The 70,156-nt window shown below is 35.8% G+C and overlaps 1 protein-coding gene and 3 long non-coding RNA genes across 4 annotated transcripts; all 4 read right to left on the minus strand.

Moving 5' to 3' along the window:
* Positions 1–14,586: 14,586 nt before the first annotated feature.
* On the minus strand, positions 14,587–18,316 carry LOC141658681 (uncharacterized). The gene is made up of 3 exons (XR_012549346.1): positions 17,478–18,316; positions 15,288–16,092; positions 14,587–15,180 (listed from the first exon to the last, which is right to left on the minus strand). It is a non-coding gene; the product is annotated as an uncharacterized LOC141658681 (long non-coding RNA).
* Positions 18,317–33,124: 14,808 nt separating this feature from the next.
* On the minus strand, positions 33,125–34,986 carry LOC141658682 (uncharacterized). The gene is made up of 3 exons (XR_012549347.1): positions 34,676–34,986; positions 34,488–34,580; positions 33,125–33,502 (listed from the first exon to the last, which is right to left on the minus strand). It is a non-coding gene; the product is annotated as an uncharacterized LOC141658682 (long non-coding RNA).
* Positions 34,987–39,219: 4,233 nt separating this feature from the next.
* LOC141586583 (uncharacterized) lies at positions 39,220–43,816 on the minus strand. The gene is made up of 7 exons (XR_012519603.1): positions 43,580–43,816; positions 43,361–43,477; positions 41,743–41,915; positions 41,077–41,251; positions 40,074–40,123; positions 39,789–39,873; positions 39,220–39,634 (listed from the first exon to the last, which is right to left on the minus strand). It is a non-coding gene; the product is annotated as an uncharacterized LOC141586583 (long non-coding RNA).
* Positions 43,817–47,315: 3,499 nt separating this feature from the next.
* Positions 47,316–48,539, minus strand: LOC141658683 (auxin-induced protein 6B-like). The gene has a single exon (XM_074465566.1). It carries the CDS (start codon positions 48,352–48,354, stop codon positions 47,932–47,934), a length of 423 nt encoding a protein of 140 aa, XP_074321667.1. The 5' UTR covers positions 48,355–48,539; the 3' UTR covers positions 47,316–47,931.
* Between the last annotated feature and the right edge of the window lie 21,617 nt (positions 48,540–70,156).

The raw sequence follows: 70,156 nt of genomic DNA on the forward strand, positions 1-70,156 counted from the left end.
ATATCATGTGGATTTATCTTCATAAATCCGGATATTCCAGATGTATTATAATACTCCAAAAGTCTTAAATCATTCTCAATGATCAATATGTCATCCACATATCGGACTAATTAAAATTTCCGTAACTCCCACTAAACTTCATGTATAAACACAACTTCTTGACTTATCGAGAAATGTTTTATCACATGATCAAAATGTTGATTCTAACTCATTGATGTCCTACGTAAGACCCTCTCTTAAGTTTCACATTATCTTAGGATTGCAAGAATCTACTAAACTCATGATATGTATTGAATACATTCCTTCTATTGAAGAAGCGGGTTTTAGATTCACTTGCTACGTATTTCATAACCTCATAATGAAACACAATCCTTAAGAAGATCCAAATAGACTTAAGCATTTCAACTAGTGCAAAACCCTTTGCAACCAATCTTGCTTTGAAATATCTCTTTATTAGTGCAAAATCCTTTGTCACTAATCAAGCCCTTTCGTTTCGGATTTTCACGGCTCTAGGCCTTGTATTGAGTTGTGACTTAAACACTCTTATATAAGTCATATGTTCATTACTTTCTAGAAGTAATCAACTTGAATCAACCAATTTCTTTTGTAAGTTATAAGCTTTTTACTTTCTTAAAAGTAGCATGAATTCATCATTTTTAACAAGTGATGAATTTAACCTCCTAGGTTTTAAAGAAACAATATTTTACACAAAACGTCTCATGTAGCCAAGAAAGACCAGTTTCTTGCGACATAACATTCTCTGTGGCATTCTTTGTGGCTCTTGAATAATTTCTCCCACTCTGTCTTCTAAAATAAACTTGTATTTTAGAAAGACAGTTTCACGAGCCGCAAACCCGTCGTACTCGTGAGAAAAGAAAGGGAAAAATGAGCATTTGTTTCTTGTGAAAACTTACAAATATGGTACCCTTACCATTTCATATCTCATATGATTTAGTGGAACATAATTTAGACAAAATGATAAAATCCCCAAGGGATCAAGTAACTCAAAGTAACTTGATCGAAGTCCAAACCATATCGAATAGCGTTTGATTTCTTATCCAACCACACATTGTCCCATAATGTGTGTTAAGAGATTAACTTGTGATACTATATCACATTTGCTTTGGCTTATATCAAAGTCTTCACTTTGATAATCCCATCACGACTAAATCGTGATTTCTTTAACTCTTTAAACTTCTTTAAAGATTTTCTATTTACCTTATTAAGTTAACACATTAGCGTCAACTTAAATCGTTGGTAAAAGAGAATGATCAACCTATTATGGATCAATGATTTATAACCTCGATCTCCTTTTCAACCAAAAGGTACGAGATATCTTGCTTTGAATACAAGATACGCATATACCTTTAATAATCTATTGGTTTCAAGAGTACTCGATAACTCTTTGCGTTCATCATTCCAAAATCTTAAGGTTTAATCTTGGGTTACCAATTTTTGAGTCTTGCATCATCTTCATGATATATTATTCTAGTTTGGTTTAGAATATAATCACCTTGATAATGGGCTAGCCATACATCAAATCGTGGTGTATAGGGTCACAAAAGTGAAAACCTCTTTTGTATCTTAACAAGTTTATATTCTTATTTAGAGTTTATGCACTTAATAGTCATAATTAAGTACAACTTTAAATCCAAAAACTAGATTGAGTACACAATTACTCTATCTCTCGACATTATTGTTGCTAGTCGTCATATTCTAATCATCCTATGTATCAAGTACAATGATGAAAACCTCCTTTGGTTTCTAATATTGACGAAGTGGTACTAGCAAAATTTATGTTTAATCAAATAAACATTTAAAGAAGAAGGTCCCATTAGATGTCCCACAACTAACTTGTTGATTCTTCAATAATTTGGGCGATTTCCTTTCTTGTGTCCAACATTTAAGACAATGGAAACTTTATTGGTCGGGATTGATAGGTTTAGTATCGTCATTCCTCAATGACTTTACTTGTAACATTACCTTGTATCAATTCCATTATTATCTTTACTTCTTGAACCTCGTCCTCATCTTAACGGTTTAAGAGAATGCTCCCACTCATTTCAATGAGTCTTTGCTTTGAGAAGCAAAATTGAATTCATGAAGATTACTCTTCATTTGTTCGTTTTAGTCTAAAAACTTTCATTGAAGTGGTTGCGTTATTTTGGTCAATTACGAATTCTGAAAATCTAATCACCAAAACAATTTATCGCTTCAAGGTACTTAATTCAATTAAGCATATGAAACATAGTCCATTGTAAGTAGAAGTGTTAGTCAAGAATCAAAAACCTGTTTGATAATGAATAACTTTAATCTATACTCTTTACAAGAGATCCTTATCAATGGTTCATTTGAGGTTTTAGAAGCAAATTCATATTTGTCTTTAGTTATGATGTTTTAATGGAGATTCGTATCAAAATCGAAATGATATCGTATATGAATTGTGGTAAAGAAATAGAACAATATAATAACGGAATAGTGGAAAACAAAACATTCATCGTTATATTAATACTTGTAAACAAGTATAGCATTTACATAGTGACCTCTACCCAACTATGATAAATGATTCCAAGATCCAAATTCATATTAACTTGGGCACGGGGTAGCCGATGAAACCCTTATCAATATAACTCGGTGGATTAACTCTTTAATCGATTCTACTTTTAGAACCCTCGGTCGATAAAATTACTCTAATATTTATCTATAGCCCAAAACACATCAACAAGGGCACGGGGTAGCCGATGAAACCCTTATCAATTACTTTTGTTGAGTTCAATCCAAATTTCGAATAAATGTGTCCATTATCCAAACCCACATTAACTTAGGCACGGGGTAGCCGATGAAACCCTCATCAACATGAATTCGGTGGATTAACATTTATCACCCACTTCCCCTACGTAACAAGGTTTGTACCCCGGGGTAGCCGAGTGCACTCCCTCGCGAAATAGGTTTTCATGGTTTCTACTATTTGGTAAGGCTATGTCTCAATTAATTGTTTTAGCGAGAGGTCATGTCAATTTATTATCTATCACGTTTTAAGTGAACTAAAGCGGTGAACTACGATAATTCTAATTGACACGATCGAAAAACTCGATAAAATAAGGATGCATGTTTTAGTTATGGCGATTTAGCGATGCATGTGACATAAAATAAAATGCAAGCATAAAGATAAATAAATCCTAGTATGGCCTTTCCTAAAATAGAAAAACTTATTTAACTATTACATATTCGGAAACCAACTCCATTGGTCCCTTGAACTTCGGTTGTGGCACGCATCTCGAGGTAACACCGTCTTTATGTATCGCCATTCTTGAAGAAATCCGTCTTTGGGAACTCCGGAATGAATAAAATTACATAATAAATTACATAATTTCCTATTATACATTTGTAACTAAAATAAAATAAATCTATTAAATTACAAAACGGTGATACGAAATCACAATAAAAATTACAACCGAATCGATATTCCCATACATTTCGGGAAATACCAATTAAAAACTAAGGCCATACTAAGTAAAATTACATAATTCAAAAATTACATAAATTAAAATTATGACAATCATAAAGAAAATACAGCATTATAATATGTATGAACATGCTCAATTTTATGCTAAATCGCCTTTAAATAGCCAATATCGTATATTACTCGGTTTTTTCTGGATTTGCGTGATTTCAACATTTTATAATCACAAAAAATACATAAACTCATATTTATGCATAAGTTAATTACCCTAACCTCTTAGGACTCAAAATTTAGTCTTCACTAATAATTTGACCATAATTAACCCATATTTTATAAAATTGTTCATAAATGGACCAAAAATTACAAAAATAAGCTATAAACTTCAAATAAATTACAAAATTTCAAATAAATTTAAAATTTGAAATTTAAACTCATGAACATTCTGGAAAATTTCCATGACACTCATAATATTCAAAAACTTAGGTTAAAAATTTCGAAATTTTTCCGGAAAAACAATGTTGCGGTTTATCGGTTTTTAATAAAATAATCATAAAAACATGGAAAAATTATTTTCATTAACTTTTTAATTTTAGATCTGAAAAAGATAATAAAATGCAACATTAGACGTTTTTCCTAAGTCATAGATTATGTTTTATTAATTTTCCGCTAATAATGTCACTATTTATGCTATTTTTCTTCAAAAATCCATAAATCATGCAAAAAGACTTCTTTATAGCCAATTATTTTACACACATCTTGTAAAATTGCATGTGACAACATATTAATTTTCTATGACCAGATTCGAAATTTAACTCATATTAACCTATTTTTCACCTAAATCCGAATTTAATAATGAAAAATTCATTTTTCGAGCATAACATGTCCAAAAATTATGAAAATTTACAGGTTATCTCAAAATAATATATGTGACAACATATCCAAAAATCAAAGGAAAATTCGAAGTATAGCTAATTTTAGACCAAAAATGACATTTTTACTCATAAAATCACATTTAAATGCCATTATTGTAAATTATGAACAATAAAAATCCGAAAAATTAACCAAAATATCCTAAAACATTTTAGGACCAGAAATATTAACATGCATGTATTAATTTCGTGATATATCATAATAACACAAATTTTACAAGTTTTATTTGTTATTCTTATAACTCGGAAAAACTTTTAACCGATTTGCATGCAAACAACCGTGGCTCTTGATACCGATTGAAGGAAATGTAGATTCATATACATACTAACATACTCTTATATGTCAAAATTAATTTGTCATAAAATTAAATGTGGATTTTATGCATGCAAACAATATAATAAAAGAGAAGAAATCATATCCTTACATTGAAATTTCGGTTCAAATGGGCACAAAAGAAATCTCCTTTTCTTTTGTTCTTGAGCTTTCCAAATGGAAGAACAAGGATTCAAGTGTAGAATCCCTCCCAAAAGCATATACCCAAGGAATACATCTTAATAAACCAATACTATTTAGATCTAGTAATAATAATGGTTTTACAATAAAATTGATACAATATAAATTGTATTTTCACTCTTGAAATTTCGGTCAAGAGGTGGTAATATTTGTGAGTTTATTTCTCTAGATTTCATAATATTTAGAGAGTATATTAATTTTCTCACACTAGAAAATTATAATGTTGTATGAATGAATTTGATTTGGAAAAAGAAAACTCTTTCTTTCCTTTTCATTTTGGCCGAAATTTTGGCCTTGGGTAGGTAGTCCAATAGCTTTCATCTTTGCTCTTCACAAGAGACTAGGCATGCAAGCCTACTAGTTAGCTTTTATCATTGTGTCTACCACTAAACAATTAACACAATTTTATTCCACTAACTCCTTATAATTTTGGTACATACAAAATAAAATGGATGGTCCATTTTATTTTGTCATTTGTCAATTGTAACATATGTGACATGTTACTTGACATATGAAATTGTAATGTATTTTTTAACATATTAAAAATCAACATACTCATAAAATATGTCATATACAAAATCGACTAATAATTCGTAATTACTTGTACCAAAATGGTTTCCAAATTATAAACTACAACATTCTGTATTTATAATAATTTATTCATTCCGTTTTAATTGTTTCTTTAAACAATAATTTCATCCAAGTAATAAAATAGTTCGATTACTTAGACCGTGTCTTATTTAATCATATTTACAATAAGATACGTAAATTATACTCACAAAATCATCCGTCAATTTTAAGCAATTTAATTAACTCGTATCGGTATACGATTAATTAAATAATCAATTAAGAGTATTTCCCTATAGGTATGACCTAAGGGGATCAATCGATCACCACCGTCACGACAAGTAATGTCAAACTCTAGTCAACCAATCATTACCGATATGTGTGGACCAGTTGACTTGTAAAATATTACATCCCACATGTATTCTTAAAATGAGATTTAATAATGATATTTAAATCATGTGATCGCACTATTGTTGAGGACACATTTCCCAACAAAGTATATGACCCAAAACAGGGGTCACTAGATCGAGTACAGGACACTCGATCGAGTAAGTGACTTACTCGATCGAGTAGGTGAAGATCAGAAGCACGTAAGGCAAATTACCAAGGCTACTCGATCGAGTAACTAACGTACTCGATCGAGTCCCCCCCCCCCCCTACTCGATCGAGTACCAAGGCTACTCGATCGAGTACCTACGCATTTCTCAGCACTGTCCAGTTTTCGTAAAACAGTCATAACTCGCTCATTTCTTGGTCCTTTTGGGCGTGTGACCTATCGTTAGAATCGTAAAAGGACAAGCTATCACCTCCAATTGGAATCACATTAAAATCATTTATACATCTCAAGTTATAACAGTTTAAAGACAATCTCCCTATACTCGAAAACACAACTACTTGATTTTACTTCCCAACAACTTAAACGACCACATGGTAAACAAAAAAAACTCGATGCTCATAAAACCAGTATCCCTAACCACATGTTACTAACTTCAAAAGCCAAGCAACAAATAACTCGATGCACATATATCATTCAACTTACCAATCACATATTACCCACATGTTTTTATTATATAACTTTACGTAAACAAAATCACAATTATATGACATCAAGTATCATATTCACATGTTACTAGCATAACAACCTTATAAAATCTCTTCCATCATACAACATGTGTTATAAAAAAAATATATCATATTATCATGCAACAATTATCATCTTTTTCCACCAATTATTCATGCTCTTACTCAAACTTTCAGCTATATAAACTCGTACAACACTACCAACAACATATATGTATACATAACTCTATGTATAACTCCAATCAAACAAATTCTCTTTCCGTATTTCTATAATGCCATATCGTAAAACAACTATCATACTTTCAATCAATAACTTACGAAATCACATCATCACCATCTTTTCTACACATTCCCCATTCTCAACATACATACATCCACTGATTCATGCCACACATCACTACATAGGTACACAATACACAAGGTAAACACATAGCGATCCCGACTCATATCCCATAGTGACCGGTTCAAAATTATAGGGCGAGTTCGCGACTTTAGGACGTCTCCCAAGTCCTTGCATTAGCTCCTACAACTTTTACCCCAGGTTCATTTTATTTGACTCCCTATGTTTATTGGGTTCATTGGTTACAGGTTTCAGGATCGTCGCTCTGATACCATTTGTAACACCCCCATACTCCAAGTGTCTTACCAGGACCACTCAGGTATAAGGATACTACCATCTCGGTCGCCCGAGGCAATGAATATCATAAGACAATAAAGAAACGTACTTTAAAAGTAATTATAGTTTAAGTGATTACATGTTCAAAACCAAAACTGATAAAAGGAAATACAAGTTCTCAAAACTATCTACTATCAAAATACTATCAAGCGTCAGACACAGCGGAAGACTTCTAAACTGCAACGTGGTGACTCATCCCAGCTATCCCATACGCATCGTCTCATACCTGCTCACCACCCCCGAATGGATCACCACAGTTTTTAAAACATTTAAACGGGATCAGTACTAATCACACAATTTATATGATCCAACAACACAACAAACAACATAGCTCAAACAGTCACACACACAATCACACCCACTACAATCAATCTCCGTCACCGACCGTCCCTTTGGACCAGCCACGCGTTGGGGGACCGCAGCCGTTCCCACCTAAGCCCCGCTCATCATACTGAGCGATAACCCTGTCCCATTAATGTGCACATCCCCTCCCGTGGCGGGTTCCACGGAGGGCGAAACTAGGGCGTGAGGCCACTCCCGCAAGTGACTCCACTCAGCCGAGAACGCATCTCGAGAACCAGAGACAAACAATCAGCAATCACAATACAACATCAACAACCGTCTGAATCAATCAACAATATACAATCACAACCGTCTGAATCAATCAACAATATACAATCACAACTGTTTGAATCAATCAACAATTACTAACTACAGCACAATCACCATACATTATGTAATTAATACTGAGTAGGAAAACCCTACCTGAAATGCAACACAAACATCAGACGATCTAGCAGCTGTCTCAAAACCTTTCCTCTACGAACCCTTCTCCTATACACATAATCATACAATTATCACCTAATCAACATAACCCTCCCAAAACCCCCAAATCTACCCAATTAGGGTTTTAAACAAACTCAAAGAAACAGTATAAAATTGGTATGTAGATGTTACCCTTGACGCAAGGAATACTATGATGCAAAGAACAAGATGATCCGACACTCCTAGCCTTGGGGATTTGCTAACAACGCGACGAGAGAGAACTACGTAACTCCTTTTTCTTTTGAAGGGTTTAGAAAGGTTAAAAGTGATTAAATAAACTGACGGAAACCTTTTATATCAAACTCGCGTTATTAGCAAAACCCGTCAAATCATTCCTCAGAACCGGCTACTCGATCGAGTAGCTAAGGTACTCGATCGAGTGCCCCCTTACTCGATCGAGTATCTACGTTACTCGATCGAGTACCCAACAGGTCAGAAACTATTTTAAAACGCAACACACCCTTACTCGACAGAGTAAGGCCTACTCGATAGAGTACCCAGAGACTCATAAAACCGTAGTATTACACGAATTATTCGCGGCATGAATGGGTTGCTAGCTGGGTTGGCCGGTCCTAGTCAAAGAAGACCCGAGGAGCGAGTCCTGCAGGGCCGACCCGTGCAGTTGACCTTTGTAATTGAATAATTTTAATATTCTAGAAAATGACAAAAATATCCTTGGTGACGCTCAATCTCATTTTCCTTTAAATTATTAACTTGATGTTTACAAAAAGAAAATATTGATTAATAAATTATACAAAATCGAAGTTTTTTACCTGACCGCCATAGTAGCTGGATACGGACTGAATATGGGCGTACACCCCATATTGCTCGTAGCAGGACTCGGTGAACCAGGAAAGGCTGAACGGACTCGTCTCAAACATTGTGTGGTTGTTGCAGCCTATATGAGGTACGAGCTCGTTGCAAACCTGGCAAAAATGTTACTCCGTATTAAATTCAAAGAATTGAACTATAGCAGCAAACGTAAAACGTCTTGTTTAGTTAAATTATTAATACCTGTCAATTCCATGCCTGTTGGGAAGCAGGATCCAACAACGAAAAAGGCAGACCAGGAGCCGTAAGAGTGATGTCATTGCATGATCCTGATCTAGTAACAAAGCATTTTTTTATGCCTCCGAGGATATTTTCTTCTTTGACTTTGGATATCATGTTGCAAAGGCGAGATAATTCGCCAAGTAGACCGTTATTCTGTGCGGCGTAGTTATACGTCTAAGCTAAATAAACCTTTAGCTCAGACACCGACGACAACGGCCAGTAATGAGTTAACTTATTTTTATCCGATAAAACTGTCTTATAGAGTTATAGAGTTATAACATAAGTTGGGTCTAAAATAGAAAAGCCCAAGAGTTATTGCATAACCTTTCTAATAGTACCACATAAACCTAGCAAAAGGCCAAGAGCAGTTAATCTCATGGACCGTCATGGCCCTGGGTTTTTGAATAAGTGGCTCGGGCGCGACCAACTGAGTGGCGGGCTTAAATAGGCCTAATATATTATTTAATTTTTTTAGTGCTTGAGTCGGACGAGCCAAGGAAAAGGTGGCACTGCCCGACGCATTAGAGAACCTTGTGTTGTGTTGGGCCAGCACACGGGCTAGGCGGGTTGCCATTATTTGGCTCGACAATGCAGGTTGTCCCGCATTGTTAGCCAGCTCTAGTTGAACCAACATCTTATACGCTCCTCCATTCAACCTTGGCAGGTTATATAGAAATTAAACCTTACTCGTAATAATATAGTTTACTAAATTCAGGACAAGTGAACAGTCAAAATTGAATTTTACTCGACTTCTACTCATGTAAACTTTGTAAAACTGAAATCCACAATAAAAGGATGCGACAAGATAAATAAAAATGATCATAAAACACTAAATTGAAACACAAAGTATATAGTTAATTTTGCAATGTTGTTATGATTATTTACACGCGTTTAAAGCCTCCAATGAAGCATATAGTTAATTTTGTAATTTTGTTACAATATACAAAGTAACAAATATAAAGGAAAATTACGAAAACCGCAAAGTAATTTAATAATATGAGTAATTTTTTTAAAAAAAATTGTGAATTTTAAATATAATATTTGTGATATTTAAAATACATGTATTGAAAAAATGAGATAATAACAAATAAAATATATAAGGCCCAATTATGAAAAGTTGTGATATTTGATAAGATATTGTGACACATATACTGATCATATATTACATACTCCGTATTGATTATATATTAGGCCCAATATATGTCTAGAATATCCACCAAAAATAAGGCCCAATTTATCTAAGAGTGTTTAAGCGGGAAAATATCTAGTTTTCCTATTCATTTAGTAGATATGAGATTTTTTTACCCATTAATATGGTTATCCTTATATCCGTTTTACAATATTTTTGTATAACTGCTTTAAATAAGACTAATTGTTGTGGTGATTAGTATGTAATTTTTTGGTTAATTAGCGTTAATGAGCAAAATAATTAGGTAATAAGCGTTCATTTGAAACTATTTGGGTCGATAGTGTCCACGTCATCATTTTTTATTTTTTTCCAAATTTTTATATGAAACCGTTAAGAAACCTAGCGGCTTTTTTTTTTTTATATATAAAAGGTAAAACCGCTAGGAATCTTAGCGGCTTATCATATCAGTACGTAATTTTATAGGGTAGTTGATGGAATTTGTTGAAAATTGTTGGAAACTTGTAGTAAGCCGTTAAAGTTCTTAGCGGCCTTGCTCTTAAATTTTTTTTTTTTTTAAATAAAACAGATACAAATATTCGGACAATGACATTTTGTAAAGCCGCTAAGTTTCTTAGCGGTTTCGTATAAAAATTGGAAAAAAATAAAAAGTGATGATGTGGACACTATAGACCCAAATAGTTTCAAGTGAACTCTTATTATCTAATTATTTTGCTAATTAACACTCATTAACCAAAAAATTCTGTATTATTTGTTACTCTTTTCATGTTATTGATTTCTTACACTTGTAAAATGACACATTTCTTAAAAAAAGATTAAAAACAATTGAGAAATAGGGAAATTGGAAATAAAACTATAAAAGTAGTGTTTCACTTGTATGTATGAGAAGAGAAAGATTAAAAAAGAGACCACAAAAAATTTCCGACTATTTGTTTATCTATTTCATTAAAATGTCTCAGGTAATTGTTTACTTTTCTATTTCAAGAATGTATTTAATGGATAACTTGATCTTTCACACTCAATCTAGCCACTTATCATCCATTAATTGATCTGTAAGATATTTAATCTTCTATATGCATGTTTAATTACTTAAATAAACATACAATAAACTAAATTGCGGAAGCGATAAATAAATAGATCGAGAATTAAAACCTCCGGCCATTGCTTTTGGAATTCCTGAACAGCTTTAAAATCCGAATAAAGAAATAAACTCGTTTCCGATATAAACCCTGCTGCTGTAAAAACCCGTCTGCTTAGTGTGCCTTTTCTGATTTCGGTTCCGAACCCTCCATCTCACTGATTTAGATGGTGTATATTTTCTTAAGGGAGAGTAGGTTTGGTGACCTTATTAATCAGAATTTTGTTGCATTTATACTAATCTTGCCATCAAAGATCAGTTAGAAACATGGAGAAATGAGTGGGTGGTTGACTGAAGAAGTGGGAGAGAGAAAGTAGGGCAGTTTGAGTCCATCTTTTGACTGCCAAAATAATGGGCCACAACTTTAATATTTTTAGTAACTGAAAAAATCCAACATTCTCCCACTTGGCCCATTTACGCAAGAGAAACTTCATATACGAATCATAGCGACGAATTCTCTAGAGCGAGAATTAATCTTCCATGTATTACGATACACTTAGTCTCTCACCACTCACACTTAACTTAATGAATAAACCATATGTTTACTCTAGGTCAAAACATAATGATATTTCTCAATAAAAATAAATAACCAAAGTATGTACGTACATATAATCTGAAATGAGAAAATATCCAACTAAATGAAAAATTTCAATACAATAAATAAATGTATCACATTATGGGACCAAGTCCCATATTCACTACATGACCCTTGAAACCTTTAGGTGGCATGCCTTTAGTCAAGGGATCAGCAATCATTAATTTAGTGCTAATGTGTTCTATGATCACTTTCTTTTCCTGAACACGCTCTTTTATGGCCAAATACTTAATGTCGATGTTTTTACTTCGACTTCCACTTCTATTATTCTTAGCCATAAATACCGCAGCTGAATTATCACAATACATTCGAATTGGCCGACTAATAGAGTCAACGACTCTTAGCCCAGATATGAAACCTTTCAGCCATACACCATGTGAGGTAGCCTCAAAACAAGAAACGAACTCGGCCTCCATAGTAGAAGTGGCTGTCAATGTCTGCTTAGTACTCCTCCAGGATACACTCGTCAGCTAGCATAAACACATATCCCGATGTGGATTTTCGTGAATCAATGCGCAACAAAGTCCGAGTCGGAGTACCCCACCACTTCAAGACTATCCGGTCCGTCTATACATAAGCATGTAATCTTTAGTACCCTGAAGGTACCTCAACACTTTCTTTGCAGCCTTCCAGTGATCAGTGCCTGGGTTACTCTGATATCTACCTAATACTCCAACAAAGATATGAAATGTCGTGCAGTACAGGACTTGAGCATACATAATGCTACCAACAATTGAAGCATATGGAACATTTTTCATTTGTTCCTTTCTAAATCATTCTGGGACCTTTGGTCTAAACTGAATCGGTCACCTTTCACAATAGGTGCTACACTTGGTGAACAATCTTTCATTCTGAACCTTTCAAGCACTTTGTTGATATAGGCCTCCTGAGACAAGCCTAAAATGCCTCGGGATCTATCTCTATGGATCTTAATGTCAATGACATAAGATGCCTCGCCCATATCTTTCATATCAAAGTTATTTGAAAGAAATTGTTTCACCTCATATAAAAACCCCTTATCATTGGTTGCTAGCAAAATGTCATCCACGTATAACACAAGGAAACAAATCTTACTCCCACTGACCTTAAGGTATATGCATTGGTCCATGATATTTTCTTCAAAACCGAACGAAGAAATTACTTCATGGAACTTCTTATACCATTGGCGGGAGGCTCGTTTCAATCCGTATATGGATTTATTTAGCTTACAAACCAAATGCTCACCATCTTTAGAGGAGAATCCTTCAGGTTGTTTCATGTAAACCTCTTCCTCTAAATTGCCATTGAGAAATGCCGTTTTCACATCCATTTGATGTAGCTCGAAATCAAAATGAGCTACTAATGCCATGACAACTCGAAGAGAATCTTTCTTTGATATAGGAGAAAATGTCTTCGTGTAGTCGATCCCTTCCTTTTGAGTGAACCCTTTAGCAACGAGCCTTGCTTTATGTCTCTCGATGTTGCCAAGTGAGTCTCTTTTAGTCTTAAAGACCCACTTACATCCGATGGTTTTTACACCATCAGGCAACTCGACGAGATCCCAAACTCGATTAGACGCCATAGAGTTCATCTCATCTTTCATAGCATCCATCCATAAGTTTGAATCTGTAGAACTTATGGCTTGTGAAAATGACATAGGATCATTATCAGCTCCAACATTGCAATCCAATTCTTGTAAATATACTTCATAGTCGTCAGGAATAGCCGATCTCCTTTCTCGAATAGATCTTCTTAATGGAATTTGTTCAACCTCACGGTGAACTTCTTCCTCATTATGATCCACCCTATTTTGATCGACATTTTGTGGAATTTCTGTATTTGGTTGTTGAACTTGCGGTCGATCTTCAGGACCGTGAACAATAACCAACCTGTCACTTAAAACAGAAGGTGAAGCTTCATGTTGATCCTTTTCAGGTTCAACTTCTATAATACTCCCACTGATTAAGTCATTCTCTAGAAATTTTGCATTTCTAGATTCCACAATCCTGGTACTATGAGATGGAAAATAGAATCTATACCCTTTGGACTTTTCGGCATATCCAATGAAATGCCCACTAATAGTCCTTGGGTCTAGTTTCTTTTCTTGTGGGTTGTAAATTCTCACCTCAGACGGACATCCCCAAACGCGTATATGTTGCAAACTCGGTTTCCAACCTTTAAATAACTCAAAAGGCGTCTTTGAGACGGCCTTGGAAGGAACCCGATTTAATATATACGCAGCCGTCTTTAGTGCATCAACCCACAAAAATGAAGGAAGTTTAATATTACTTCTCATACTACGCACCATTTCAATTAATGTCCGATTCCTTCTTTCTGCTACACCATTCTGATCCGGAGAACCAGGCATAGTGTATTGGGCAACAATCCCATGCTCTTGAAGGAATTTAGCAAAAGGACCAGGTGCTTGTGCATCTTCAGTATATCTACCATAGTACTCACCACCTCTATCTGATCTCACAATTTTAATGTGCTTACCACATTGTTTCTCTACTTCAGCCTTAAACAACTTAAAGGCATCAAATGCTTCGTCTTTGGAACGAAGTAAGTAGATATACATGTATCGTGAATAATCGTCAATAAAGGTAATAAAATATTTCGGATCATTAGCGTTCATGTCCGGACAACAAATATCCGTGTGTATGATTTCTAATAGGTCAGAACTCCTCTTAGCACCTTTCTTAGATTTGTTAGTTTGCTTTCCCTTAATGCAACTAACACAAGTATCAAAATCGGTAAAGTCTAAAGTACCAAGTACCCCTTCCTTTACCAATCTCTTAACCCTCTCAATGGAGATGTGTCCCAATCTCCGGTGCCATAACATAGAGGACTCCTCATTAATAATACTTCTTTTTAAACCAGTATTAACATGCATAGTGTTTTGAGTGGTATAATTTTATAAATGAAGACGATATAAAATATCAGACAAAATACCATAACCAATAACTTTAGAATTTCTGCAAATACTGAAACCAGAATTCGAAAAATTAAAGGTAAATCCAAACGGTACAAGCCTTGAAACTGAAATTAAATTCCGAGTAAAATTCGGAACATAAAATGTCTTTTCCAAAACCAAAACAAAACCACTACTCAAAACTAAACTGCATGTCCCTACGGCCTCCACGTTCGAGCCTATCTGGTTTCCTGAATAGATAGAGCTTTCACTTGCCACTGGTTTCCGCAGGTTTGTCATACCCTGCAAGGTATTCGAAACATGGATTGTAGTACCAGAGTCAATCCACCAAGTATTATGAATAACATTAACCATATTAGATTCATAACAAACAAACGCATGAAAATTACCTTTCTTTTTAAGCCAAGCCTTGAATTTTATGCAGTCTTTCTTCATATGCCTCTTCTTTTTACAGAAGAAACATGAAGATTCCTTCTTAATGGTCGGCTCAACAGATATCTTACCCTTTCCCTTATCCTTATGGTGACCCTTCTTAGTACTAGATGATTCTTTATTAGTACCAGTAGTTAGGTTCACCTTTTCGCCCTCCTCCAACAACAACCTCCCCTCCTCTTACAACACATATGGTCATTAATTCATTAAGAGACCATTTATCCTTATGTGTGTTGTAAGAGATCTTAAATGGGGCATATTGTGCTGGGAGAGAACACAAAATGAAATGTACTAGGAAAGAGTCAGACATAGTAACTTCCAATACCTTAAGTTGGGCTGCAATATCCCTCATGCGCATGATGAAATCACGCACTCCTTTAGTGGCATTGAGCTTCAAAGAAGTGAATTTCATAATTAAGGTGCTTGCCAAAGCCTTATCAGAAGTTTCGAACTGTTCATCTATTGCTTTAAGAAGGTCTCGAACTTTAGTATGCTGCTCGACGGAACCTCAGATACTAGCACACAATTTTGTCTTTATGAACATCGTGCAAATATAGTTTGACTTCTCCCACTTTTCACGATGGTCTACTTCATCTGGTGTGCTAGTTTCCTTTACCTCAGCCGGTTCCTCGTGTTGTATAGCATAATCAAAACGCGTGAATCCTAAATGCAATAGAACTCTTTCTTTCCACACCTTAAAATTATCACCAGTTAATTCAGGAACGTCTATTTTGATATCAAAGGAACTTCCAGGTAAACTTGCTGCAAATTTTAAATATACATGCTTAGTAACAAAAAATTGAGACTTAACTTTATCACAACTTACCAATGTAAATTATGCTCATATGAATCTAGTGACATAAACTTGTCTGTGGGCTAAAGTCTACTCAAATTAGATGCATAAAAAATAAATAAACTTTATGATGAAACTATCAAATTATAATCATTTCTCAACTCCTGTGGGTATATTAAGAAACATAATTCAATATAACATCCTAATTAATCACACAAATACAATAAGATTCCTGTGGGTAAGTCTCATCACAATACGTATAATTAATCACAATAAAATGTCTAGTTTCCACATGTGATTTCGAATAAAATTAAATCAATTAGAGATGCTGTGGCTACTCCCCAACTAATAAATTTAAAATCACTTGACATTTAAAAACTTTAATCTATATAACAAGACTTAATATATATAGGATACTGAAGGAGGAAGGCATAAACATGGTCGACATGTGAACTGATTACAAGCAAATACACCCAAAATCATAGTGTATATACACGATACATTAAGCATGCCTGACAATAATAAATAGACATGGACCAGAAAATATAAAATGAAGTACCACTTTGTCTACTTTATTTAATTGTGCAGAAGGTTTATAAATTGACCAAAAACCACAAGCAACTTCATATTCCTACCTTAAGTAAAAAGTAAAAAGGTAGTGGGGTACATCACAAAGTATAGCCACACAATTATAAAGCAACAAAAATTGGCACAGTAGAGAACCATATGCAGTGCGCAAAAATCAATAAATGTGATGTCAAAGTCACAAGCTTAAAAGGTGATAACAAACCAACAAAACATGTTGCAGAGAGCACATGCGAGACATGCGAGTACTGTAGATTTATAAAGCATACACTATTATTATAAAAATACTTCTTTATATATGACTCTTGGTTTATACTTTATAGATAACCAAGTATCCAGCAGTGCACTTTACAACACAATATAAGCGTTTCTTCAAAACAAAACAGAAACAAAACAAATGACATAAAAGGGAAAAAACCTTCATCCCTTACCTCCGTTAAAACCAAAAAAAACCCAGAACAGACATGAACACAAATTTTTTTTCCAGATTTTAAAGATAAAGACGGAAACTCATTACAAACAAACAAGGCAATAAACGATTATCAGAAGAAATCCCAGAATCCGACAGAAAAACGAGAACGTCAAATCATCACATTTCAATCGACGGAAAAACTAAAGTCGGAAAAACAACAAGCAAGACAGAGGCGATTTCTCGCTCTGATACCAAATGTAAGATATTTAATCTTCTATATGCATGTTTAATTACTTAAATAAACATACAATAAACTAAATTGCGGAAGCGATAAATAAATAGATCGAGAATTAAAACCTCCGGCCATTGCTTTTGGAATTCCTGAACAGCTTTAAAATCCGAATAAAGAAATAAACCCGTTTCCGATATAAACCCTGCTGCTGTAAAAACCCGTCTGCTTAGTGTGCCTTTTCTGATTTCGGTTCCGAACCCTCCATCTCATTGATTTAGATGGTGTATATTTTCTTAAGGGAGAGTAGGTTTGGTGACCTTATTAATCAGAATTTTGTTGCATTTATACTAATCTTGCCATCAAAGATCAGTTAGAAACATGGAGAAATGAGTGGGTGGTTGACTGAAGAAGTGGGAGAGAGAAAGTAGGGCAGTTTGAGTCCATCTTTTGACTGCCAAAATAATGGGCCACAACTTTAGTATTTTCAGTAACTGAAAAAATCCAACATGATCAACTTCTCTTTTACTAATCTTTCTGCTAAATTAAAAGGTAAACAAATTCCGGCAATAGAATGTAAAAGATAATTTGATTATTCGCAAACTTTAATATCAATATCGATACATATATCTAGCTAGGTATGATTGGGGGATTATAATTGTTACATGCATCGATACATACTTTTTGCTTATCCCAACAAGAATCATCATCGAATTTATAACAACAATAGCAGTCAAATTTCTTGCCTTCGTCAGTAGTACATGTTTCCTTCACGCAATTCTCATGGGTTGTCTTCTTCACATTTTTCATCCCACCGCCAAAATTTTCAGGTATTATATTCTTCCCTTGATTAGATATTTGGCCTGCAAAAATAAACGTTATAGGGAAAGAAAAATTTATGGAGAAACATTCAAAATATAAGCCAAGAACGATAAAGATTTATTAAGTGTTACTTCCTATGTCCTAATGAATAGTTTACGTTCTAAAACTTTTTAATTTAATATAGTTATACAATGTTTGCTTTATTAAATAGTTTACGTTTGCTTTATTTTGTGAGAGAAATATAAAGCAAATGTAAACTATTTTTTTAGAACGGAGGAGATAGCTATTATAACCGAAATTAAAAAGAAATTATTGAATCAAGAGTCATCACTCTTCATATAAACTTTTTTTTTTTTTTGTGAGAGTTGCTTGAAGAGTTATACTCTTGTTATCCATGTACCAGTATTTACATTATTGCATATTACCCACAAATTTTATGATAATTTAGAATATATATTATAGTTCACAGGAAAAAAAATTGCCGAACTTTTCCGAAGAAAAAATAAAAAATCATACATCTAAATATACGATAACATTGTATAACTATATTAAATTTGACTATGTTTTTATGTATTTTTCCTAAGCGTTTTAAAGTTTTAAAGTAGTATTTTAACCTTTCGACGTCAATAATCAAATTTAATTGAGCTTATATGTATAATTTTTGAGTTGCAGAGTAAACTTTTGAACTTGATGTTTACGTAAATGAACGCATAAATTTTACAACAAAATCCATAAACTTGGCTATAAAACTATACCATCAGTTTTACACTTGTATTACAGTTGATGGTATAGTTTATCTAGCACATTTTCTAAGAAACTTTCGAGTAAACCAAAGTAATTTTAGTAATAAGAATAAAAGAGGATTGATACTAACATTGGGAAAGGGTGAAGAGGGATAAAATGATAAATACATATAAAATGTTGCTTCCAAGAGTTCTAAAACTTTTAGCCATTTTTATTTTGCTTTTTGGTTGAGAGAGATATTGTTTTTTCTTGAAAGCTCTAGTTAAGAGAATTTTAGTGATGAGTAATTGATGAATTAGTGTGGTTAATTGACATTGTATTTATACAAGTCGAAAAGTGGTGGATTAAATACAATTTGGAATTATCTAATAAGGCAAATTCCATAAAATCTACCCAAATATGGTAATGTTCCATAAATAAATATAAAAGAAAATCAACAAATATCTCAAAAAATCCCCAATATAAATAGTTCTATGTCATAAGTCTCTGATATTTTTAGTAGATTTGAGACTTGAGATAGAATTAGTAGATTATTTTTCTAAAATTTGAGACTTGAGATAGACTTTATAGTACTTCGCATAACATTTACTTTTTGGCACTATTCATAATTGTAAAGAAAAAATACGGTATATAGAGTTTTTTATTTTTTAATAAATTACCTATATAATAATGTCTCAATTATTGTTCGTATTTCTCATCATTATATTTTGAGCAAAAAAAGTCGAAACGAAAATCGATTAAGATAATTTAGTCATGAGGCGAAAGTTAATCTAAAGAAAATATTTTTTATATCCTAAAATTAATAATTTCAATTTATAAATTCTCTCAATTTTTTTTTGCAAAAACAAAATTAGAGATTTACAGCTTTATTTGATACGTAGTATGAATCAAGTCCTTCTCAAATAATAATATCAATAAAATATTTAATAATTTATATAAATTTTATTAATATGTAATTAAAGGATTATAGTTAAAAAGTTTAGTGAAAACAAATATAATTAGATGAAAATATACATTTTAATGAAAAATTATAAATTAATGAAATAAATTATAATATATAAGTAGATTTATTATTTAGTGAATGAATTTAGTTGTTATCTTCCTTATTTAAGAATACTTTTTTGGAGGGAAAAATCATAATTTCACCTATTCTTTTAGTAGATAAGAGATAGACACAATTAGCCCAATATAGGTGAGTTCCTATACGCGGGTTTATATTTTACGTGGGCTCATTCACTCATTAGCCTATTTGGCCCATTACAAAACAAAATGACATTACCATGCCCAGTGTTCTTGAGAGTACAAACATTTATCTGCCTGTAGTTGTGGATTCGTGGCGACAGGTCGGGTTAAGGTCGGGCTCACATAGCTCGACCTTGATTCGGCCTTTGAGGGTTGGGCGAACTGGTTGTTTCGTGGCGGTTCAAGGGGAGGTCGGTCTTAAACCGGCCCTAGATGGAGTGGGCTTGGATGGGCCCATGAGTCTGGTGCAATTTTTATTTTATTTTTTCACAAAAGGCGGGCCAAATGGGCCCACTAGCGGGTCGGGCTCATGAATATGTGAACCGGCCCGAATTATTCGGGGCATGAATGGGTTGATAGCCGGGTTGGCCGGTTCTAGTCAAAGAAGACCCGAGCAGCGGGTCTTGCAGGGGCGACCCGTGCAATTGACCTTTGTAATTGAATAATTTTAATATTCTAGAAAATGACAAAAATATCCTTGGTGACGCCCAATCTCATTTTCCTTTAAATTATTAACTTGATGTTTACAAAATGAAAATATTGATTAATAAATTATACAAAATCGAAGTTTTTTATCTGACTGCCATAGTAGCTGGATACGGACTGAATATGGGGGTACACCCCATATTGCTCGTAGCTGGACTCGGTGAACTAGGAAAGGCTGAACGAGCTCGTCTCAAACATTGTGTGGTTGTTGCAGCTTATATGAGGTACGAGCTCGTTGCAAACCTGGCAAAAATGTTACTCCGTATTAAATTAAAAGAATTGAACTAAAGCATCAGACGTAAAACGTCATGTTTAATTAGTTAAATTAATTAATACATGCCAATTCCATGCCTGTTGGGAAGCAGGATCCAACAACGAAAAAGGCAGTCCAGAAGCCATAAGAGCGATGTCATTGCATGATCCTGATCGAGTACGCAGCAACAAAGCATTTTTGATGCCTCCAAGGATATTTTCTTCTTTGGCTTTGGATGTTATGTTGCAAAGGCGAGATATTTCGCCAAATAGACCGTTATACTATGCGGCGTAGTTATACGTCTGAACTAAATAAACCTTTAGCTCAGGCACCGACGACAACGGCCGGTAAAGTAATGAGTTAACTTATTTTTATCCGATAAAATTGTGTTTATAGAGTTATAACATAAGTTGGATCTAAAATAGAAAAGCCCAAGAGCTACCGCATAACCTTTCTAATAGGACCACATAAACCTAGCAAAAGCCCAAGAGCAGTTAATCTCATGGATCGTCGTGGCCCTGGGTTTTGGAATAAGTGGCCCGGACGCGACCAACTGAGTGGCGGGCCTAGATGGAAAAGGTGGCACTGCCCGGCGCATTAGAGAACCTTGTGTTGTGTTGGGCCAGTACACGGGCTAGGCGGGTTGCCATTATTTGGCTCGACAATGCAGGTTTTTTCGCATTGTTGGCCAGCTCTAGTTGAACCAACATCTTATACGCTCCTCCATTCAACCTTGGCAGGTTATATAAAAATTAAACCTTACTCATAATAATATAGTTTACTAAATTCAAGACATGAGTGAACAGTCAAAATCGAATTTTACTCGACTTCTACTCATATAAACTTTGTAAAACTGAAATCCACAATAAAAGGATGCGAGAAGATAAATAATAATGATCATAAAACACTAAATTGAAACACAGAGTATATAGTTAATTTTGCTTTATGATTATTTACACGCGTTTAAAACCTCCAATAAAGCATATAGTTAATTTTGTTACAATATACAAAGTAACAAATATAAAGGAAAATTATTAAAACCGCTAAGTAATTTAATAATATGAGTAAACTTTTTAAAAAAAAAAAATTGTGGATTTTAAATATAATATTTGTGATATTTAAATACATGTATTGGAAAAATGAGATAATAACAAATAAAATACATAGGCCCAATTATGAAAAGTTGTGATATTTGATAAGATATTGTGATACATACATTGATCATATATTACATACTCCGTATTGATTATATATTAGGCCCAATATATGTTTAGAATATCCACCAAAAATAAGGCCCAATTTCTATCTAAGAGTGTTTAAGCTGAAAATATCTAGTTTTCCTATTCTTTTAGTAAATAGGAGATTTTTTTACTCATTAATATGGTTATCCTTATATCCGTTTTACAATATTTTTGTATAATTGCTTTACATAAGACTAATTGTTGTGGTGATTAGTATGTGTATTATTTGTTACTCTTTTCATCTCATTGATTTCTTACACTTGTAAAATGACACATTTCTTAAAAAAAGATTAAAAACAATTGAGAAATAGGGAAATTGGAAATAAAAGTAGTGTTTCACTTGTATGTATGAGAAGAGAAAGATTAAAAAAGAGAGTACAAAAAATTTCCGATTATTTTTTTACCTATTTCATTAAAATGTCTCACCTAATTGTTTACTTTTCTATTTTAAGAATGTATTTAATGGATAACTTGATCTTTCACACTCAATCTAGTCACTTATCATCTATTAATTGATCAACTTCTCTTTCAATGATCTTTCTGCTAAATTAAAAGGTAAACAAATTCCGAAGATAGGATGTAAAAGATAATTTGATTATTCGCGAACTTTAATATCAATACCGATACATATATCTAGCTAAGTATGATTGGGGGATTATTATCATTACATGCATCGATACATAGTTTTTGTTTAGGCCAACAAGAATCATCATCGAATTTATAACAACAATAGCAGTCATATTCCTTGCCTTGATAAGTACATGATTCCTTCACGCAATTCTCATGGGTTGTCTTCTTCACATTTTTCATCCCACCTCCAAAATTTTCAGGTATTATATTCTTCCCCTGATTAGATATTTGGCCTGCACAAGTGAATGTTATAGGGAAAGAAAAATTTATGGAGAAACATTCAAAATATATACCAAGAACGATAAAGATTTATTAAGTGCTACTCTCTCTGTCCTAATGAGTGGAGATACTTTGTCCCATTTGGTGTCCCAATGTGTGTTACTCCAATCACCTTCCAACACATCAACAAAATTAATATAATTATAGTGATGTGTTGAAAGGTGAGTGGGGTAGCATTCACAATGGGACGCAAAAGTGGAACAGAGGATCCTCTGTCCCATTTGGTGTCCCAAAGTATGTGTCACTCTAATCACCTTCTAACACATCAACAAATTAATATAATTATTGTAATATTTTATTTTGCAACAAGTGATGTGTCAAACGATGAGTGGAGTGGCACAAACAATGAGATACAAAAGTGGAACAGAGGATCCTAACTCTTTACTGTGTCCTAATGAATAATTTACATCTGCTTTATTTTGTGAGAAAAACATAAAGCAAATGTAAACTATTCTTTAGAACAGAGGGGTAACTATTATAACCAAAATTAAAAAGAAATTATTGAATCAAGAGTCGTCAATCTTGGTATAAACTCTTTTTTGTGAGTTGCTTGAAGAGTTATACTCTTGTTAATTGTTATCCATGTACCAGTTTTTACATTACATATTACCCACAAAGTTTATGATAATTTAGAATATATATATTATAGTCACAGAAAAAATTGCCGAACTTTTCCGAATAAAAAATAAAAAATCATACATCCAAATGTACAATAGCATTGTATAACTATATTAAATTCGACTGCGTTTTTATGTATTTTTCATAAGCGTTTTAAAGTTTTAAAGTAGTATTTTAATTTTTTGACGTCAATAATTAAATTTAGTTGAGCTTATATGTATAATTTTATTTTTGAGTTGCATTGTAAGCTTTTGAATTTGATGTTTACGTGAATGAACTCATAAATTTTACAACAAAATCCATAAACTTGGCTATAAAACTATACCATCAGTTTTACACTTGTATTGCAAATGATGGTATGATTTATCTACTACATATTTTCTAAGAAACTTTCGAGTAAACCAAAGTAATTTTAGTAATAAGAATAAAAGAGGATTGATACTAACATTGTGAAAGGGTTAGGAGGGATAAAATGATAAATACATATAAAATGTTGCTTCCAAGAGTTTTAAAACTTTTAGCCATTTTTATTTTGCTTTTTGGTTGAGAGAGATATTGTTTTTTCTTGAAAGCTCTAGTTAAGAGAATTTTAGTGATGAGTTATTGATGAATTAGTGTGGTTAATTGACATTGTATTTATACAAGTCGAAAAGTGGTGGATTAAATACAATTTGGAATTATCTAATAAGGCAAATTCCATAAAATCTACCCAAAAATGATAATGTTCTATAAATAAATATAAAAGAAAACCAACAAATATCTCAAAAAAAATGCCAATATAAATAGTTCTATCTCATAAGTCTCTGATATTTTTAGTAGATTATTTTTTCTAAAATTTGAGACTTGAGATGGACTTTATAGTACTTCACATAACATTTACTTTTTGGCACTATTCATAACTATAAATAATTTTTGCTATTATTTATGATAAATAAGAGAAAATGTAGTCATGTGAGGTCTTATTTAATTTATCGTCATGAATATATATTATAAGAATATCAAATTTTTATATTTTAACTAAAGATATTCATATTACAAAATGTGCCTTGACAGGTGTGATAAAGTAAATGTTACCTTTGTAGTGGATGGGGGGGAGTAATAAATTTACCGTAGATAATAAAATTACGGAATTTTTCTTTGTTACCCCTTAATTTTGTTAGATTTCTCATGCTACCTCTACTTTTAAGAATTTGACCATGGTATCCTTGAAGTTCCAATTTTGTGCCCATGGTAGCTCTTAATGTAACGTCCCTTACTGAAGCGTTATATTTTGATGACGTGGCATAATTAGTAACTATATAATTAATAATAAATATGAAATAAAAATAAAAGTTTGAACATTTCTCATGGTACTCATGTACTTTATACATTCTTCCCTAGATATCCCTAAGTTACAACAAAAGAAGCATCATGTTCTTTCTTTATAACTCACCGCCCAAAAAATTAACAAAGTTATGAATTTAAGAAGAGTTTATAGAAAATAAATTCTGGCTTACTAGGTTATGTTAAGTGTTAACTCAGTAGAAAAAGCTCGATAAATTCCCAACATGGTTATGTTAGCTAAAAGAAAGTTTTTAGGAATAAAGTTAATGATGCCATGAAGGCAAAGCTAATTTTTTTTGTACACTCTTGTATTTTAAGATAAAAATAGCATTGGGAGACGGGAGTTGCGTAATGAAATGCTATGAATAGAATTGTATAATGTCAGTTACGATTGGTGTTTGGTTTGATTGGTAAAACTATGATAATATAACGTAAAATCAATAATAATAATAATAATAATAATAATAATAATAATAAAAGAGCCTAGGGGAATCGGGTCACGCAAGCAAATATGTAATTGCTCATGTCAAACTAGGAATTCTTAATAACGATAATTGTGTAGGCCTAACGACAACTACCTCTCGGCCTTATTGTCAACCATAGAACGAGTTCTGGCTTGCTCTCGCTATTACTAAATCGGTATACTAAAACATACTTAGTCTAATTCAATTTCATGTCTCTCGACTTTTAGAAATGAATTAACAAATTTAATCTAGGACTGTGATCAATAATCAAAGACTAACAAAATAATACAAGCATGTGATAGAAACTATTAATCGATATTATAGCATCCTTTTTCAATAATTAAAAATACTATTTATGCATGGCTCCTCTAATCCTTAGACTAATGAACTACTCACACATATTAAAAACTAAACTATTAGCATATGATATGATAAACATGATGATAATGAAATTACTACTAAATGAATATTTAATAATAAACATAATGCTAAATAATAAATAACATAAATATTAGAAATGATGCTTAATAAAATAACTAAAGATTAAACTAATACGCAATTGACAAAATGACCATGAGTAAATATAAATATAAAAATACTAGAAAATAACTATAATGAATATAACTTAGCAACAATATGTAGTAAACTTATAACAAGATGAAAATGTGTATGACGATAGTGATAACAACGAAACAATGAAATGAGCGGAATAACGACTAGCAGTTGGTTAATTAACAAACTAACTAACAACGAAAATGACAAATAAATTAACGAAACAGTACTAGAATTAAATTACTGTAATAATGGAAATAGAACTTGAATATGGAGAACACAAATAAAGCCCGAATAATTTGCAAAGAAACTTGTATTATAACTTGGAAATGCTAAAAAGAAATTGTTTAGAACAACAAGGAAAGCTAAAGGAAATCTAAAGGTTATTCTAAAAACTGAAATTTGTGTGTTAAAACGTATGAAGTGTCCCCTAAATGAGGGATTCAACACCCCTTAAATAGGACTTAAAGGTGCAAAACGTAAATGTCATAAATAGGGGTCACCCCGATCGGGAACACCCAACCCCGATTGGGGTCGTGGGAATCCGATTTTTTTTCTTAAAGTCTCGATTAATTAGCATATGGAATCCTAAGAACCCGTCTCAATGCTTCTTAATTTCCTCGACTAATTGCAATAAAGAATCCTAAGCTTGCTCATAACTTCATTTGGGCTTCATTTCTTTATTTGTACACCAACCCAAGTTGGTTTCTTCACGCTCGGGATTTTGAATTCTTCCCAAAACGCCCCTCCATGGTCAAGTCTTGCTTTCATTAGCCTCGTGAAGTTTGGTGATTGCTAATTTGATGGGAAAAAGTCACCGAATGCTTCATTTCCTACGAAATGCAACGAATACAAGCAAAACACCTAGAACACGGAATTAGCTCACAAATACACTTAATTTTTTTTTTTTTTTTGGCAACCGGTAAGAAAGATTCCTAAGCCATAGTCATGGCCCACCGTGCAAGCCGGTGCGCCGGACCATTATGTTCCCTACAAACATAGCTAAAACAAAGACAGTGAAAGTTAGTCGACAAAATAGCAATATCATCGAGAATGGCTGCAATTAGGTAATGTCCTGCTCCATATCCTGCCCATTGGCCCAGTAGTTGTAGGCAATCAGAAGAGACCTCCACATGAAGGAACCCGCAATCTCTTGCCCATGAAATTGCCATAGTAACCCCTAGAGCCTCCGCCTGTAATGGAGACTCCGCAAAACCCCTTCCGTTACCTTCGCCCACAACATGACCCCCCATGTCCAAAGCAATCCACCCCCACGATGCTTCACACGATTTTCGCCAGCTAGCGTCAACCATAAGTCTGATCATAGAGCATGAGCCCGGTGTTCCAGTAACGTAAACTGGATTCCCATTTCGTAGCGTATTCATCCCCAGGCCTTGTTCCGTACTTCCATCATTGTGAGCCTCACTAGAACCCTGTCCCAAAGACCTGTTAGATTGTGTCCTAGCCTCCATAGTCACCCCAACCAGCTGGTTGGGGATCCTGAAGAAGACCTCCGGATAGAAATTTTCCCCCCTAAATCTAGCAGCATTACGCAAGTTCCATATAGACACTATGGTAGCTAGGAATTGGATCGTTGGTACCTCCCAATCATCAAGGGTCCGCAGGTAATAAATCCAATTAATAATCCAGTCTCCAGTACTGATGCTCTCTGCTTGTTCAGTGTTCACACCCAACGATGAGCCAGCCCAAATCCTAGCGGACACCTCGCAATCTTTGAAGATATGATCAATAGATTCAACAAAGGTATGGCATAGGCAACATGACGAATCCCATGGTAAGTCACGCTTCTCAAATTCCACTCCCACCGGAAGTGAATTAGAAAGGATTTTCCAAACCAAAATTTTCCACGATTGTGGTCCAGGCAGGTGCCATAGCCTAGTTCGGCAAAAATCCTTTCGTTTAACAGTCATTCTCGATCTGTCTAACGCAGAGGCTTTACTGGCAAAAAGATCACTACAAAGGATCCCATAACCACTTTTAACCGAGTATTCCCCTGTTTTCGTGAAAGACCAAATAGGGTCATCCTCGACTTGGTTCGGTCGTAGGTGGATAGCTAAGATCCTATTAGTGGTTTTTTCATCAAAAAACAATCTTATGAATTGCTGATTCCACCCACCAGAATTAAGCTGTAGATCCCTGATAGTGAGATCCTTTAGGAAGAGGAATTCTTGACTTAAAATATCGTCTTTGGGGTCCGGGCATTTCCCATTGACCCATTTATTGGTCCAGACGTTCAGATTAGAGGATACCCCCGGTTGGCAACTTAAATTGTCAAGGATAAACTGTAAACCATGAAGCACACTCTTCACCCCCCATGAAGTGACCCTTGATGGTCGTGGAGTAAGATCACCATTCCAACCAGAATCACCAAAAAAAATTTCACGGAAAGTTAAGCTGAACAAAGTTCTTTCTTTCGAAACAGTTCTCCATGCATGCTTAGCTAGTAGGGCTTTGTTAAGGCACTCAATGTTACGAATACCTAGTCCACCTTCCCTCTTAGGCAAGCTGGTAAACATCCTGCTACACCAATGGATCGATTTCCCAGATCTAGTTCCTGCCCACCAAAAATGTGAAAGAAGAACGTTGATCTTCTTAGTCCCACTTACTGGAATTTTAAAAATATTACAAATACACTTATAAAAATGCAATAATGAAATAAAACCGAGCTAAAATAGGGAATAAAATCATATATAAATTAGACACATCAGCCGGAAAATTTTTCAAGTGTAGACTCGCTCACTACCGACCCAAGGCTAATTATCACCTCTATCTTGGATATAGCCCACATGAATCACTTGGTACTGGAAGCGAGACTGTTACCCAACATGATGAAGTTGCTACTTCAAGTAGCGTTTCAGGGTAAATCGTTACTTCAAATAAGGATCCTCTTTATTAAAAGAACAACCACAGAGCTGATGTGTCACTCTGTGGTTGATAGTCAACAATTCAAAGGCACTTTTTTCTTTCCTTAATTTAAGGACCCACGTTGTTGCTAAGAATTAATTTCAAACAATTTCATATGACACTTCTTTAGATTATTCAATTGGTTAATTACAAATTTAGAATAGCTTTAATAATAGCTTAAATATTAAAATTACAAATATTAAATATACTAATTTACGTCTTCAAAATTACAACAATTATTTAAAATAATTAGACTGGCCACTATAAACAACCATAAAAATTAACAAGTGATAAATTATATTATCGCGAAAGTGGTAATTAAGCCCCTTAACTTTGTTCAATTGTGAAATTAGGCCCCATAAGTTTTAATTGGAGCAATTAAACCCCTTAAGTTTCACCAAAAGTGAAATTCAACCCCATTTTTAGAATTTTCACCAAATTCTTATATTAAAATCACTTTTAATACAATTTATCAATTATGAAATATTTTTTTTTATGATTTAAAAACTTTTATATTTATATTAAATATTGAGAATTTTTTTTTTTGAATTTTATTGTATATAGACAATTTATTATATAGTATCTATGAATACTATACAAGTTATAAACAATTTACTAAATATGTATGTAAAAGTGTTCTTTAATGATTAATAAATTATGAATAATTTTGTAAAGTTATAATTAGTAATTTTTATGATATAATAAATTATTTAATACTAATATAAAATGTTTTTAATTAAATTTCTGTGAAAATATTAAAAATGGGGTTGAATTTCACTTTTGGTGAAACTTAAGGGGTTAAATTGCTCCAATTGAAACTTATGAAGCCTAATTTCACAATTGAACAAAGTTAAGGGACTTAATTACCACTTTCGTGATTATATTAGTAATATAAAAGAAAAATTAAAGTATTACTCCCAGAATCTCAGTATTTCAAGAAAGTGAAATATTTTATAAAAATAATTTATTAGAACTTTCTGTTTACCAAAATCAACCCCAAATATTTTTTAACATTTTAGTTTTACTCCCAGTTTAAAGCAACATATTTCAAAAATCTACCTAGTATAAAAGCTAACTTCTTTGGAGAGTTCTTATTGGCTATTAATTTTCAGAAAAATAAAAAATCAAAAGTCAAAAGGTTGTCCCACATCAAAACGTGGGTTAGTGTTGATTTAATTGCAAAGTTTTTGTGTAAATTGTCTACAACCCACCTTCAATCTTATCAATTTATTTCACTGAATAATTAATCTTTTCAAAACCAATGTTAAGAAAAGATAATTCTATGTTAAAAATTATACGTCTATGTTGGATATGATAAAAAAATGAGACTACATATAATACTTCTACTATATTTATTAATTAATACATTATTAATTTTATATCACTATTATTTAGTATTAAATTGTTAATCTAATGAATGAAAATTACAACCAATTCTCTAAAAAAAATATACATCCATAAAACTCAAAATATGATTAATTATTATTATAAAAAATGACATATGCTACATATTAAGATGATATCAATATTGAACAATGACATAAATGTAATTATAGATAATTAAATTAGTCAAAAAAATTGAGATTTAAAATTGATGAAAAAAATGTAAAGATTTGTATTAACTTCTTTATATGATATTTAGTAAAAGAGTGTTATTATTTAAGTAGAAGATACATTACTCTAAATTATGAGTTGTTTCATTACTAATTTTTTCCCCGATAAGTTTTTCATCATTTAAGTGGGGTTGTATATCCTTTATGTTATCTAAATATCTCAATGACCAATAAAATGGGTCGGGCGGGTCAGATCATACGGATCGGGCCAGTTCAAATACGGCCCGAGTCATACGAGTCACGGGTTGTTTTAGGGTCAGAGATTCAGAGTACGGGTCAACAATTATTATCTAACACCTTTTTATAGATCGGAAAAATATTTTTTAAAAATTAAAGCATATTTAATATTAGTATTTTAATCATATTCAATGTTTACAATAATTATATTGAATAAAATTTTAAAGTACATAAACTAATACTTTTTTAATTATTTTTCAATATAACATATAAATATTAATATTTTACTAAAAATCTTAATTTATCTTTGCTTAATGGTTTGACCTGTCCGAGTTGAGTTTCAACCCTAAATAATTAAGGGGTTATTTTGGGTTTAGATTGAACAGGTTACGGCTCAAGATTTTCGGGTCCTGACAAACCGGATGGGGTCGGATTGAAATTTGACAGGTTGATATCTCAGTCATGTTTTAAACTCATAATTTATGATTTTGTTAAAATAATATTGATACGAATTGTACACATAGCCAACTCTAATTTGTTGTGTTTTACATTTTATATTTGATTGACTTTCGTATGACTTTCAGTTTATTATCAATATACGGAATATTAGCTTGAAGATAATCATCTAACTACAGATTATAAAACAGCCCCGTGAATTCCACGGGTTTTAAACTAGTTTGAATGTACAATGATGTAGTCATTCTAAAATATTGGAAATGAATTGGTGATAACTAATTTTATACGCAAATTCTTCTTTATAACGGTTGTAAACACGACAATAGTGAAACGGACTCGGATATTGGTTATTTAAATCTGATTAATAACTAATATGGGTTGGGTAAAATTAGTCATATAATTTAATTAAAAACAACTTCCACAAAATCAGCTACTAAATAATAGAGTTACCTTAATTAAAATATTTTTAATTAGTCTCCCATATTAAGCAAATACACAGGCACAACGGTTTCACCATTGTTACTACTTACTCATATCAATTCGTGTTCATCACCTACCTCTGCCAATCAATCATCTTCATCAATTTTTTTTCTGTTTGTAAGATGATCAACCATCTCATTTGTGTGAAAGACGATGATGATACCATATTTACACCCATAATGACTATATGGTAAGTCCATTTTAAATGAAGATGATAATCACGTCGAAGCCGATGTCGAACACGATGTTGGTCCATTATTTTGAACGATGGATCATTTCATCCTCTCAAAAAAGGTAATGAACGTTTTCTTTAATCCGGATGTCGTCACATATAAATTGTATCCGCCATCGTACAAATTGTAACCATTATACATCACATGATTCAATAACTTCTGATTATTTGGTTTTATTTTTATGCTTCAGAATTTGATATTACTAGCTCTCTTGTCGGATTGAAGGCTACAAAATGGGAATACTTACTCACTGTGTACAATAGACATGTTCGAGCAACGAGATTTAGTACTAGAAAAGGCACTCGTATCGTCGTATGAGATTAGAAGAATATCGAGTCTCAGTGATATTTTGTTTGTTCGTGTCAGGGGGCATGCTAATGGACGATCATTGAATTCTGATGGGACAGCATTGTTGTCAGGTACCCCAAACGAAGTGAGTCAACAATACTAGATGTGATTGCAAGACCTCCATAAGGACATACTCAAGATGGACGGAGTTTGGGAAATTTTAAAGCACAACCTTGATCATAACACCCCCTCAATGGCATCGCATTCACAGGTGTGAACGAAAAATAATGGTAAAAGAGGGTGAGGTAATTGAAATGACGACCGAAGCTTTGGTTCGTCCATGTGTTCAATATCATGTTCTAGTTGTCACTTCTGGAGGTGAAGAGTTAGTTAGACACATGAAGATAGACCATATCAAATACGTCAATAGGCTTAAGATGCGTGCTATTTTTGTGACCATATCTTACTAGTCATTATGGTCACAAAATTAATTTTCTAAATTACATGTTATAAATATTTGGTTTCAAACTCAATTTTCTTAATTATAAATATTTTCATGATATGCTACTATAGTAAACTTGTTACTAGCTACAAATATCAAAAAAAAAAAAAAAATTGTTACTAGCTACAAATTGTAGACATATGGCTACATATTGTCTTTAAGGCAATAGTTGTTCACTATCTATCTAAGGTAGAAGTTTGATAAATTTGTGATCAAATAAACATGATATCCTTTATTTTGTGACCAACTTTGATGATATTGTGACCGTATCTAGTAAACTTGTTACTAGCTTAGAATTGTATATAGTTGACCAAAAAATTATTTAACTAAGAAAATAAAGAAGGCATAATATTGTCTTAAAAGTAGTACTTGTTTAATTAATTCACAATCCGAACTAGAAAACGACTAAAATAGAATGCGTTCAATACTTAATCATTCCCATATTAAGAGCAAAATGTGAATGACATATCAACTACATTTAGAAAGTAATAACAGTTTTAAATCAATTACCAAATCCAAAAAAAAATAGCATTCTACTTGAGGTGCGCAGAACCTCCTTCCCATGGTTACAAGGTAACATAAATGTACATTATCTCTCGTCAAAACAAAGTACTGCTCCTTATCAATCAAGAACATTCTGGAGTCTTGGTCATAACGCGTCATCAACCAATCTATCATTACATGATACATTCTGCTAGCTCTAACCTCCAACAACCTCCCAAAACCAATCTCTTTAACACTTTTCTTCTGCTCTTCAGTCATCTTCTTAATCAGTTTAGATAAACCACCCGAAGACCCGTATGCATCAGTAATCTTTTCAGAAGTCTTGTCAAACGTAAAAAAAAAAAAAAAAAAAAAAAAAAAAAAAGTGATCAAACATGGCTACTAAATAATTATTCATGGACAAAACACTTTAACTACATATTCAGATACAAAAATTAAATGAGTACTTACAAAAATATAATAAAATTAAAAACAATATATTTAGCGATAAATATCACAACAATGGTAACTAACAAAATACTCATATATGTACCTACTAAGTTCATAAAAATGGTACTAAGCTAATAAATGGCCACAAAGATTAGCATATTACAAATGGTCCTAAGCTACTTACAACATTTATTTGGTCATTAAGTTCAGCAAAATGGTCACAAAAAACTGAAAATAAAAGTATTCCTTAACAAATGGTCTTAAGCTATAAATAGCACAAACTTGGTCACATTCTGATCTTAACAAGTTACAAGAACAGATCTAATTCAACATCAAATAGTCACTAAGTGTAGCAAAATGGTCACAAAGAACTGAAAACAGAAGTATTCCTTAACAAATGGTCATAAGTTACAAATAAGCACAAACTTGGTCACATTATGAGCTTAATAAGTTACAAAAAAGATCTAATTAAACATCAACAATCAACAAATGGCCACTAAGTTCAGCAAAAATGGTCACAAAAACTGAAAACATAATTACTCTTTAACAAACGGTCTTAAGCTACAAATAGCATAAACTTGGTCACATTCTGATCTTAATAAGTTACAAAAAAAAAAGATGTAATTAAACATCAACAAATGGCCACTAAGTTCAGCAAAATGGTCACAAAAACTGAAATCAAAAGAACTCTTTAACAAATGGTTATAAGCTACAAATAGCAGAAAATTGCTCACATTATGATCTTAATAAGTTACAAAAAACAGATCTAATTAAACGTACTCAAAAATTACCAAAAACGGCTACTAAATCATTAACCATGGTAACAATATTAATCAAGATGTAAAAACTTATAAAACCGACAAATCAACATCAATACCATTAGGTCGTTGTTTTACCCCATTCTCTCCATTATTAGGTCGGCCTTTCCTCTTATTCTTAATTGTAACAGCTTGTCTCGGATTTTCATCTCCTTAAAACAAAGAATCGACCCACAAAAGTAACTACAATGAAATTATTTAAGTAAAAAATTAGTGAAATCGGTACTATTAAATTACTAAATCACACCTTTAATACCACTTGAAGTTGCTTCAACCAAACCCCTTTTTGTTGCTTGCTTCCTCGTCTTTTGGCGAAAAACGGAAAATAGAAACAAATTGATTACAAAAAACCGGTACTATGGTAAGTTTAGATCCGAAATTATGATAATTAAAAAGTGCCTACAATTAGGTTGAAACTGAACAAAAAATGGGGAAGAAGGTGGTAGGTTGAATCTGAACGAAAATGGAGGTAGAGTGGTTATGGAGAAGCGTGAAAGACAAAATATGGGAATGGAAGGAAAATCTTCTACAAGATTTTTGGAAAGAAAAAAGGCATGAATATAGGCAACAATATAATTACACACATATTAGACGGTTAGGTTGATTACTTTTCCTTTTTTAAATAATTTTATCTTTTAAATTATATCCTACCATTTAATCCTATATGGTAATTATTTGATCCGTTTTATTGGTATAACGGATACATCCGTTATACAGGAGACTAATTGAATTTTATAAAATGAACAAAAATGAATTATTTGTTCATTTAAAGAAAAGAAAAGTGAAAATTTAAAAAAAAAACTCAATATTTGTAATTTTAAGAAAAAAAAATACTTGGCTTTTCTCAAATATAAGGTTCCTTTGATAACATGCATGTCGGCGTCTCTTCTCAAGCTTCAACCTTCTCTAAATCTTCCGATAGGATCGAATAAAAAGGATGAGGACGATATTTATGAGATGGAGGAAGATTATAAAAAAGGCTTTTGGTGACTATTTTCTGATTATCATGGGATTGACGATATAATGGAGTCATTCTGATTTTTCTTTAAAAAAAAAAACAAGGAAGATATAATTTATGGTAGCTTTTTTTTTATCTTTGTTGAATAAGAAATAAGCTAGAATCATTCTGATTTTTCTTTAAAAGAAAAAAAAAAGAAAAAAAAAAGGAAGATTATCATTTATGGTAGTTTTTTTTTTTTTTTTTTTTTTTTTTGAATAAGAAATAAGCTAGAGTGGGAGATAGGCAAAAGAGGCGGCTTTGGAAGGGAAAATTGAGGGGAGTGTTTTGTTTTAGGGTTTATTCAGTAATTAGAGTTTAGAATAGTGACGGAAGGGTGAGAGGCGATGGTTTTATTATGATTATTTTCAAACTGATAGAGCAATTAGAATTGTGTTAGACGTAGTGGGTTATGTTGGACATTTTACTATGGGCAAACCAGATTGAGGAGCGTATGGGTTAAAATATCTGGGTGATATATACACCAATTATTATACACTCTTAATAAACTAGAACTAGGATTACATACATTGTCATATAGATTTTTTACTAATTTATTAATGGACTATTACTTACATAATTTAATAATAATAATTTAATAATTATAAAAATGACTTAGTTAATAAAATTAATTGAATAAAAATATATAATGATTTAGGCATCTCTAATTCAGTAAAGATAAACTCTTATTTAAGTCAGGTCAAATATGCATATGTGGGATGATATTTAACCTGTTTTAATATTAAGATAAATACCTCTGTTATAAGTTAGACTAAGGCCATGTTCTTTTGGACTGAAATCGTCTGAACTGAACTAAATTTAATGGAGCTAAACTGAACTGAAATAAACTGAAATTAAGTCCAAAAGAAAAGAGTCTGACTAAATACATACTCCCTCCAATTCCATATTTTCTTCCCATTGTTGCTGGGCACGGTATTAAGGAGCTGAATAAAAAAAGAGTAAAAGAGTTGGATGTGGTTTGGTGATAGGAGAGATGGATGAATAATTAGGAGTTAAATATGGATTGTGTGCCACAAACATTAAAGGAAATAATATAAAATAAGAATAAAAGAGTTGGGTGAGATTTGGTGATAGGAGATATGAATGAATAAAGTAAGAGTAAAAGTTTCCAAAATAAAAAAGGGGAAGAAAACCTGAATAATCCGTTTTAGGAGATAGGTAATAAAATATACAATAGGAGGGAGTATATTTTATTGAAGTGTTGTCGAGATATTACTGAAATTATCTCACATATACGTTGACCTTTCAAATGGGTCGGTTACACGAGTTACCGGTTCAATCATTTTAGGTTCGGGTAACATATCGGTCAAGTGTATTACAGATATGGAGAAATAGGTTTGTACGGTTGAGTTAGGGTCAAATACAGGTTGGATTCACACCTTTTCTGAAATAATTATTTCCATTAATTTTTATTAGAAATATATACTTATTTTTAATTTTCATAATTATTTAGATTAATAATACTGTATGATATTAGTAATAATACACATTTTTATGATAGTATTGAATAATGAGTAGTAACTATGTACGGATCGGGTCATAGGTTGGTCGAGTCTTAGAGCCTGAATATGAGGGTTGCTATCAGGATGGGTCATGTTTAAATTCCGGTTGAACAATAGTTTAAAATCACTATATATTATTAGATAATTGATACAATCTCTTAAATGCACATGAATTATTAATGACTAGGAAAATTTAAACATGTCTATTTACACTTTTTAAAATAATGTTATTTTAAATTGCATACCCGTGCAATTTGCACGGGTTTAAAACTAGTTTTATTGGATACAATTCCCAAAACCATGTTTATTGGTAGAGTTTATCGGGATGAAATGCTAATACTTATCGGATGTTTATAGATTATATATAGTACCCCCTCCATGCCCAAATAATCTTCTTACTTTTTTTTGGGTAGGGGTGATAACGAGTCAAGTCGAAACTGAGCTTAGCCTTGCTCAACTTATTCTCATGAAACAAACTTCGAGCTCGAGCTTACCCGAACTTGAAAAAATTAAATTACCATCATCGCGAGCTTTAACCCGAGTTCGAGCTAACTAGAGCCTATATATAATTGTTAAGTTATTATTTTTTCTTTCTTTTGATAGTTTCAATAAGAGGATTCGAAGATTACATATAAATATATTGGCAAATGAATGAAAACATTTTATATGGTTATACAAACATATAAATATATAATCATGTTAAAAAGTATGCTCCTATCCTATTCTCTAAAATCTTCAATATTTCCTAAGACGACAAATTTACAAAAATATTCAATTTTCCTTATTTATCTATTATTATTGGTAATATAACCTATGATCCCCCATTCTCCCTCTTACTCTCATTTATATATACACATATCAGTATATCACCATACCACTAAATTCTACCCCAAAATAAGTGTGGAAGAACTTAGTGAATAGGAAGCAGTATAAACTAAGAGCAAAATATTATTTGATCACACGTATTCAAGCCTTTCGCGAGCTTTTCGAGTCAAGGCAATGTTAGTTATGCTAGGTGTAACACCCCGGCCCAAACCGGGTCGGGAGCGGTTATTTATGATAGCTCACCAGGCTGTGTATATGGCCCACAGATCAACACGAGTCCTTTATAGAGCATTTTGTCCTCACTCATGCGCATCCCGGAAACCTTCCCAGGAGGTCACCCATCCTAAGACTACTCCCAGTCAAGCACGCTTAACTTTGGAGTTTTTTCGCATGGATGACCATAAAAGAAAGTGCACTTTGTTGATATGAGTAGTACTTCCAATCCCTTTAAGCACTAGTCATTTAAGCCTATCACTGGACCTCTTCAATTACCGTGAGGTGTTCCACTAGGTCTCATGAGAGACCGTCTCCCACTAATTTAGTGGGAGACATAATAGGGAAAAAAGAAATTCAGTGGGTCCCTCACCCCATTATGTAGAGGTCTGTCAATAACGCTATTGAGAGACCGTCTCTCTTGAGTTTTTGTGATTTCTAAAATGCCCTTTTTAATAAAATCTATCAATTTCATTGCGAATGGGTCTATTACTTCATCCAATTAATTTCTCTTGGGTGTGTTTGAATGAACGATTTAGAGGGAAAGGAAAGGGAGGGAGAATAGGGGATTTAAAACCCCTTGTATGGATAGCAAATAAAGATAAAAGGAAAATGGAGCGGAAGAAATTTGAATGGATACATTTTTGCTTCACTAAGCCTAATCAAAATCTCTTCTTAATAAGAAAAATGTAGAGCAAAATTGTATCCAAACATTCACCCTCCTTTCCTCCTCCCATTCCTTCCCTCCTTTTCCCTCACCTCTTTTTCCCTCTCATTTTGTTATCGGAACATGCTCTTAAGAAAAGTTACGAACCAGCCTTTTGTTTTAACTAGTTGTTGCTCCGCGCGCGATGCGCGCGGAGTCCCAAGACCCATATCCGTCTTTAATCAAATTACCAACCTTCGAGCACAATGCAGAAGTATCTGTTTACGTTGCAGTCATTGGGTCAACACTTCCCAAACATTTAAATCAACCATGAGCAATATTCGAAACGCAATGTTTAGGTTGGAGTCATTGGGTTGCTAACGATTAGTAAAGAGAAAACGCAAGCACAATAAGACAATCGATCCACAAATCAGAGTAAAATACTAAAACACAACAAATTAGAAAGTAGTCCCGAACTTCTACAAAGACCTAAAAACACAGCCTCTGACGCAAGCAAGAACTCGGAAATTATAGAGTACCCGACATCAAATAGTCATATTAGAGATTGAAACTTCACAAAAAATAAATGCGATCCAGGAATACCCATCATCAAATAGTTATTAAAAAGATTGAAACTTTGCAAGAAATAAGTGAAACTATAGCATACCCATTGTCCTAAAAAGAACTAAAAAGATATTAAATTTTGCTACGAACTAAACGAAACATGGATACTATAGATACAAATCATCAAATACACTGAAAACTGAAAAATTTGAGACTTGGCTAGAATAATTTGAGTCTTTGCAACAAACTAAACTGAAACTCGGTTAGATCAGGTTTTTCAAGCTCCGTATACCTCCTAATAACGGAAGACATGCTATCATGGGTAACACCAGAGCAGCACTTCCTCAGGCTAAGTTCCCATAATAGGCGTAGTCCCCAATAGTTTGAAGGCTTAAACATGTTTAGCTTAAAGACTGTACTCCGGTCAGCCTTGGCAATCTACAAGCAAGATCAACAATGAACTGAAAACAGTGGCATGATCGGTAAGACCGGCAATTTTGAAACTATTTGAAATTTGACCACCTGAGATGACCTGGTGTCGTAGTTATCAATAAAGGTAACTGTACGAGAACATAATTACTAAGATACTCACTTCTCTCTAGCGCCTAGGAGGAAAAATTTACTATCATAAGCACAAGCTCTACTCATATCGAGCCTAGACCTCCTCAACTGCAATTCTGCAAATGAAAGTGGCAGGGCAGCAAAGATCAGTACTTGTTTTCTAGGATTAAAACAGAAAAGTGATGGTCTTTTCTCTACCGACAACGAGGAGTTTGAAGGTGGTGAGTTTCATTTGCTGCTTATTGGTTTTATTAGAAATGGAAAAAAAAAAAAGCAACAAATATAGAAGTGAATTTTTTAGTCTTTAGCTTCTCACCATAATAGCTACAAATATATCGTTTGTTGGCCGTGGTCAAATATGTGCTCCTGTAAATAAAAAACAAGTATTCATTAGAATGTGATGTCAATCTGGCAGTTCTCCGGTGGAGTATTACCCTAGAAGCATAACTATAGGCTTAACATCTAATTTATTAATTGTCAGCAAGAGCAAACAATCTAATAAAAAGATAAGATCATGGGTTTAAAATTGTAATGGTAGAGACGTAAAGAGTGAAAGTTTGGGACTCAATATTAATGGGACACCATGCATAATAACGACAAATTCATGAAAATGATAGGTCGGCTATAAGTGAAGGAGATGATTGAATCTGAAATATATATACAATGAAATATCTGAAGTAGTCACATAAAATATTCTAAGCTCTTTACCAAGTATTAACAAATATAGCAAGGAGATGAAATTTGGACGTAAAAACTAATGAACAAGCAATCCTAAGTTGCACAAACTTGGAGCAAAGCTAGTTTCTCTTTTTAGATTCTGATCTCCCAAAAAAGGAGACTATTTCAGCAGCAAGAATTACTGCTCAAATATACAACTTGAGCACAAATATAAACGTGAACATACGATTAGGAAAAAAGGATTAGTTACTTACAAAGTCACAACTATTACCTCATCTTGGCCTATACGGTTCTTCAAATAAGAAAAAGAAACATATAATGTTGAATATCTTAGGACGACTCAGACTGTCAATAATATTACCACTGCACTAATTAAGGGTTGATTAATATAAATTGCCTCACAATGCAGCCTATGAAAGTAGCATTTCTTAAAATATGTTTTCCTCTCCTAACTCCTTAAATACGTACTTAAGATACCATTATAACACCATTTCTTGTTTAACATCGTCTTAACTACTTATGACGGTTCACACTCAATTAATAGATAGAGGTGGAAATAAAAGAAGGTTGTAAGAGGTCTTGAGTTAAGATGGTTTTAACCAAGACCTGTTACCATTATAAAAGAACTATAGATAACAAACCTGTAATCTTGCTAGAGGGATGCATGAGGAAGTGGACCATAGATGCCGGAAAAGACTAAGCTAAGAACTCTTAAAACTCGTTAATGTTGAGAGAGTTACAATAAAGGACTCCCTGCACCGGCCACCACGGAACCACCTCTTCCGGCCTCCCCAGAGTTTGAGTTGCAGCCAAAACCTATGTAAAATCACTTAAAAATCATTTCTTGCTGCTTGATCCATGCATACTTATATAGAGTATTAATTTTCAAAGGGGTTTACACCATCCAGTTTGGTTCGGCTTCGAGCTACGTAGGACCACAAGGGCGGAAAAGTTCTCCCCCTGAAATTTTGACACTACTGCATTCCCTATGAACCGAAACCAGACCCTATGTTAACCTAGATTAACTTACAGCCTAATTAGCTTTAATGAAAACATAGCAATTCACAATTATCTAGTTTGTTGCTGATCATTTTCTTTACACTGGCTACTGTAAAATTAATTATAATTGGCCAGTCTACTTAACTGTGCTACAGAGGAAATTAAACTGAACCAATCAATTAATCACAACTTGCTTGCAACATGCACAAGGCGGCTCCACAGTCTGCCCACCCATGAAACAAACTCCAAACACCTAAACATGCATTATTACAGGAAAAAGTCTCCAAATGCTAGTCTCGGTTACTTACCTCCACAAACCCGTCACCAAGATTCACAGCATCTCCAATATTATAAGTTCTGGCAAGGTGACGATTGAGTGAAAACGACTTGAACTGGGTAAGAATGAACATCTTTCGTGTTCCACTATTGATACAGTTGCTCAAAGGAACATCAGTAGCCTATAACATCCTCCTACTGGAAACTGCAAACCATAGTTATCTACGTCACCCATTTTGAACATAGTTATCACTCAAAACTTGTAATGAACATAGCATCACGAATTGCATAGAAAGAGTGTCAATCCGCAACTAAAAAAACAGTCAGTTGAGTTAGTCGTTTGCTTATCACTAATATAAATCATAGACCGAAAACAAATGAGTTCCAGCACCTCCCCCCAATATAATTGAGTAACATTTTGGAATCGCTTTTATGATTCAAATAATGTAGGCTCAAGCTTCGCAATTCAATAAACCATCAAAAACACATGTACCTTTATATCCTAAGTACCCCAAAAGAAACCAAAAGTAACACACATGCATAGTTTTAAATATCAGCAGCTATGATCTCGCCTTTTACACCTTAAAAGGCGATATTCGGCCGTGATAACCGATATCGCGACAGAAACGGAGATTTAATACTATGCACACATGTATTAGAACTTACCATAGAATCTTTAACATTTTGATTAAAATCTGAAGTGAGAATAGAGAAAGCAAGTCTGGATTTATTGATCTTTCTTCAATTATTATTATTAGAACCCAGATCATAAAATGGCTAATAATTAATAGCAAATGTATGAAAATAAGCTCTAATTATTAAAGATTTTAAGTATTTATAAACTACAAAAATTCTAAGAGGCACTTGCTTAAGTTTCTGTTGCATGCTTCTAGATAGAGTAACGCATTTTTAACTGAACTGACTGGCTTGTTGTAGCTACACAAATTTGGATCGCAAGGAAGGACAGGAACAGTTAAAAGAAATCAAAAACTGATCAATAAACCTGATAAGCACGACATTTACATGTTTATTTTAAAACCACAACCAAAATAGTGAACAAAAAAGTCGGTTCATATGCAAAAATGCAGTTGAGATGTTTGTGCATGTGAGGCTGTGACCTTTGAAGTTGTAATTGATTTTTCCTATTGGGCTACTGTTTTACACGATGAAGTTATTTACTTGCCTATCTCTTTTGCTGTTCTTCCATCGATTTCTCTCCTGAATACATATTGCCTTCAACAAATACCATTACATTTATCTAGAACAACTCTTATTGCTCTGGGTTGAACCACATGACGGCTGACTCAGGGCATGTCATTTTGTTTGATTCATTCTGATATGCTTGTAAATAGTTTAATAAACCAAAACAAAAAGCAAAAAGCAAAATAAGCTTAAATGCGTGATCTAAAAATGTATAGAAGGATCAAGCTAAAAGAAAAAGAAAATGAGCTGGAGATGGACATGGACGTGCCTGGTAGAGGTGAATGGATAAGCCTATGAGATTGAAACCAAAAGGCATCTCAACACAGAATTCAAACTAAAATCCCTAAAATTCAACACGCAACATGATGATTGACTAATAATCAAAGCAAAACTCTAATTAAATTATTAGGTCTGAGAAAGTGTCAAGCATGAAAAGTGACAAATTACCGGAGTTCGAATCATCAAAAATCATCATGGTTGTCTCCGTCGCCGTCGTCATCACAAGCATCGGAGCAGGAGACAGATCTCATATGCAACCTCTATCTGAACGCCTATATGGATACTCTGAAAGATGAGATCCTTATGAAATCAAACAAACCTATCAAAAATCCAATTAAAACCCTAAACTTTACACACAAAATTTACAAAAGAAAAACAAAATCAAACCTTGCACGCCCATCATCAAGGATGTGGAAAAGGGCTAATGAGTGATGGAGAGTAAAAGAGGAAAAATGAGTGGATGAAACTGGAGAAGAAAATTGAAGGGCAAAACAGAATGACAAAAAAGAATAAAGAAATGGAGAAACGAAGGAAGAGGAAAGAGGAAAGTAAGAAACACTGTATGGCACATGACCCGCACGAAAAACACTGCCCTACTGTTCATTCCCCAATGTTTTCCAATGTTTACACATTTAGAAGGGTCTTAGAAAAGATCAGATGGGATAACCAATGTAGGGAAAAAAATAATCCAAATTTCCGGATTTTAAAGCCCAACTTCGGTCGGATTTCAGGTACGTATTATGCGCACCCCTTGGTTTTTTACTCTTAGCCCATGAGAGCTAGGAACTGTAGACGTAGAGGTATTATCGATAGAGCCCATCGAGAGAATTGAAATCCCATATCATTGCGTTCTCATGATTGGTACTTGGGTTCTGTTTAACAAGACAATTCAAGTTATCAGCTATCTGAGCTTTTTTTTAAGAGTTTGACAAGTAACTTATTTATTTAAATAAGTTACATGAAATGATACCTAAATTAGCATTTGAGATTTCAGGTAACTAAGAGAAGTTATTTTTCAGTTTTACCCCTTCAATCTATAAAAATGAATAATTATCATATTTTTTTACGTCATTTTATCAATAATCAGCTACTTGTTTAGCTATTTTGCCAAGCATTTTTTATATAATCAATTACCTTATCAGCTAGCTATTTTTTTAGTTTTCAATTACATTTTCAGGTTTTAACTAACTTTTCAACTAGTTTTACCAAACAGAACCTTGGTAAATTGGTTCAAACTACAACTATAAACAGAAATTACACTATAAAATTGTTCTACGGTACGGTCGGATAAAAAGCGGCCATGTTACAGTAAAAAGTGATTATTTTAGATTTGAAAATGATTACTTTTTATTATTAAAAATGATCAATTTTTTAAAGTAATCACTATTTAACGTAATGGTTACTATTTATCATAAAGTAGTCACTTTTATATGTCGCACACAATAATTACTATGGAGTATTTATAAAACTTAATTCATCTATTAGGAGTATAATACAGTAGAGTATACTCGTATAATAATTTTTTGACATTTAGCAAATAGCAATTATGAAGTATTATTTATTTGATTGATCGATTATATCATGCTAATTGTATGATGTTTGACATTAGCCTAATAATTAATCACCATTACTTAAGCTAATCAAGGACAATTTATGTACATGAACCTTATTCTGCCGGAATTGTTATTTAAAAATAATTGAATTTTTAATCATCTATATCATTTGTATATTTTATACTATGAACTAAACAAGGATTGTCTATTACTCTATTAGCTAGTTATATTGTTGGTGATTTATTTAATAGAAAGCAAAGGGCACTCTCTCAATTATTGCATGTGATTCGCTTATTTTTTAATAAACATCCCATGTTAGAGAAACATACACCGTTAAGTAAATAACTTCATTTTTAATTGAATTTTACTTTCAAAATTACTTAAGCCCTGTTTGGTAAACAACGGATTAATTTCAGGATAAGCAGATTGCAAAAGCAGATTATAAATGACAAATTTTATGAGAAGATTTGACTAGTATATTATAATTAGCAGAATTAATTTGAGTGTTTGGTAATTGGCAGATTACGATTAGTAAATTGTTACTTTTCTTTGTAAAATGGAGAAAAATTTTCTATTTTACAATATGCTAACCAATATGCTGGGGTAAGCAGCATATTGTAAAACAACATATTGATCCAGATATGCTGTTTTAATATGCTGTTTACCAAACACTAAAATTAGCATATTGATTGATCAAACATGCTAAAACTTTTGAATATGTTAAAAATTGGCCAATATGCTGTTTACCAAACAACGTCCTAAACTAAATACTAAGTTTCGTTGCCTTTTGACTTATACTCCCTCCTATCCACTCTTTTCTTCCCTATTTCCTAAAACGGATTATTCAGGTTTTCTTCCCTTTCCTTTTTGAGAAAGTTTTTATTAATATTATACTCTTACCTCTTTCCACTCATCAAACCTCACTATATACTTTATTAATATTTAATTCTAATTATTCCTACCTCTCTCCAATAACCAAACCTCACCCATCTCCTTTATTAATATTTAATCATAATTATTCATACCTCTCTCCAATTACCAAACCCCACTCATATCTTTATCAATATTATACTCCCCACCCTTAATCTCCGTGCCCATTTCAAAGGGGAAAAAAAGGGTGGATAGGAGGGAGTATATTACAACCAAAGGCTAAAACAAGTCTTGTTTAAGACAAAATCTTAGAACGAGTCAAATACTAGCACTTGGTAATGATAAAGATAAAAACTTCGCATTTTAGCTTTATTAAACAACTTGCCATATAATTTAGTATGTATTTGAGTTGTTTTAAATTTAAGATAGATAATGTCGTAGCGACGTAATTTCGATACTTATTAAGAAATTTCTTATATCACATTATTGGATAGGTTACTTTAGTACTTCATTTTTATTGATCCGTTTGATTAGTCTTTTTTATGACTTTGTTACTAAATAATGTTTTTAATGTGTAAATGGATGAGTTCAATATTTTCTAATAAAGCTCATATTCTTTAACATAAAGCTCGAATACTTTATTACAAAGCTCAGATTCTACACCGTACAACATATACAACTAGTTGTATAATCAATGAATTGGTATCTTTGCGTTCTCTCTGTTTCTTAATGAATGTCTCTCATATATTTTCTTTTTTAATTTTTCAATTTATTACTGTAATTTTAAATATTTTTTATGTAATTTATTTACTTGCTTGAAAATTTTAAAATACTCTGTATATGAGTTTCGAGTAAAATATGCAAATATTTCAACGGACCTCACAAATTGATTATTTTTTTGAATCCGCCACAAACTCTGATTACTCTAATAGTCTAATCCCATTATTTTTTATTTATGTTAAATAGTCTAATCGCATTATTATTATTTTTTGGTGCAATCTAATCGCATTATCATGAGATGAGTCAGATGACCAACAAACTCAATCGGCTCACTTTCACGTTGTTTGAACGTAGTGGGATGTTGCACATCATCGCTTAATTGACAGCTTTAGTTTTCTATTCATTGGAAAAACGTACAATGCCAAATAATTTCAAACTTTGACCAATTGTTCACAATTTTTCGAAAGAATTTCTTTAAATAAAAGTGACACCGTATTTATGAACAATGAAGTTGACGAAACATATATATAAGTTTGTAAAGCAAAAAATAAAATTTGATGTTCACACAATCTTGCACGATGTTTACAAAATCTTTCGCGATGAATCAATGGATTCGGCATATAGCTACAAAAAAAGACGTTTTTAATCATAGAACTAGCGCTTTATTACTAAAGTTGTAGCTGGTGACAATTCTTGTTTAAGAGGAAGGTATTTTGGATTTTTTTTTCCTAACGGCCGAATACGAGAAATGACGTACTTTTTTTTCAAGTTGGATGACCCGAAGGTGGATAATTTGTTACCCGATGTTCTCAACTCGATACTCACTCAGTCACGCACTCACGCTCTACTATACTACTAGGCCAAGGTATTATTGGTAAGTCGGTAACTAATTGGTTTTTTAGGAACACTGCCACACCAAAAGTACAATTGTATAAATATTTAATAATCATGATTTAGAAAAAAATAATAATAATGGATAAATGACAATAATTGCAAGCTTCATAATTCAAAGCCAATGATTATAATGGAGAATACATTTGAATAATTTTCTACAAGTTTTTTCTCATCAATCTAAAATGAATCTCTAAATTTACAAACTGCGAATTCTCAAATTTTCAATCGACAGTTGGATGAGTTCGCTTTAGAAGAGCCTCATAGTCCCTCAAATTCATGACTTGCTCTGAATCGAACCCGGATGACTCAGTGGTTAACTGATTAAATCCACATTACCACTCTTCCGCCATCTCCACTCGTTCTCACCTAGAGCAACTCGGTAATTGACTCAGCTCATCATAACTCGAACCCAACCCAACCCGATAAAAAATTATAATGTATACAAATTGATTCCATTACTACACTAATTGGAAGAAAAATTACGTGGATGAAATTTACCCCAATCGAAATTCCTACTTTCTAAACTTGAGTATATGCCCGCTCTTCAGGGCAACACAAATATTTATGTAAGACGGTTTTAGTAAACAATCCCATAAAAGTAGTTACGAAAGCACTCTTTTATAGGGTTGTTTTGGTAACAAAGGACTTTCCAATATTCCAACGTAAAACCGTCTTACAAGAGACAATTCCCGACCACGTGGTCTACCAAACCTCCTTCTCCAGCAACGGGCGGGAATCAGCCAAAGCTCTCAAACCAACATGACAATAATTCCTCTGAAAATCCTCAAGATTAGCAAACCGGGACGACTCAGACCGGCTCAAGAACCGAATAATCTCCTCAAACAAGAACTCGTCACACGGAATGGAAAGCGGTCCGGTCTGGTTACCGAACCCAAACTCCTCCTCGGCCTGAACCAGTAACTTCTTGATAATCGGGTGGTTCAGGTATGTAGCCCGGACAACGAACCGTCGACCGGTTGACCCTACACAAACTGCCACGTGTCCAGCAGGAACGTCGGAGGGGATACGACGTTGAGCTGCCTTGTTTCTCCAACGTTTGAGCATTTGTCTGAGACGTACAATGTGTCGGATTTTGCAGCATTTTGATAAACCTGGTGTCGACATTTTTTTTCCGACGGAATGTTTGGTCGTCTTTTTTTGATGACGGAAGTTGAAACTGTTGGTACGGTGATACGGCGTCGTTTGTTGTTGTTGTTGTTGTTGTTGTTGTTGTTGTTGTTGTTGTTGTTGGAGTGCTAATTGAGAAGGGAGGTGAAGGTGGTGGGGGGGTGAGTTGAAGAGAGGGACATGTTTTGGTGTATATATACGAGTTAGGAGTCGAGTTTGCCCTTTGTGTTGTGAGATTATTACGCTTTTAGGATTTAGGATTTTGTTTATTTATTTAGGGTTTTTTGTCAAAAGCTACCTTATATTTAGAGGTATTTGTAAAAATACTATCTTATATTAATTTTTTTGTTTTCAACTACCTTTATTTTCTTTATTTTTGGTCAATGACTACCTATGCTAATGGTATAGACAAATTTGGTTAGTTTTTCGGCTTTAAACTGTGTCATACGACTCTTTAATGTTTAAATCATGCCTAGAACAGATTTTGGGAAGTCATGATGTACTTACGCTTAATTTTAGTAGATGCTCATAAGTATTATTGAAATGTGAAAAACATAAATCTTGGTCATCTGAAGTTAAATTGTGGTTTTTATGCGGTTGATCATTGTTCTTTGATGTTTACAGAGTCATATGAGATAGGTTAATGTCACTAAATCGATCAAATCTCGTCATCTCGTGAGCTTAGGTAGTTTTTGACCAAGATAAGAGAAAATAAAGGTAGTTTAAAACAAGAAAAATAATATAAGGTAGTTTTTTTACAAATACCTCTAAATATAAGGTAGTTTTTGACAAAAAAACCCATTTATTTATGCTATGTTTAGTAATTTAGTTTTAACCAATTTTAATCAATTTTGGTTTTGTTTTGTTTTTGGTGGGTGATTAAGATAAAATATTCTTAGGGGTGATGTTTACTATTGTTCCGGGTGTAATTCCAGAGCAAGTATAGTTACCACCCGTGGCTTGTTGAATGATGTCTTGAGTTGGATTCTCCCTTGGTCTTAATCGTTCCTCTCGGCCTCTCCTGCAACGATGAACGAACTGAGGGCTTGGCTTTGAGCCAAGCGTACCCACTCCGACGCCCAAGTCAGTAAACTTAGATGTATAAGTTGTATGCTAATTGGCTAGGAATATATTGTAGAGAGATAAGGAAGATTATACCAGATGAATAGTGTACTTAGGTCAAGTTGTGTATTTCTGGATTGGATGGGATCCTTTCCTCAATGAAGGTTGAGGAGTATTTATTGACTTCACCTTTTGTCACGTAGTGGCCAAGTGGCCAAGTGGCTAGCAGGTGGAAAGACTGATCTACCCCTCGGCCGAGGGACTGTGGGTGGCCGGCGGGCCCCGGTGACCCGCCGAGGGGTCTTGGATATGAGTACGCGGATATGTATCCCGGTGGCGGGTTGTCATGCCGGGACCAGTGTTGGCAGGCCGATGGGCCGATCGGCTAGGGTCGTCTAAGTCGTTGACTTCTTTGTGGACATCTTTGACCTTGCTCAATATGTTGACTTGGTCGTGGTGCGAGAATATGCCCCATCAATTTGCCCCGGCGTAGTCTATGCCGTGGTATGGGCTTCGATGTACGTACGAGCGTATATTGCGCAAGTAGTTTGTAGAAAATTTTCCGCATCGGCTTCTTCTCGCGGCGGCTTCTTCCGCTCTCGCCTAGTCTTTCTTAGGCCGTACCATATCCCCCTCCACATGGATGTGTATTGGGCATCCGATGTGGAAAAGAAAGGACGCCTGGCCGAGACCGGGTTGAGGCTGCGGTTATTTTTGATTGCCCCGGCCGGCGGTGTCTAGCTTGGTTGATCATGTGGCGGCGGGAGAGCAGATACTTGGGAGTTTGTTGAGGAAGGTGAATAGGCGGAGAGATTTGAATAGGCGTGTTGAAGACGTTTGGTCACTGTTGCATTGATTGACACAACTGTTGCAACGATTGACATCCCGTGGTTGCATGTCCGACACGTGTCTGCATGCTGATTGGTTGACGCTTCATGGGTCATTCTCTCGATTGGTCCGCTTCATGGGCTTTTCCCTATAAATAGGGCAGTTGCTCCGTGAAATTGGTCACCAATTTCATTCTCCAAAATTTTTCTTCTCTAAACTTTCAAAGGCTTCTGTCTTCTAACATTCAGAGTTGTTATTCCGGCGAGTGTTTTTCTTCAAGGTAAACAAACAAACTTCTTCTTTTTATTTTGTTAAATAATTGTTGCTATTATGTCTGCATCGGCGCCGGGACTAGTACTTCTGCGCCGGAGGATTCCCGTTGCGTCTTGATGGGGAGGAGATACTAGACGCCATTCCGATAAGGTTTGGGGGCCCTAGGTCTCCTTCTCCCGTAGTCGATCCACCAATTTCGGAGGGACGGGAGGATGAGGGTGAGGATGCGATGAGGATGAGGGGACCCCTTCCGATGGTGGGAGGGCTGTCTGTCCCGGATCATGGCGAGCCCTGTACGTTGGTCTTGAACGTGGTTGGTTCCATAAGTTCGGCGGTTGTTCGGCGAGACATTTTTCGGAGGCCATTTCTCGTTCGGTGAGGGGTATAAGATCGTTATTCCTAAAGAGGGTCAGGCGGTCTGTTGCCCTCCACCGGGTCACACCGGCGTGTACATCAGGCATCTGGAGTATGGGCTGCGGTTTCCTCCGAATAGATACGTCGTGGCCATTATCGAGCTATGAACGTCGCGGTGGCCCAACTACATCCGGCCATGAGGACGATAGTTGGCTTTGTGTGGCTTTGTCTCTTTAGGGGGAGATCCCGATAGTCAACTTATTCCGCCGACTTCACAGTCTTCGACCGTCAATTCTTTGGTAAGGTGGGGTGGTACGGCGTCGATGACGGAGCCGAGGCTATGTCTCCGTGAACAAGCTTACTTCGCAAAGACGGCAACGGCGGTGGGTTTATGTCCAAGTGCCGGAGGATTACCCATTGCCCCGGTCTTTCCAGAGCCCTGTTTACTTGCGGTGTGAGAACTGGGAAGAGTATGAGGAGTGTACCTCCCGGGGTAAGGTGAAAATGGACGCTTCGAAGGTTCCTCTTACTGAGGATGAGGAGCGGGCGATCTGTTGCTCGATCTTTGAGAAGGGATGGCTGCCCGACTCGATTATTCTTCAAGATGAGTCGCTCTGTCACGTCGGCCTCATACCGGCCCTCGGCCCGGGGGTGAGTGGGGTCGGTGTGAGGCCTATTTTTGCCTGTTATGCTCCTGTTTTTTAGAGCTATGTTCTATTCCTGTCGTGTAATTCTTGTTTGGTTTTCTTTTTGCAGACCGGTTTGGCCAGGATCTGTCCGAGAGTACCTTGAAGCGGTTAGGCCTTGATAAGGACGGGAAGGTCGTTGTGCGGCATCCTACGGCTGAATTGCGCGATCGCAGACCGTCTCCCAACGAGCTCATGGATAAGCAGTTAAAAGGGGTGGATCCGGTGGCGGCCCAGGCAAGGGTTCTCGGAGGCGTGCCAAAGAGAACGAAGAAGGTGCGACAGGGCGACGGCGGCGTCGTACTGCTCCCTCTTCGACCCCAGTGGTTCAGAGGGAACCTGTGGAGGTCGTTGATATTACCGGGGGGTCGGTGACCATTGCTAAGGAGCCGCCGCTTGCTTCTACCGTTGTTGGGGAGAAGAGGAAAGAGCCACCGTCTCCTTCCGTTGTTGCCGGGGAGAAAACCGATCCATCCGACCCTCGAACAAAAAGGGCCCAAACTGGTACGGATCTAACTTGTGGTTCGGATTTAGGCGCTGTTGGACATCCCAGGCGACGACCGCTTTCGATGTGTCAATGCAAGGTGACATGGATGCTTTGTGCAAATTTTTTGCAGATCCTTCCTCGGCGACCGTCGTTCTTATTGAACGGCAATCAGGGAAGCAGCCCGAGAGGGCTATCGAGAAGGCGGGTGACGGAAATGTCATTGTTGACTCCTCCGCTCGAAGATCTCTTGCCTCCGAGCTTGTGGCGGAGGGTGTGAAAATGTATAAGAGGCTGGCGAAGTGGACCCAACAAGCCGGCTCCTATATCGCGGAGCAGGAGAAAACCATGGGCCAAGCCGCGCCGCCGATGGCGAAGCTTAGACTTGACCTCTCTCGCCGCAAAGGGGAGGCCGCGAAGTTTAAATCGGATTTCTTTTACGCCAAGAAGCGCGCGGAGGAGGTTGAGAAGCTGCTGGGGGCCGAGAGGGCCAAAGTTGAGGAAGCTGATGGCGCTACTGCCAAGATGATGGAGGAGCGGGATAGGTACAAGGACGCTCATAACGCCGCGGTTGCCGAGGGGGAAAAGTGGAAGAATCAGTTCCACAACCAGGCGGAGGCGCTTAGGGACGCGCAGGCTGTCATTGCTCAAAAGGAGAAGGATATTGCCATGCTCCAAGATGAACTTCTCCCAAAAATGTGCGCCCAATTCCGGGACCAGGCCGAGGAGGCGACCAGGGAGGCAATAAGGAAGCTCGTCCCCGAGGGCTCTTTCCCGTGGGATAAATTTGAGAAGCTTTTGGACGAGATGGCTGAGGCTGCGGACGAAGCGGCGGCGGGGAAGACGGAGGCCGTCTGTGATGCAGAGGTGAGGGAGGGTGACGTGCTAAAGGCACTTGAAAATGTAGAGCCCTCTTCCGAGCCGGCCACCGGAGAAGCTGCTGCTGCTGATGGAGGACAGCAGCAGGCATAGGGAGACGGGCGGTCGTCACCAGACTCACCCGGCGTCTCGGATAGCTTTAGCTGTTCGGGGGCCAACTATTGAGCCTTCTCTCCCTGCCATCTTTTGGCGCTTCAAATCCTAAGTCTGTAACCTTTTGTTTTCCTTTGTTTCCTTGCTTTTTGTAAAGCTTTGGTAGGTAGAGTTTAAGCTATCCTCATGGGGACGGCCGTCGTCTGTACTCTCCTTGCAATCATTTTTAACAATTTTATCTTTTGGTCCTTGGCTTTGGCCGGGACTTTGATCATCATCCTTCATTTGTCTCTTTGCGTTATTTAATTGAGTGCCTTTGTTTTTACCGTCGGCATGGCCAATGCAGTTAGTACGCGCATCACAACTGTGTTAACGTCTTTAGCATTTCCTCTAGCGTACCGGTCATTGTGTCCCCGTCGCTCTCGGCTAGGGCCGAGGTAATCGGGGTTATGGCTCGATAGCGATTCTTCTAGTGTACCGGTCATTGTGTCCCCGTCGCTCTCGGCTGAGGCCGAGGTAATCGGGGTTAATGGCTCGGTAGCATTCGTAACTGTAGGCATATTGACCGCCAGACTTGCGTCTCAACTGCACTGAGTATACGTTTCTTCTAGCATATCGGTCGTTGTGTCCCCGTCGCTCTCGGCTTTGGCCGAGGTAATCGGGGTTACGGCTCGATAGCGCTTATCGGTCATTGTGTCCCCGTTGCTCTCGGCTTGGGCCGAGGTAATCGGGGTTATGGCTCGATAGCGATTCTTCTAGTGTACCGGTCATTGTGTCCCCGTCGCTCTCGGCTGAGGCCGAGGTAATCGGGGTTAATGGCTCGGTAGCGATTCTTCTCTTTGAGTGACAAACACTTCGACGGAAAAGTTGGGTGATTCATTCGTTTGCTATGATCATGCGTTGGGGTGTCCACAATGGGTTTGGACACCTCCGCCGCTATACAAAGTATTTCCTCAAGTTGTCGGTGTTCCAATGGCTCATCAAAGGCACACCTCCCATGTCTGTCAGCCGGTATGTGCCCGGTCTCATCTCTTCAATCACCTTGTAGGGACCCTCCCAGTTGGCTGTCAGTTTACCATGAATATTTCCTTTGTTGGTGGCAGCCGACTTCCTTAGGACTAGGTCTCCCACTTTTAAATCCCTCTTGTGGACTCTTCTGTTGTAGGCTCTTTTCATCCGGCTTTGATATCGCCAAGTTGAGGCGTCTTGTATCTCGGCTTTCTTCGACCAGGTCTAAGGAAGCTTTCTGTGCCATCCTTGTTTTCAATCGGGTGAAGGTAGCCGTTCGAATGTTGGCACCGTTGCTTCAATCGGTAGGGATCGCTTCGGAACCGTAGACTAGGTGGAAAGGGGTGTACCCCGTTGCTTCTTTCTCCGTGGTTCGAAGGGACCATAGGACGCCGGGTAGTTCATCGGCCCACCTTCCCTTAAGGTCTTCGATTTGTCTTCTTCAAACCGTTGAGGATCGTTTTGTTGGCCGCCTCCTTTGTCCGTTGCTCTGTGGGTGGCAGACGGAGGAGTATGCAAACTTGATACCAAGCTCTTCTAACCAATTCATTATCAGGTCACTCCAGAACTCTCGGCCGTGGTCAAATACTATAACTTGGGGTAATCCGAAACGAGTTATAACATTTTCCCATTACCTTTTTCGACGGCCGCCGTGGTCTTCGCGCATCGCTCTGACTTCAACCCATTTGGTGAAGTAATCAACAGCGACGATCAAGAACTTCCTTCCTCCGGAGGCTGTTGGGAATGGCCCTAGCATGTCCATCCCCCATTGTGCGAAGGGAAGAGGGCTAAGCACCGGTTGTAGGTCCCTGGAGGGAGCGTGTATTACACGGGCATGCATCGACGGTTCGTGCACTTCTTGGTCTTTGCTCGGAATCTTGAAGCATGGTGGGCGAAGTAGCCGGCTCGTAGAGCTTTGTGGGCTAGCGTTCTTGCCCCTATGTGGTGTCCACAGATGCCTTCGTGAATCTCTGTCGATGTATCGCTCTGCGTCTTACCGGACCGACACACTTCAAAAGTGGTCTTATTACGGACCTTCTGTACAGTTCTCCTTCGAACACTAAGTACCTGGCGGCGATCCGTTTCATTTTGGCCGAGGGATTGCGGCCCTCCGGTAATTCACCTGTAAGTTTGTATTTCATTATCGGAGTCATCCACGTTGTCTCGGCCTCTACGTTGCCCACCATGCCGTCGGTCTCAGTGATGCTCTTCGCATTCCGGATATCCACCAGCACGGTTCGGCTGACGTTCTTGATGGTTGAGCTGGCAAGTTTGGAGAGAGCGTCGGCCCGGTTGTTCTCGGATCTGGGAACGCATTGGATTTGGAAAGACTTCAATTTCGCTATGTCGGCCTTTACCCTTTCTAGGTACCTTACCATTCCGTCGTCCCGAGCCTCAAACTCCCCTCTGATTTGGTTAGTAACCAACAGTGAGTCTGTCTTCAACACAATGTGCTCTGCTCCGGCAGCCCTAGCTAGCTCGACCCCGGTTATCACCGCCTCGTATTCGGATTCGTTGTTCGAGGCCGAGAAGGTGAATTTCAAGGCGTACTCGAACTCGTCCCCGTTTGGGCTGATGATGAGGATGCCGGCTCCTGAGCTGTTCGTCGTGGAGGAGCCGTCGGTGTAGACCTCCCATACGCCTGGGTTTGGCTCTTCTTGATACGTGCATTCGGCCAGGAAATCTGCAAGTGCTTGCCCCTTTATCGAAGGTCTTGGTTTGTACTGAATGCCGAAGCCGGAGAGTTCCACTGCCCACTTGATGAGCCTGCCGGATTGTTCGAATTTTTCCAAAGCTTTCTCTAACGGCTGATCGGTTAGGACCGTCACGGGGTGCGCGTCGAAGTAGGGTTTTAACTTCCTCGTGGCAACGACGACGGCGAAGGCTGCTTTTTCGATTAGTGGGTAATTTCTCTCGGCGGGCAACATGTGTATGGTCGACAAAGTAGATTGGGTGTTGTTGTTTGTCTTCTTCCTCGATGATCACCGCACCGACCGTGGCCGAGGTAATCTGCTATGTATAGGTATAGCGTCTCCCCAAAGATCGGCCGGGACGAGTTGGGAGAGTCGAAGATGAGCTTTCAACGCTTGAAGGCCGTGCTCGCTCCTCCCCCAGTGAAGTCTTTATTCCCTTTCAAAACTTTGAAGAATGGGGTGCTCTTGTCGGCTGACCGAGAGATGAAACGGGCGAGAGCCGCCATTCTTCCGGTCAGCATCATAACCTCTTTTCGATTCCTTGGCTCCGGTAGGTCTAAGATTGCTTGGACTTTGTCTGGATTTGCATCGATGCCTCTGGCACTGACAAGTACACCAAGAAATTTACCTGCCCGGACACCGAAGTTGCATTTCATTGGGTTGAGCTTCATCTTGTACTTCCTTAGTGAACAAAATGTTTCGTGTAAATCGGCCAGTGCTCGCATTGTCGGACTTGCTTTTTACAATAGCATCGTCGACGTAGGCCTCAATGTTTCGCCCTTTTTGATTTTGGAACACTTTGTCCACCAGCCTTATATACGTTGCGCGGCGTTTTCAAACCGAACGGCATCATTTTGTACATGTATGTGCCGTTAGCGGTGATGAATGCGCATTTGGGCATGTCTTCCTCAGCCATGAAAACCTGGTGATATCCCGAGAAGGCGTCAGCGGCTCGGCATGGTGTAGCTGCCGTGGCATCGATTAATTTGTCTATTCGTGGCAGAGGGTAACAATCTTTGGGGCATGCTTTATTAAGTTGGGTAAAGTCTACACACATTCTCCATGCCCCCGATGACTTCTTTACCATCACAACATTGGCTAACCACTCCGGGTAGGTGCAAGGCATAATAAAGCCCGCCGTAAGTAGTTTGTCTACCTCGGCTTTGATGGCCTCGTCTTTCTCGGCTGAGGAGTTCCTCATTCTTTGCTTGACAGGGCGAGCGGTGGGGAGTACGTTCAGCTTGTGAATGATCACCTCCCGGCTCACACCCGGCATCTCGGCCGCTGAGTAGGCGAAGACGTCTTTGTTTTTCCTTAGCAGGTCCAGGAGTTTGGCTCTGAATTTTGGCTCCAGGTTGGTAGCGACGGTTATGGTGCGGCCTGGGTCAATCTCCACCTCTTCGGTCTCTGCTCCTTCGACCATGCTAATGGTTCGGTCGTGCTCGGGCCTGGGAGTGTGCTGTATCTGGAAGGATTTTAATTTTGAAGCGCCGGCTCTCACCCTCTCTAGATACCTCGTCGTCTTATAGTCCCGAGCCCCGTATTCTCCTTTGATCTGGTTGGTCAATGAGAGCAAGTCTGTTTTTACCACGACGTGTTACGCCCCGCGGTTCGCTAGCCCGACTCGGTTATCATTGCCTCGTACTTGCATTCGTTGTCTGAGGTCGAGGAGGTGAGCTCCAAGGCGTGCTCAAACACATCTCCGTTCGGGCTAATGATAACGACGCTGGCTTTCGAGCTATCCGTCGTGGAAGGGCCGTTAGTGTGTATCTCCCATACGCCGGGATCCTTCTCGTTCTTCGAGGTGAGTTTATGAGCCTCCCCCCGGTCCGAGACGTATATTAATGTCAAGGCCCGGACGGATATTACGGCTTGGGTTTCACTCAAAGTGACCCGGCCTATGAGAACGTCGTGGGCAGATGTGCCGTTGATGACTATAAAATCGACATAACGTTCGGTCATAGTTCCCTCGCCGAACCCACCGGCGATCGACCGACCCAGGGGTACCAGGCCGACCCCGGAAAAGCCGTACACGGGTTGGTGCGGGGGTTCAAATCTTCGACTCTCGGACCGAGGCCGAGAAAGCATTCTCTCGTACATAATATTCGTGTAGGCGCCGTGTCGATTAGGCACCTCTTCACCAAATGGTTGGCTATGTCCGGTGTGGATTTGTGAGTGGGTGGGTTGTGAGGAGCAATGACTCCCTCGTAGTCCGCCGTCCGATAGTCATATCGGGGATTTCGGGAGCGGGGGTGGCTGTGTCGGGCACAAAGTTGACGGCCTGACATGGCTCATTCAGTTGCCGTTTGTGTCCATGAGCGGACCCATCGTTCCCGTTGCGTCTGACGACAACATGGATTACTCCTATCCGTTCAAAGACGGATTTGCTGTTTGACCCGCCGGCATTCGGTTTCGGCCTTTGGCGACATACTTGCCGAGGCTCCCCTTCCGGATCAGCTCTTCAATGGCGTCCTTCGGATGTCGGCGATCGTTGGTTAAGTGTCCGGTGTGGCCGTGGTACTCACAAAGATTGGCTCGTGTCACCGTCACTCCTCGGCCTAGGGGCCTTTCCCACTCGGCCTTCGCTCTTGCTCGGAGCGAATACCTCGGCGGCCGACACGACTAGGGGGTGTGATCGCTGCACCGTTTTTGTAGTACGCTCCCGAACTCCCCGGCGCCCGTCGAGTCCCGTCTCCTGGCGATTTGTCGACCGTGACCTATTATTGTCACGGCGTCTTTCATCGGGGTTGCCCTCCCGGCGCTCTTCTTTTTCGAGTGCTCGGCCTCGTTGGGGCCTAACCACGTCTTGTGATAGTCTTCTACTTTGATGGCCTGGTCGGCCATTTTCCTGGCGGCATCCAAGCCCAGGCCTCCGCACTTGATGAGCTCATTTTTCAAATCTCCCCTTGGGAGGCCCTTCATCAGCGCGAAGGCCGCCAGTTCGGGATTAATTTCTCGAATCTGTTGGACCTTTCCGTCGAACCTCTTCATGTAGCTTCGTAGAGACTCGCCCCCCTCCTGTTTGATAGTTAGGAGGTCCGATGTCTCCACGGCCCTTCTCTTGTTGCAAGAGTACTGGGCTAAAAAGGCGTCCCTTAGGTCGGCGTAGTAGTACACCGAGCCGTCGGGAAGCCCCTTGTACCAACTTTGAGCCATCCCATGCAACGTTGTTGGGAAAACTCGGCACCACACTTCATCGGGCTGCTCCCATACCGACATGTGAGACTCGAAAGCCTCAGCGTGGTCGGCTGGATCGCCTTCCCCTTTGTATGATATGGGCGGCAACTTGAGCTTAGTTGGCACCTGGACTTCTAGGACGTAGGCGCTGAGGGGTCTCGATCACATCCGGATGGCACGTGGCGATCGGCTCCTCGCATTCCTAACCCGGCTCCTCTCCTCGTAGCGGGAGGGGCTCCTTCTTCGACTTGGACTTCTTCTCCAACTCGCCGAGTCGGACTCCTCGGCTCCTTTGGGGTATGCCTCGTTCGTGTTGCGGGGACGCCGTCCTCCCACGAGTACGGGAAGGACTTAGGTCTACCACGCCCACTTTGGGCTCCTCGGCGACTTTTCGGGTCGGCTTCTCCTAGTGCTCCGTTCAAATTTCTCGGAGTCACATTTTGGGCCCTGGTCTCTGGGAGTTTCCGCCGCTCTTGTCGGCGTGACGGTGTGAGCGGACGTATTACTAATTAGGTCCGGGACCATTTTCGGCTTGCTATGTCAACCACATGCCCCATGATGGTGACTGGTTGGTGGCGGCGCGGCGTGTCTGGTATTATCGGCATCTCGAACTCCGGTTGGATTACCCGCCGGTGGAGGGGCCGCACGACTCGAATTGTTGAAGGTATCATCTTGGTGGAACGCGGTTTCGTCGGTCACGACTGCGTCTTGTTGTTTCGACATCTTCTCAGCTTTTTGGGTGGGTTTTTGTTTTGTGTTTTTAAGGGATTTTATTAGCTTTTAGTATGCGTCCCCACGACGGACGGCGCCAATTGTTCCGGGTGTAATTCCGAGCAAGTATAGTTACCACCGTGGCTTGTTGAATGATGTCTTGAGTTGGATTCTCCCTTGGTCTTAATCGTTCCTCTCGGCCTCTCCTGCAACGATGAACGATGAGGCGAGGGCTTGGCTTTGAGCCAAGCGTACCCACTCCGACGCCCAAGTCAGTAAACTTAGATGTATAAGTTGTATGCTAATTGGCTAGGAATATATTGTAGAGAGATAAGGAAGATTATACCAGATGAATAGTGTACTTAGGTCAAGTTGTGTATTTCTGGATTGGATGGGATCCTTTCCTCAATGAAGGTTGAGGAGTATTTATAGACTTCACCTTTTGTCACGTAGTGGCCAAGTGGCCAAGTGGCTAGCGGTGGAAAGATCGATCTACCCCTCGGCCGAGGGACTCAGGCTGGCCGGCGGGCCCCGGTGACCCGCCGAGGGGTCTTGGATATGAGTACGCGGATATGTATCCATTTGGCAGGTTGTCATGTCGGGCGGGACCTGTGTTGGCAGCCGATGGGCGCATCGGCTAGGCTGTCTAAGTCGTTGACTTGCTGTGGACATCTTTGACCTTGCTCAATATGTTGACTTGGTCAGCGGTGCAGAATATGCCCCATCAACTATGATTGGTAAATGTAAGATTTTAGCCTTTAGAAGTTAATATCAGAGTATGGGAGTAGAGTAAGGATCATCTCCATTATCTCAAAAGAAATGAAGGCTTATTACCTTATCTTTTAATGATCCGGTTCGAATTCTAGATAGATCGGTAGTTGTAAATACACTTGAGTAGGAAAAGGTAAACGAATGAAAATAAGAAATACTATAATTTAATATGGGTGTATTATAGAGGAAATGAAGAGAAAGAAATGAATACGATCCAAATTGCGAGTATGGAGTATAATTTTAGGAAGTCATCCATTCAGATTATTATTTGTTTATTCTACTTTCAATGTGTATTCATTTATTTATCTTTTTATATTGGCAACGGTTTTGATAGATAATTTGATCATGCACATAAATTATTGTTCACTTATCACCTCTTTGTGACAAAAATAAAGGTAAACGAATGACCAAAATAGAGAAGTACTTTATCCTCCTTAGTCATTCAACAACTTTATGTTTTATTTTGTTCAATTCTAACTAATAATAATAGTTTTTCAATTTTTTTTTCAATTTTTTTTCGTAAACATGTTCTATTTTGTGGATCGGGGGAGTATAAGGTTAATGTTGTTAAGATATATGGTTATATGCGACTATGTGAGGGAGAATGTGAAAAAACAACTCATCCATGATAAAGACATACTCCCTCCCAGTCACTATAATGTTCTCTCTTTTCCGAAATGGATTATTCAACTAATGTTCCCCTTTTTATTTTTAGAAACTTTTACTCTTATTTTATTCATTCCTCTCTCTTATCACCAAACTCTACACAACTCTTTTACTCTTATTTTATTACTTTCCTTTATGTTTTGGCCCCACAATTCTTTATTTAACTACTAATAATTCATCCCTCTCTCTTATCACCAACCCCACACAACTCTTTTACTCCTATTTTAATACTTTTCCTTAAGTATTGTGCTCATATCAAATGGGAACAATATAGTGACTGGGAGGGAGTATGTGATATGCATGTGAGTAGAAGTGATAAAGTGCACGAGTCGACCCGCCCAACCCACGTCGGATTGACAAAAACAAGGTCAGCTAGCCCTCATATGACCTAGTGCGACCTGCCCAACCTTCTGGGTTGGTTCAGGGTTCAGGACCTCTGGTCGCTGACCCTTTAAAAAAAATATGACAGTTGGACCAAGCCCGTGTCCTGGCCCGGCTCCCAAGGATTGGTTCAGGGTCGACCATTCCTTGAACCGGTCTGGCCGACATGCTTGCTCCACCACCAAAGGTCGGTTCAGTGTTGAGGAAGTTGAGACCGGCCAATGTGTGGATATGGCCTAAGCCTAATAACGAAATTTAACACATTAGTATTATACTATAAGATAATAAGACTTAGTCAGTCCTCCCTGATTAATAGTGGATTAGTGATTCTTTTTCTTTTTCAATTCTTCCATTAATACTCTTAAATACTCCATTTGTCCCTTTGTTTGCCTTTGGTTCAGAAGAAAAAAGAAGAGTGTCATTTGTAGATATAATTGTTAGATGACAAGTACATCAAATATAGGTGGATAATTAAATAACTCATGAAAAATATTCTCAAGTTAAAAAAGTAATCGATGAGTGAAATAACTAAAAAAAAGGTAAATAAATAATCAGAACGAAGGGAGTAGTTGGCTTCAACCATCTATGCTACATTGCTACTTGTTGATTAGTGTCTTGTTAAGATTGGTTTAGAATAAAGGAAAAAAGAAAAAGGGCGGGCAGGCAGGCGCCGCAGAGCACAGGTAAGATACGGGCCCAGGGGCTAACTGTCCAGCCCTTCGTGCGCGCTCTTTCTTTTCCCTTTTGATTGATGATTAACTGATTGATTACTGGATCGCACGAATTTGCTAAACCCACCACATGCCCATTTGGCCCCTACGTCCCTACCCCCCTATCGATTTTCTTAGATACATTCCTATGCTATATTATTATCAACTTTGTTTTGTCAAATGCTTAAACTTCATAAATAAAGTAATGATTAAAAATGTTTACTAAAAATAGATTCATGTATGTTCTTTTTATTTTATTTTTCCTTTTGTGTGTGACTAAAACTAACGAGTCGATTAAGCGGCTAATATGACTTTTATAATGTTAGAGACGAATAAAACCCACAACAAAAATGTCTAGTTCATTGTAAAAAATAAGGATGATATACATCTTAAATATTGTTCTATTATTTTAGAGCTTACTTGAACTCGTTTTGTTGTAAATTTCTTTTGTTAAGTTAATAATTACATTATGAATTTCCTAAAAATAGAACCAATTTCTATATACTATAGTGAAGTATATCACATCAAAATGTTTTATTCTATTTAGATTTTACATTTTAAGAAATATTTTTGGTTTCAGTTATTCAACTGCTCGAGAATACGATGGCCTAATCTCGTTAACCCGACTCCTCTCTATACTAGGTCATTGATGTGTGATTGAGCTATGTTTGGAAAGTTGATAGTATAAAGTAACATGTTTTAGACCTTGTTCTTTCTGACTTAATCTCAGGTCATTTTAGTTCAGCTGAGCTCTATTAAGTTTACTTCTGTTCAACTCATCTCTACACAAAATTAACTCTTACTTTAACTGCATTCATTCCACCTCATCTCCATTCAGTTAAGTTCAACTTCATTCAATACAGTTCAGCTCGTGTCAACCGAAATGATCAGGGCCTTAGTGCTTGCTACATTTTAGTTTGAGAAATTAATTGTAAACTCTTTATTTATACAAGACTTTCAATGAAACTACAAGTTTATAGGTTCGTCAAAAGCTAATTATCCCATTTCTTTTTTTAAAAATGAAACTAAATTGGCTTTATCCAACTACCATAGCTAAATAAGATGCTCTTCTTGTAAACAAACCAAGTGACTAACTTCTCCCTTGTAATCTGACCCACACGCCCATGTGCAAGGATGCCCTTCTTTGGCATTTGTCCCTCCTTGTTTTTCTCTCTTTTCAATTTCATAATTTATGTTATTATCATGGATTATACTTTTTTCTTTTGATGTGATTCTATATTAATATTATTAATTAATAAAGTCAAGCATAGTTTAGTTAGTAATGCTAGGATTTAATTTATGATTATTGTTTCACTAACCACTTGTATTCATACGAAGAATATGACATTGTGTCCATTGAAAAGGATAGAAGTGGTACTAATAAGGACAAGTGCAAACACTTTTAATTGAGGGAGCCCTCACTTGAATTATTGGTATAATCCTTTAATCTAGACTAGATTAATAAAATAGACAAAATAAAAATGTAATAACATTAAAGACTTAATCCAAAATAAGTTAGAGTTATGAACAGCGGGTCACCTGGTATGTATCATCCTCAAAAAACTTTCAATGCTAAATTATATGCATGCAATACAAATATACAATAAAAGACCTCGAGTCCAGAAAAAGGGAGAGTGAATCATGCTTTGAGTAACATGTGAGAAATAAGTTAGTTTTATTGTATTTCTTTTTCTTTTCCATCACTTTCAATTCATAATATTATATACATATTATGCCATTTGACGGTATTATAACTACCTTTTTAACTAGCTAGTCAAATAAATTTAACATAATCAGTTGATTTATCAGCTCCCAACTTTCGATTAACTTTTTAGCTAGCTTATCACTTATAAGGCTATCTTTATCCCAAACAAAATGAGTCTTAAGATTTTATAATTTATATCTAAGACTCAATTTGACATTCACATTTTCCCACTTCATCGAGACTCATGCTTGAACTCCCCCACTCACATTTTCCTATTTACAAGTTTAAATTAAGTCTACATTTTCAAAATCCAACTTGAGATCTTGCAGTAGTAATCCCAATTATTCTCCTCAGACTTGCATGAGTTTTGTCTCAGACCCAAACTAGGTATAATAATCTAAATTTTTAGCTAGCTTTTAAGCTACTTTTGTCAAATAGAGTCTTAAATTATTTGCTGATTTTTTTTTTTATCAACTTAGTTTTACTATATGAACTTATTTCGGAATTCGGAGTATGTACGTGTTATACAAACATATTAGGACTTATAACTAGTTGGAAAGCCCGTGCGATGCACGGGGCTCCTATTAGGATTATCTATAAAAATATATTCTTAAGTTAACAAAAAAGTCCAACTATTTTGAATCATTGATGAAAAAAAAAATTCATGGTTGGTAGTTGATTGATGAATTATTAGTGTTTTTACCGTAAAAATTTGACATTCAATAATACTTATAACATCAAGTGATAGTTATAATATGTACTTTGCTTTTCATTGTCGCAAGCACAACTGTTTTTAATTCAATAAAAAACGCTCTCTCGGTAAACATGATGCAGCTAACCAAAATGAATCCTCAATAACGGAAACAGACCTTTATGAGTCTTGTAAATTATTTTAACCTACAACAACTACGTAAAACTGAATGATGTTACGTAAAACAACAATTATCATAATTATATATAGTGTGTTCAAAGAAAATGTTAGATCTCTTAAACATAATTTTACCTTGATTATATATTTACAATTAAGACTATTTGCTCCTTATAAACTTCTCGCAATATTAAATCCAAACTGAATTCCAATGAAATTATTAGTCTCTAAACAACAATAAAAAATATCAGTGATTCTATTGCATAGAATGCACGGGGCAACATCATTTATTAGTTTTATGACATCGTTTAAAATCGTTGAGTTACCAAGTTAGTATTTTATGGCAACGCTGAAACGTTGGTTTATGTACCATGGTCTGGTAATAAAAAAACTATTAAATTTAACAAAAAGTCAAACCATGCTGAAAATGAGAGTAAACAAAATTTCGGGAGTTGATTTAGATGAGGAGTGATTAATCATCAGTTCCCCTCACAAAAACGCAACAAAAATGTTGGCATTTAGTATTGACTATATCAATTGTATAACATTCACAAATATAATTGGATTGTAGAGTTATTATTCTTATAATCTCACGAATCATCGGATTTTAACAGAAATAGTCTTTGACTAATTACAATTAAGACTACTTGTCCTTAAAAGCTTTATGCAAAATATATAATACGACACGACATAATTTGATAAATTTGTGAAAACTTCTTTGTAAATAATGTCCTTCGTTTGGCCTTGATACATTTGGTCTTTATCACGATGAGAACCTTAATCCATTGGATGGCGTTGTTATTGACGCTTCTAAATGATCAAGTGATTGTCCCTAACTCTTATTTATTGTCTAGCGTAGCATAGCCTCAATGTATATTGTCTCCGCTTAAGAGCGAAAGGAATCTTTGTATCCGAGGAAGTCATTCTTATGCTCGGTTCAGTACCTTTTGCCAACTTTGGAACCCGTAATTATCTTCCTTTTTATTTCAAATTTCGAAAGGCGATTGATAATAAGACAATGTCTCTTTAGATAGTCCTCTTACAGAGTTGATGTTCCTCAACAATAGAACTGACATACCACATTTGGTAGAACATACCATTATGAGTTATGTTAAAAAATTCATCATGTATACTCCCTTTCCTTCTTAATAAACATATTTCCCATTGCTTCTCAAAGGTCAAACGTCGTTTATAACTTTGACCATTAATATGTCAAAAATCATGGTCAAAGAAATGTATTGACGACTCTGCAAAAGTAATACTACATAAGATCATTACGAAGAGGATGACGTACATTTAGTGTGAAATTCCTAAAAGATAATTAATTTTGCTCCCAAAGTGTAACGGGACTAAAATACACTACCAAGTCTCGAATAATAGGAAAAAAAATGACTCCTAAAAGCAAGGATGTCATACAGGGGAGGGGACAGGACCAATGTAGGTTTTCTCATACCCATATTAATTAGAAAAATTACATGCCCTTAGTTGTCACAAGTAAAAACTTTCAAAATCATAGATCAATTTGTGTAGATCTTAAAATAGTTTGTTCCATATAAATGTTATATTCTCACTTATTCTATATTTTTCAAATATTTCTGATATTTTATTTACCCATGTCTATCTAATACCCACAGTTGACATGATTTAAAATTCAGTTTCAGTCTGAAAATTTATTTATATTCGCTGGATCCAAGACAAAAAAAGATATAATTGGACAATTGTGATAGATTTTTCTTTTGATCAAATTTGTTTTTTGTTTTTTTTTTTGTTTTCTTATTGTAGAGCTAACAACTTTCTTATATGAAACGCTATTTATTTTGAATCAATTGCTTATTTATTATATTTCTCATGAGTATGATATATACGTACTTTGTATTACAGTGTCTCATTGCTAATATTTATTCTGTACCAATAGCTATTTATTATATTAATCAAGTTTATAAAATTAAAAATGGAATATGAGATTAACTTATAACAATAGGTTCAAATGTAAGTAAACATGGGGAAAACAAATATCAAAAAGAAATTAATTTGATATTATGAAGGTCAAGAGATCATGAAATTAAAAATCTCATATTTAGGCCCTGTTTCGAAAAAAAAAAAAGCTTAAATTTATCTTACCAAAATTTCATTTATCTTTTTTGTTGTAAGTTTTTGGTGGATAAATTATTTACCAAAATAAGCAAAGCATATGAGAAATAAACTACCTGTTTTTTTCCTTTAATACTTCAATTTATAATATTAAATATGGAGTACTTACTATCTCCTGCCATATTATAAAAAAAAAAAAAAAAAAAAAAAAAAAAAAAAAAACTATCTTTCGGTTAGTTTAAAACGCAGTTTTTATTTAATCGGTTAACTGATAGGTTTCGAATTTTCAGTTAACTTTTAAGCTCGTTTTTTAGGTTTCAGTTAATTTTTATAATGAAATATGAGATATAGTATATGAATAATGTGTATGACATTAATATACCATATAATTAGTTACTATTTCATTAGTGTATTTTGAGTATGTAGCACCTACTATTTCGTAATGGTTAGATTACTTGGATATATGCTGGGGTATATATGAAATTTTGTAGTAGATGAAATTAGGTGATACTACTAATGCGTGAGTCTAGAACCGATCATCAATTCATCATATGAATAACACTATGAGTTGTTTCCATTGTTACACAAAAGCTTTGAGTTGTTTAAACATCCAAATTCTACTTCAGTTTTTCTCGGTTTTATTCCTCCATCTAATTATCTCCACATCCTTATACAAAGTAAATTAGTTAAACAAAAATAGTACTCCCTCCAAATTTTTAATGTTCTTCCCATTTTATTAAAATACTAATCACATATAATAGAGATATGGGAAGAACATATATAAAGGGATCGAGTAACATATATAGATTAGTGAAATGTTTTATGTATTGATAACTTGAATGTATATAGAGGCATTTATGTTTATGATTTCTATACACACATTCAAATGATTATTAAGTGATTACAATTTGATGAAATTGTATTTTATACTTCGTGTAACTACGTAAGATTACACTACATCATCTTAATATAACACTTTAATAAAATAAATTCATCTTTTATCCGTCAGCTTCTTGAATTTTGATGCGAGAATACAAATTAAAAATATATATGAGACCATAAGTGGGGGAAAATAAATACGATAACTTGAACTATTATGAATTTCTATTATGTATTTTATAATTTTAATCTACTTATATTAGGATAATTTTATTAAAATATATTTGATCTACTTATATTAGGATAATTTTATTAAAATTTGTTTTAAATACTAAGAAATCTACTTTTATTAGGATAATTTTATTTATTTAATTTTTTATCGAAATCTACTCTTGTTAGGATTTCTAAAAAAGTTAGATTCTCTAATATCGCTCGAAAAATTTCTGATTTATATATATGTATGTATTGATTGATTGTACTACTACAAGTAAACTATAATGTGATTTATATTTCATGAAAGCTCTCAATTAGTATTGGGTTGTTAAGTCAAACAACATCATATTAAGTTAGTCATAGACCTTAATGGTCCCACGTGTGGTTCATGGTACATCCCCTTTCACCTTAATTAGTGTCCTTCAAACCAAAGTGCTCCAATGAATATAAAGTGTATGTCCCAATTGCTAGGATTTAAGGATCACGTCATTTTAATTGCCAAAATCTCGTAATGTTCTTAATCCAAAATGAACCTCTATCATAAAATTGATAATTGATAAGCACAATTAATATTTGTCCCTTCACCTTACACACCCAACCATAATACACATGAATCTGTCAATTGCCATGATTTGCTCTTTGTTTTATTCTAACTGCGCTATTTCGTTTTACAATAAGTCTTGCTTGTGACGGGTCGGATCTTGCGACGGGTATTTTGTGAGTGGAAATGGGTAGAGGGGACAAGGTGGGCACCCACCCCATGTGCTCCTTCTCTCACCCCATATGGGTTTTTTGTGAGACAATATGGTACCCGTCTCTTGTTTGTGACGGATACCCTCCGTCACAAATAAGAATTTGTGTTCGTTTTATTGTATTCGTTAATAGTGGAATATGGTCCTAATTGATGTTTTGGTAATTGGGTGATTATGCTTTGTCATAGTAGATCTTGTGAGAGCATGGCATCTTAACGAAAACAAATGTCTTGAGGTGATATTTAAAATGAAGCTAGGATTTAACGATTTGAACTTGGGATTTCATAGTTAAATAAATAACTGAGACATTCTGAAATGAAAAAGATAAATAAATAATCGAAACGGAGGAAGTAGTTAGTTAATGGTTAACTTATACTACAATCCTATTTATTAAACAAACAACCACAGAGCTTATGTGTCGCTCTGTGGTTAAAAGTACATTATTTTTTTTATTTTTCAAAGTAGGCCCTACAATGTCCCCCCACTATCTTTCTCATTTTTTTTACTTTTATATAGAGAATTTGTGTTACAACAATTATGTTGAACAGTCGAATATGGGACTGATATTAAAAAAAAAAATTCCCATTTTTGCAGATACAATATAGAAGAAATAAATAAATAAAATTAAAATTTAGGATTACATAACTATTATTAGGTAAATACATAACGATAATTACGTATAATAAAAGACGAGATCTGTTCATGCAGCCAAAAATACAGTCTAATTTAAAGTAACACGCATTTTTTCGGATTTAATTGCATAATCATAAATAATTAAATTAAAATAGAATATACAACTCGAATGAATTACGTCTGTCATATCAAGTATTGAATCATACAATAATACCAAAACTAACGAAAATAAAAAAATGATATAAGCCATTTATCAAAATAGACCGCGTTGTAAATTAAGAGTTGGAAAATAGTCATAAAAAATAGACAAAATGGAAAAACCTAATAAATTAAATTAACTCGAACAAGGATAAAATCTTAAGAAAAATTACTGACCAATATTAATGTTATAAAAATAATCAAAACTCTACACCAAAAAGATAATTAAAAAATTTAAATGAAAGAACATATTGTTCTATAAAAGCAAATACTTTTGAAAATATATAAATTCATAAATCTACTTCTTTTTCATTTGTATGAAATACTTTACTTATAAAAAGTAGTTAATTAATTTAGGTCGAAATTGAAGAGCAACAATATGTAAAAATCACATAAAAAATATTGAAAAATAGATCTGAAAAAAATAAAAATTGAACTAAAAAATCGCCACACTTTTTAACTAATATAGAATAAGCAAAAAAAATGAGACTATAAATTTTATTTAAACTGATAAATACGGAGTAATAATTATAACAAAAAAAACATCATACATGTGATAGAGTATTATATTCTAGGGTAGTGATTTGTCACGGAGTGTAATTTTTCAAGGTGAAGGACTGAATGTGAGAGATAGAGAGAGGTGAAAGAGTGATGGCAGTTTGCCAGGTGAGGGTCGAGAAAAA

Source organism: Silene latifolia, chromosome 6 (assembly GCF_048544455.1).
Source record: "Silene latifolia isolate original U9 population chromosome 6, ASM4854445v1, whole genome shotgun sequence".
NCBI lineage: Eukaryota > Viridiplantae > Streptophyta > Magnoliopsida > Caryophyllales > Caryophyllaceae > Silene > Silene latifolia.

Coding starts and splice junctions, on each gene's coding strand:
- LOC141658683 (XM_074465566.1), bottom strand. CDS start 48,354: ATGTCGACACCAGGTTTATCAAAATGCTGCAAAATCCGACACATTGTA.